Source organism: Apium graveolens, chromosome 5 (genome assembly GCF_009905375.1).
Source record: "Apium graveolens cultivar Ventura chromosome 5, ASM990537v1, whole genome shotgun sequence".
NCBI classification, from domain to species: domain Eukaryota; kingdom Viridiplantae; phylum Streptophyta; class Magnoliopsida; order Apiales; family Apiaceae; genus Apium; species Apium graveolens.
The window spans coordinates 161,199,693-161,271,781 of record NC_133651.1 but is presented as its reverse complement, the minus strand read 5'-3'; the positions used below and the strand labels follow the sequence as shown (position 1 = coordinate 161,271,781).

The window sequence follows — 72,089 nt, the reverse complement described above, 5'->3', positions numbered from 1 at the left end:
CTTCAAGTTCTGATTCATCAAGTTCTGATGAACCAAATTATGATAATTCTGGAAACTCTGATTCTTCAATTCCTGAAGGATCCAACTCAAATTCTAAAATTTCAGAGAGCATAACTTCAGGGGGAGCATCAGAAAATGCTGATGGGGACAACATGGATCATGGGGGAGGATCCAACTCTAGAGAACAACTTCCATCTGCAAGGAAGTGGACTAAAGCACAGACACCTGACTTAATAATTGAAGATCCTGAAGCAGGTGTTAAAACTAGAACAACAACATCAAATGAATGTCTCTATCACTCCTTTCTATCTCAGGCTGAACCAAAGAAAGTGGAAGAAGCTCTTCAAGATGCTGATTGGGTGCAAGCAATGCAGGAAGAGTTAAATGAATTTGAAAGAAATAAAGTCTGGACCCTAGTGCCAAGACCAAAGAACAGATCAATTGTTGGCACAAAATGGGTGTTCAGAAACAAAACTGACAGTGATGGCATAATTACAAGGAACAAAGCAAGGATGGTTGCTAAAGGTTACTCTCAACAGGAGGTATTGACTATGATGAAATAATTGCTCCAGTTGCTAGATTGGAAGCCATAAGAATCTTTTTGGCTTATGCTGCTCACAAGAAGTTTAAAGTCTTTCAAATGGATGTAAAAAGTTCTTTTCTCAATGAAGAATTGGAAGAAGAGGTATATGTTGAACAACCTCCAGGATTTGTAGATCCAAAATTTCCTAATCATGTCTACAGACTTGACAAAGCAATTTATGGCCTTAAGCAAGCTCCAAGAGCATGGTATGCGACTTTAGCTCAATTCCTTCTGGAAAGTAGATTTACCAGAGACACAATTGATAAAACACTGTTCTACCTCAACCATGGAAAGGACATACTTTTGGTACAGATATATGTTGATGATATCATCTTTGGTTCTACAAATGCCAAACTCTGTGAAAGGTTTGCAAAGCTAATGCAGTCAAGATATCAAATGAGTATGATGGGAGAACTTAGCTATTTTCTGGGAATTCAAGTCAAGCAAAATGAAGAAGGTACTTTCATAAATCAATCCAAGTACACCAGAAATTTACTCAAGAAATTTGGAATGCAACACAGTTCAACTGCATCCACTCCCATGGCCACTACAACCAAGTTAGATAAAGATACTGGAGCACAAGTAGATATTACTAACTACAGAGGTATGATTGACTCTTTACTCTATTTAACTGCAAGTAGACCTGATATCATGTATGCTACCTGTCTTTATGTAAGATTTCAGGCAAATCCAAGAGAACCTCATCCTGAACAGCTGTCAAAAGAATTTGATCTAAAAGCTGATGAAGGAATTTTTGTTGGATATCCACTTTCCACAAAAGCCTTCAGAGTCTACAATTTAAGAATAAGGGTTGTCATGGAATCTATCAATGTAACTTTTGATGATAAAAAGATTACTGGACATGAAGATTTCAATGATCATGATCAGCTAAGATTTGAAAATAAAGATGTAAATTCTGATTCTGTAAATTCTGATGACCTAAATCCTGATCCTGTAAGTTCTGACGGGTTAAATTCTGATGTCATTGAAACTGTGGTAATTGCTCCAAAGGAAAATGCACATGTTCAGGGGGAGCAAGATGATGATCATACCACATCTCAAGACTCTCAAGAAGCATCAGAACCAATCACCGGCTCTTCAAGTTATGATTCAGCAAGTTTTGATTCAGTAAGTTTTGATGAGCCAAATTCTGATAATTTTGGAAACTCTGATTCTTCAATTCCTGAAGGATCCAACTCAAATTCTAGAATCTCAGAGAGCATAACTTCAGGGGGAGCATCAGAAAATGCTGATGGAGACATCATGGATCATGGGGGAGGATCCAGTTCTAGAGATCAACTTCCATCTGCAAGGAAGTGGATTAAATCACACACACCTGACTTAATAATTAGAGATCCTGAAGCAGGTATTAGAACTAGAACAGCAACATCAAATGAATATCTCTATCATTCCTTTCTATCTCAGACTGAACCAAAGAAAGTGGAAGAAGCTCTTCAAGATGCTGAATGGGTGCAAGCAATGCAGGACGAGTTAAATGAATTTGAAAGAAATAAAGTCTGGTCCCTAGTGCCAATACCAAAGAACAGATCAATTGTTGGCACAAAATGGGTGTTCATAAACAAAACTGACAGTGATGACATAATTATAAGAAACAAAGCAAGGCTGGTTGCTAAAGGTCACTCTCAACATGAGGGTATTGACTATGATGAAACATTTGCTCCAGTTGCTAGATTGGAAGCCATAAAAATCTTTTTGGCTTATTCTGCTCGCAAGAAGTTTAAAGTCTTTCAAATGGATGTGAAAAGTGCTTTTCTCAATGGAGAATTGGAAGAAGAGGTATATGTTGAACAACCTCCAGGCTTTGTAGATCCAAAATTTCCAAATCATGTCTACATGCTTGACAAAACACTTTATGGCCTTAAGCAAGCTCCAAGAGCATGGTATGAGACTTTGGCTCAATTTCTTCTGGAAAGTGGATTTTACAGAGGCACAATTGACAAGACTTTATTCTACCTCAACCATGAAAAGGACTTACTTTTGGTACAGATATATGTTGATGATATTATCTTTGGCTCTATAAATACAAAACTTTGTGAAAGATTTTCCAAGTTAATGCAGTCAAGATATCAAATGAGTATGATGGCAGAACTTAGCTATTTTCTAGGACTTCAAGTCAGGTAAACTGAAGAAGGTACTTTCATAAATCAATCCAAGTACACCAAAAATTTACTCAAGAAATTTGGAATGCAAGACAGTTCAACTGCATCCACTCCCATGGCTACTGCCACCAAGTTAGATAAAGATACTGGAGCATCAGTAGATATTACTAACTATAAAGGTATGATTGGCTCTTTACTCAATTTAACTGTAAGTAGACCTGATATCATGTATGCTACTTGTCTTTGTGCAAGATTTCAGGTTAATCCAAGAGAACCACATCTAATAGCTGTGAAAAGAATTTTCAAGTACCTCAAAGGTACAACTGATCTAGGATTTTGGTATCCTAGGGAATTAGATTTTAAGCTAATAGGTTACTCAGATGCAGATTTTGCAGGATGCAAAATAGACAGGAAAAGCACTAGTGGAAGCTGCCAATTTCTTGGAGGCAGATTGGTTTCTTGGTTTAGCAAGAAACAGAAATCAATTTCCACATCAACTGCAGAAGTAGAATATATTGCTGCAGGAAGCTTTTGTGCACAGATTCTTTGGATGAAGAATCAGTTACTGGACTATGGGTTAGAATTTTCTAAAATACCCATTTACTGTGATAATCAAAGTGCTATTGCTATGACATGTAATCCAATTCAACACTCAATGACAAAGCACATCAGCATCAGGTACCATTTCATAAGGGAACATGTGATGAAAGGTACAGTGGAATATTATTTTGTCCCAACAGATCAACAACTAGCAGATATCTTCACAAAACCACTATGTGAAGCTACTTTTACAAGACTGGTAAATGAAGTTGGAATGGTTTCAGGTTCCTTCTCAAAATCTGTTTAGTTTTTGTTCTCATGCATCAGACTTTTGATCAGTGGTTACAGATTGTCTTATCTCCATGTAATCTGTGCTTAAATTGTAACGTATTAAATACTGATTGTTATATGATGTGATTTTATAAACTCTAAAAGTGTTTTGAATGTTCTGTGACTATTCACTCCAATGAAGATTATTTGTTAGATGCTGACTTAGTAGTCTTTAACAAACCGTGTATCCCATGTTTGAATTATTTATTTATGTGGAAATCCATAACACAAGCAAACTCTGATTTTGATCTTAGTCAAATTTACTCCTTGTATCTTATTACTAAGTCACAAACTAGATTATTGCTTCTTATCTATCAAATTCTGATGTCAGTAAATCTTAAGGATGAACTACATGCTTTAAAAGCCTCACAAAAATTGAAATCAGGTACTCCTTTGAGATCTAGAGTAAATATGTGATAGGGAGGACCCAAGTGCATTGCTTATATTATGTAATATGCATTAGAAAAACAAATTTTTCTTAGTGACTTTTCACATTCTCTGATTACTGGAGAAATATTCTGATAACAACATAAATTTTGATAGTAGTTGTAACTCATTTACACTGAGAATCCACTGTCAAAAGAATTTCAAAAGATGCATAAAATGAACACAAACAGTTGAGGTGGATACTTTCATAAATTTATTCTATAGTAGACTTCAAAATTAAAGACATATTTTAAGCACTTTTCTTAGTTATGCCTTATTTTTAAGATATACTGAAGTTTATCAGACTTTAATCTTTATCTGATCATTTGCACATACACACACTATCACTCCATATGAATGATGAAAATTACTGTGGTGATTAAGTTATTTCAGATAAACAGTTAATCATTATTTGCATAAATTCTGAGGACAAGTTCTTATTATGTTCTGATGATTAAACTCTGAAGAAACCAGTCAGTATTTGTGTGAAGAATCACATAAACAGTCATTCACTTTTTGAGTACAGAAGCCATGTTCAGATGACCGTTAAATTTTGATAATAGTCAAGTTCTGATGCAAATCCCGATGCTTACGTGGCATTATTTATTGACTTGACTTATTTTTTTTAATATTTACTGTAACGGTCATATTCTCAGAAAATATTTAAGTGAGATAAAAAATTGCTAATCATTTGGTTAATGGGTTGCGTGTTTGTTTTGGTAACCGTATGTGAGCAATAATTACTGCACGTTTACCGTGCCCACTAATAATGTTTTGACTGTTTACATGCTGCCAGGTGTAAAATGTTTGTTCTACTTCCAAAAAGAGCCGTTGTCACGTGGAGAGTATAAATACTAGAGTTAAAAGATTTCAACAATCTTTTACCTACTTTTACTCTTTTCTAATCTCTTTTATTTTACTCTCTCTCTCCTTTTCTCTCTATCTTCTGACAGACTTTCTTACAGGCATTTTATCAAACACCTTGCAAACACACAACTTTTCACTTAATTTTTCACAGAAATGGCACCAAAGGATCTTATTTATGATGGAGCCAAGTTTGTTCTCAACAACTACATGGTTATTCTCAAAAAGGACGAGGCTCCTTCTGAACTTCACTTCATTCAATATTTTCTTTCTCGAAGTGAAATTGGTTATGCTCTGACCCAACCACAACTTCTCTCAGGCAAACAAATTCCGGAGTTCTGGAGGTCTGGGGTATATGATGATGGTGGTGAAAATGGGTCCCCAAGTATTATTTTTTTCAATAGGGGAAGATGAGTATCTGGCTGCCTTCTCTACTGTTCGACAAGCTTTGCATCTACCAGAAAACTATACTTACAGTTCACAAGTTGGGGAGTCAGCTCTTAAAAACATGATGACAAATCTTGGGTATGAACAATCTTTGCCAAGCGGGGACAACTGAAGAGGCCCTACATCAGGAGGGAGTGGAGCTTCTTTTTTGACTGTATTACCAAAGCTTTTGCCAACAAATGCTCCAACTTTGACACTATCCCAATAATGAGTCAGCAAATTGGGTATGCCCTTCTTAATCAAACTCATTTTGATTATGCTATTGCAATTTTGGGTTTTCTAGGTGATAGAATGAAAGAAGATAGCAACACAGTTTATTTTTCTAGATTCTGTCAGCTTATATATAATTTATGTTGTTCTGATGCACCTCAAAACTTTAGTGACACAATTGAACCCTTTAAACTTCACAAAAGGGCTTTCACAGACTTATTATCTGCCGGTAATAAGAAGAATGTACTAAGACCCCTCCAAATTCCTCAATCTGTCAAACAATTCTTAGTAAATTCTGATCCTCACACATACAAATCTATATATCCTGATGTTGCACCTACACAGCCTACCATCAGAACCTACTTTCAACCAGCACAATCCTCTCAACCACAATCATCATCACCTACCATTAGAACCTCACCTCTAAAATCCAAACCAACCTATAGTACTTCTCAAAAGGTGCCAGTTGTAAAATCTGACACATCCTCAAGGCCCAAAACCAAAAGGACCAAATCTGTTCCTCAATCTCCACCAAGGAGAAAGAGAAGGTTGATTCTGAGAGATGAATCAGATGAAGATGAACAGGTGCAGGTTCTAGCAACACCTTCATAACTAATAGTCATTGAAGCCCTTCCAGCACCTGAAGACACCGTTCCAGACACAGTGATCACACCTCCTATCTCTCCATTCAAAGAAACAGCTAAAGTTGAAGATTCAGGATTAAATCCTGAAATTGATATTCACAGGTTACATATACCAACTGTCTTGTATCTGGAAGCACCACAAGCAAATGAGTCAACTCCACCTGTTTCTCCATTAAATGCTGATATTCCTACTACTCCAATTCTGGATTCGGATCCTGAAATAGATGAAGTTATTCCAGAATCTCCTTCAGCTACACACACTCTTGTGTTATCAGAAGATGAGGAGATGTTATCAAGTTCTAGGGACAGTGCTCCAGTCAATGCTTCAATTCTTGGAAAGGAGGCACTGCTTAAATTTAATGAAGAAGAGGCTCCAGTTCTTTGGGAAGAAACTTTTAGAGGAGTGGAATGGACCAAGAAATGGAATGATAATGATTTCATTCCCAGCTCAAATATTCTGTCGGAACATATTTCAAAAGCTGATGAGTTGTTGACAAATTCTGATTTCAAGCACCAACTTAAAGTCACTGCTCTCAGTACTAAGAATCTTCAAGGTCTACACTCCAAGACACATGAAAAGGTTGATAAACTTTAGGAAAATGCTGATAAGCTGGACCTGATGCTCAAGCTAGACAAGAATAGGTTTATCAGACCAATTCATATGAAAGTGGAAGCTATTGAAAAAGTTCAAGAAAAGCAGCAGGCCCAACTGGATGAGGTCTTGCAAAATCAAGCTGCTCAACAAATTCAATTAACTGAGATCAAATCTTCAGTGGAACTCCTTCTTTCCCTACTCCTATCAGATGATTCCAAAAAGGGGGGGAAGGTAGTTAAGTCCAAATGCTCAACTAGCCAAACTCTGAAGAAAAAGGATGATTCTGAAGATGACCAGGGAAACCCTCGCAAGGGAAAAGGTCAAGATCAAGGCAAGCAAATCAGCAAAGTTTCTTCATAGAAACTAATTTCTGATTCTAGCAAATCTTCTACACAGAAGAATACAAGTTCTGAAGCTGTGAATGCTAATGTTCTGAAAGCAAGTTCTGATAATCAAAGTCTGATATCAAGTTCTGATATTATGATTCAAGCTGAAAGTCAAGACTCTCAGAAGTTTTTACAAATTCTGAAGCTTTAGGGAAGGGAGACTACTGTCTACTATAAGGATCCCAAGATTCAGACTCTTGATGAAGAAATTGCTAAAAGATTATTTCTCAAGCATAATCCTGGAATGGATTTAGAGACTCTAAAGGAGGAAGAAGCTAGATTTGCAGCTGAGAAGACAAATCCTAAGTCTAAAGCTTCTAATGCAAAGAAACCTCCAAGGCCTAAGGAAAAAGGCATTGTGATCAAGGAAAGGTCAACTTCTGAGGCTTCAAATCCCAAGACAAGATCATAAGTTGAAATTAATCCCAAAGCAAAAGGGAAAGCAAAGATTGATGAACCAATAAAGAAGCAGAAAATGAAGATTCCTCAAATTCTGATGAATCCTGTGTGCAAAATGGTTCAAGTCTTTGATGATACTGCTGCAGAAGATGAAACTGTTGAAACTTTAAAAAGAAGAAAGATGACAGAAGAATCTAAGACAACCTCTGACATAGCTCAAGTTGTTCAGAGTGAAGAACATCAAGCTACATAAGGATCTGCAAATCCTGATCAAGTCATCAAGACATCAACCTCTGACAGAGCTCAAGTTGATTTGGGCAAGATGACAATTTCTGATAAGAAGAAGCTGTTATGGAACAAAGCTACTCCAGTAGAACCTAAGACCAGTCTAATGATTAATCAACTTGCAACATTTGGGTTGAGAGCCAAGCAACCTAGAGATAGAGCTGGATTAGGTTCTGATAAAGAAAAGATACAAACAGGAGTAGAAGTCACTCTCAGAGATCCTTTCATTTTGACAGATAAACCATATGAACAAATCAAACAAAAACACCTTGACAAAGTGTTGTCTGCTCAAATTGTCATGGATACTCATGATAAAGTAGATGTGAAAGAGAAGTTAATTTTATTTCTCAATGATGGCAGAACTTACAGACTAGCTGATACTGATGTGCTAAAGAAGTCTGTCAAAGAGCTTCAACATATTCACTACCTTCTGGAAGTAAAATTTGATGTTACAAGAAGATGGTTAGAATATATTTTGAAGGCTATAAGAGATCTTCTCAGAATCTCTGGTACAAAGGCTTCTCAGTACATTCCAAAAATAACTGAAGATGATGGAAGAGAAATTCCTATGAGGAAGAACTCTGCTAAGGTGGAAGTTATTCAGAAAGGAAAGTGTCTATGCTATAATTAAGACTCTTCACATCCTAGAGTTATCAGACTTGGAGATGGTCTTGAAAGAACATCAATTTATGTACTCAGAACAACCATTTATCAGATGAGAACTGATGCAAGTCAAAGCACAGTTAGTTGAAGTTCTGAGAAAAGCTGAAGAAAAACTGGTAAAAGACTTTACAAGGAATCATTTTGGATTCAGATTGATCCAGTGATATTGGTAAAGCTACTTGTACAGTAAGTTGTAGTTAGTTGTCTAAATAAACTATCATTGCATTTGTACTTAAATGTTTTTGACGTCATCAAATCTATTAACTTGTATATTTTTCATAATTTACAAGTTGGGGGAGATTGTTAGATATATTTTTGATATCATGTCTAATCTGTTGTGTTTAGTTTCAGAACTTAATATCAGGACTTATCAGGACTTACTGGAAATCAGAACTTACTGAAGTCAGAACTTATATCAGAACTTAGGGCGTTAGAAGATATATCTGGACTTAAGTACGAGAAGACTTCAGATAAGGAATGCAGCTGATTTACAGGAAAGGATCATGACTAAAACACCGGAAGATATGCTTTAGAGTTAGAAGACTATAAGACTTGTAAAAAAGATAATATCTAATTGATATATTTTAGGAGACAAAATTATTCTATATCAATTAGAAGATATCTTGTAACTGTGTACTATATAAACACAGCTTAGGGTTTACACTATATGTGTTATCATTCACGAGAACATTATACATTGTAACCTAGCAGCTCTTAGTGATATTATTCATCACTGAGAGAGTAGTTTAACCTACTTTGTAACAAAGCTTATTATATTGAATAAACTTGATTACTGTTACATACTTGTGTTATAAATCGATTTGATTGTATAAACACTATATTCAACCCCCTTCTATAGTGTTGTGTGACCTAACAATGTTGGTCAATAATCATAGAATAGATGATCTTTAGGTTTTAATTCTTTTCAGACAGTCGATATAGATGGTAGGGGAATTGGATTAACATTTAAGTGGAAGATTGGTGTTTGTTGGATTATTGAAGACTCTTCGTTGAATCATATTAATGTTTGTATTCTTAAAAACAATGTCCCTTCTTAACGTATGACTTGTTTTTATGGGTATCCAGAAAAGTCTCGGAGAAGGGAACCTGGGATTTTATTAGATTCTGGGGGATTCCGGGTGACTTCAATGACATGTTATATTCGTCCGATAATGGAGGCATTCACACTCACCCCCAATACCTGATAGATGGCTTTCATAGAGCTATTAAGGACTGCTTATTAGTAGAGTTGGATCTACCAGGAGGAAAGTATACATATGAGAAAAGTAGAGATTCGAAAGAGTGGGTTCATGAGAGACTTGAATGTGCATTTGCTACGAAGACTTCGTGACTGTTAGATGAAATTGATGATATTAGTATTTAACTATCTGAGTTTGCCATCAGCACTTGATATCAGAGTTTGACAAGAATGACATCATCAGCATTTGTCGTCAGTATTTGCTGATCAGTTTTTATCATCATTATTTGTTTATGTCAGTATTTGTCAAGCTGGAAATCAGGAGATATTACATGAAGATATATTTGGAGAGATATGTTGGTGTAGGACTTTACTTATTGTAGAAATCAATAGTTGGATATGTATTAGGATTCCTTATTCACTTGTAACATATCTTCTAAATTGATTGTGTAATTGTGTTGTATATAAGCACAGATTAGGTTAACACTCTGTGTGTCGAGTATTTATATATCATACATATAACCTAATAATTGGTATCATAGCTTGTTGTTGGTACACAAGTAGTTTAAATTCCAAGAAACAATCATTAATGGCAGACAAAGAAACTCAACCAAATTACCTAGCACCAGCCACAAACTAAATCAACCATAACATGAGCGGATATGAGGCTATCAAGGTACTAATCTCGAAGATTCATGAATATTCTATCTAGAATGTCAAGATGGCCATGTGTATGGAAGCAACAGATCCTGAATAATTAAACAAGATTTATGATAGTCCTCACATGCCTATAAAATTGGTTGTTGTTGTCCCTGGTCAAGAAGAAAAAATGGTTTACAAGGACAAAAAGGACTGTTATTCCCTAACAATAAAAAACAGAATTACATAAGGGGGGTTGAATGGAATTCTGGTTTCTTTTTTACTTTAATGAAAAATTATTCCTTAAATATACAACTGTGTTTGATTATGCAAGAGTGCGGATTATGATTATAAAGTATCAAATCACACAAAGTAAATAAACAAGTGTTTAAAATCTTTCTGGTGGATTTGTGTTTCCACCAGAGATGTATATCTTGAGAAAATCTCTGTGATGCAAGAATGCACATAGCTGCTTACAAGTATTACAACTTAGAACTAGAGAGTGCTAGAAGATACAGCCTACAAAGACTCTCTAATTTATTTCTTGTAATTCTTAATTCTAAAATACTTGCTACACTTGGTTTATATATCACTGAGTTACATATTCAATAAGATAAAAATATTCCTATCAGCTAAGTCCAATTCACATGTTTTTTCATTTCTCTATCCAATACAATCCAAGTTAGATACAACATCTTTGAACGAGCTTGTTTTGCAAGGAAATGGAAATTATTCATTTTCTTCTAACACCTGCAAACAGGCTGCCACATTCCTTTTGTACACTATCTGTGATGCCCTCCAAACCCGGGTCAGAAGTTTGGGGTTCACAACACCGACACACACACTCAATATATATATACCTTCTTATAAAAGTAATATATATAAAGACCCTACTTACCATAACCATGGATCGCAACAGGTTAAAGTATAAAAATAAGCCACAACCTTAACTTTTATTACATCGTACCAAATCCCAACTAGTTTCGCTTATAACTTATAATGATATCATTCTTACAATCTTACATAACTCATCTACATTATAAAGCTCCTGCTAACTCGGTCCATCTTATCCTGGAATCCTAGCTCGCACACTGGACTGGGAATCCTCATTACCAACCATTTCCTTTTCAACTGTAAAATAACATTACAGATTTGCAAGAGTGAACTAACTAGCTCAGCAAGTCATAATAGCATTAACTGAGGTTCAACAATGATGAATTGAAATGATTCATAAGAATCAAGTTTCTGGATAAGAAATGAATAGAATTGGATATTCTTTTCATTTTTAAAAACCAAGGTTAGGCTGCTGATCAGTCACGCACTAACCCCGAGCAAGGCTCCCAGTTTTGCTCCATAAAATGGATCCAAGGCACTCATTGGCCTAATATGACCATGAATCTGGTCTAACCATGAATCTGGTCCATATTTATAAAACCATCCAATTCTAAAACAATTTAATATGATAATCATTGCAAATCAATAAAAATAGAATCATAATTAACATTGATAAAACATTTATCTCAGAGCATAAAACATTTCACAGGTATCATCAGGGTGTATGAAGGTGTAAATATGAAGAATGGTTTCAAGCCTGATGAAGAATCAAGTATCTAAAAAACAACGGTTCAATGATAATACAGGGTATTGATCTTTGATGTTATAGGGTATTCAAGGGTGTATCAGTTTTGTATGCTCAAAAAATTCTGTTAAATACTTGGTTTATGGTGTGTATGTATTTATAGAGTAGTATTATATTTGTATGGTTTAATATCTGGGAAATCAACCGTTGGTGTTTACTCAAAAAATAAAGCTTACGGCTCAAGTTCAATGATACGATCAGGGTTCAAGGTTGAATATTTTAAAACGCTTGCAATATAAAACAAGATTTATTTTGAATACTAGCAACATGTTATGAGTAAGTTCAGAAACATTTGTAATATATCTCGAAGAAAGGTTAAGAAGGATTTTCCTTATCACAGATGATTTCCAACTTTACTTGTACTCATCTAACAATTTTACTTTTCACTCACTTTCCTTCTCTTTTCTATGCTTTGCTTCTATTCATCAAGCACCTGCCTTCTCTTTCTACGTTTTAGTTCTATTTACGGATCACTGGATTTCTTTTTCTATGCCTCACTTACTCTGCTAGGCATCACCAGTATCCATCAATACTCAATCTCATATCATTCTAATCGTCACATAAACGCCATAAGTTTTTATCTAATCTTTGTTCTACCAAAATCCGATTTACGGATTGAAAGTTATAACTAAAATAGTCAAACAATGACAACATAGGCATATAACACATTAATTAGATAGCGCGTAGCACATAGCACACAAGATATTCGATTAAAAATAATTTTTCAAAGAAGATTCGGGGTCAAAATGATTTTTCAGGTATTTACTACGAATTTTTAAACATTATACAGAATTAAAATGGACCTCCGAATCATTTTATAATTAAATAATAGGGTTCGAACACCCGAATCTGGCTTTAAAATAATTTTATAATAATTATCGAGCCTTGAAAATAATTTAAAATAACATTTTAAAGCTCGAAACTATTTTTCAGAATTTTTAAATCCAAATAAATATTTAAATCTAATTAAATAATCAATTAAAATTAATTAATAACTAATTAAATAATTATTAAATTAATATTTAAATTAATTGACTAATCAAATAATTAATTATCAACTAAAATTAATTAAATAATTAAAATTTATTTTTAAATAAGAAATGATTTTCAGAAATATAAATAATGATTTTTTTTTTTGAAATTAAAAACAATTTTCTGAATTTTCTGAAATTAATATAAAAGGAAATCCAATTTTTATAAATTACAAAATAAAAATCCAGTTTTTGTAAAATTTTGAAACGACATTACAAGAGTTGCAAACCTTGGCAAACTAGGGGGATCAAATGGTAATTTGACCATCGTCTCCCCCAGTTCACCGCCCGCCGGCCGGCCAGTCGCCATTAACGGCGACTAGAGCTTTTCCGGCCACCTGCAACACCACCCATGTAACACCCCCAGATCCGGGGTCGGGGATCCGGGTCGTCACGGTCTTTCTTTCCACAATATCACTTAACTGAATTAATAATAAATAACCTCATGCTGTGATCCCACACTAACACACACCACAACCCATTATAGTCTCGGAGATGAAATTGAAATAAGTACAAGTCTTTGAATCCACAATTTAAAAGTTATTACAATCCAAAATGGTTACTTGATAAGTTTACAATTAATTGCCATTATCTGCCACAAGTTATAATTATACATAATTGTTTCCTAAAAGTAGAAGGTCTGATCTACAGATAGATCTACCTCTGCAGCTATAGCAGCTATGATCTCAACGGAAAGGCGCGGGGCGCTTCCCACGCTCCTGCGCTGGGTCTGCTTGAGTCTGGCCATCTTTCCTAACTGTTGTTGTGTGATGAAGAAATAAAGCAAGAGTGGGCATTACAACTCGCAAGATAATATATAGTGTAAACGATAATGCAAGTATCTAAATGGATAACTTACTAAAATCCTTTATCAGGTGTAAGATAATTACTTAGTGGATATAAGCAAAAACAAGGGATGTAATTACCAAATACTTCACTATACTTATATCATTTATAAAGTTACTTGAACTACCACTGTTCAAATTATAATGAGCTTTCAACAGTTCATCACATAGATGAGACTACAAGACAAGATTTGAATAGATTAAATCTTTGAAATATTATTGAATGAAATGAAGTTATGAGATACTTCATTAAGTCCCGATATATATATCCACATATATATCTCTTTAAACATTTCCTGAAAACCTCTGTCATGTAAAGTATGAACAGAGTTCGTAACATCCAATGAATTTTTGGAAAGGAAAAGAATTGTGGCATAAACCTGATATCTTGCTGATCAGGCAAAGATACCAATAAGTAACTTTTTCTACTAGTAGATGGATGAATTCCCCACTGGTCATCACCCTGGTCACAATAGGACCTTATGCTGGGCTGCCACTCAGCCACTTACGCATTTGATGGACTCCCACTGAGCCACTTACACTTTCATGGACGCCCACTGAGCCCATGTTGCTTATTCCGACTTGATAGATGGACTTACTTCCCGAACGTTGGGTAAGTAATCAATTCATTTACCAAAATAGCAACCTTGTTGCGAATATAAAATACACCACAGAGCCGGATCCCTCCGGTTTTGAGCGAGTATTTAAATCCCCTTTAAAAGGAAGATCTTAAATATAAAAAATGAGTTTTGGGATCCGCTCTAACTTTTTAAAAATCATTTTGAAGACTCGAAAACACTTTAAAGAGTGTTTAGAGTAATGCTGATTTAATGAAATAAATCAGTCCCGATATATTAGAAAATATCTGAATATTATTATTTAAATAATATTCCCATAAAGAATAATCTTTATTTTAATAAATGAAGTAGAAGTTGTAAAACTTATACTTGAAATGAATATTAAATAACCAAAGATATACTTATACGAAAGTACTATCTTTATTTGAGTAATCAAAAGTGAGTTTGATTATCGACACATTATTCTTTAATTAAATAAAGAATATCAATTAGTAAATAATCGGAGTCATAAGTCTTCGAATGAATATTCAAAATAATATTCATTAATAAAATAAACGGAGTCATAAGCCTTCGAATGAATATTCAAAATAATATTCATTAAATAGAATAAACAGAGTCATAAGTCCTCGAATGAATATTCAAATATTATTCATTAAATAAAATAAAGTTATCGGATAAACCTTATTCGATTAATAGTTTTGAAAACTATATCAATATATATATATATGTAAATATATATATATATATAATATACTCGGGAACATCGACTCCCGGTTTTAGAAAATGTTCACCTTGGGGTCCCCTATACTAAGGGTATACGCAATTACTGCTTATCTCTAGCATAGGTATTATGCAACTGAATATACAGATATATATCAAGATTATGAAACAGGCATGCATATATACCATATCACATGCTCCAATATATCGCAAGAATTTTCTAATTAACCATCATGCATCTATCACAAGATAATGCATATACATATGTATACATCACAACAACAGTATAACGGGTAGAAAACTTGCCTGAGCAACTGGGGGTGACAAATGGCTTGGGACGAGTCTGGTAACCTATAAACAACATATAAGTTGGAATTAAACCAAAGTCGCTTATGAATCTATACTTTAACCAATTAGACTCCAACACTCGCTTTGCGCTCAACGATTCCCTTAAGTCGCTCGAGTACCCTCGGCTCCACCATTTTTAATAAATTAACCATTAAGGGTTTTAAGACGATTATTTCGCGAGTGCCTTACCAACTGCCTAATACACTTTACATAAATGATTCATACTCCAATTAGTCCTTTAAGGTCTTTAAACTATTTTTCAAAGTAAGGCAAGGGGTAATGGTTCGTTCGCGTAACGCCGTTACTTAAAACGGTCGTTTCTCTTAAACCGTACATCGGATTCAAACGAACCACATATCAAAACGAAGCTCATAACATGAACTATCTAATAAGTGCAATGGTCAAAATCTAACAGTGAGTTCACGGGTCCTAATGTTAAGAACAAAAACAGTCTAAAGTAAATCGGACATTACGACGACTATGTTTACGCGATTACCAATTTTATTCTACTCCAAACCAACCCACAATCAACATCCCAACCAAACTCCATCCATAATTCACCATAACAGCCCCAACAACTCAAAATTATCAATTTATACTATTCTCAAACATGAATTTAAACTATACTTAAGTTCATTAATCAATACTCCAAAAATTACAACTCCAAAACATCACAAAGCCAACTAACCTCTACATACACAACAATCAAGCCTCTCATGAACTATAACAACAAAACTAAACCTAATACTCAAGTAAAGTTAGGGTTTGGAGGGGTTATACCTTCCTTGGAGAGTGGAGAATCAAGTAATTAGCTTGGAATCACCCTTAAAAGTCCTTATCCAAGCTTAATCTAAACAAAAACTCAAGAACAAAAATTTTAGTTCTTGAAAAACACTATTCACCCTCTTCTTCCATGATTTTTAGGAAGAGATTGTGAATGAATTAGAAGTTCAAACTTATAGGATATCCATAACGAATCATAAGGGACCTTGGATAATTACCTTGTGATTTAACAATGGTTGGATCTTGATTTTTGAAAATTTCTTCTCTTGAAATAAGAAAAAGCCGAGAGCTTTTCTTTGAAGAAAAGGGAAGACCTTTTGTGTTTTTGTGATTTGTTTTGATTTGCCTTCGTTGGTTGATTTTTGTTTTGTTTTAATCATTTTTAACCATGAAAAAATTGTGTGGTTATAAATCAACCACACTTCCTTCCCTTATGTCACGCTTTGGTCATCATGTGATGTCACCCTCCACACTTGTCCTCTTCTTGTTGGTTTGATGACATCATCATCCCTAACCTCCTTGATTAACTCCTAATTGCTTGCCTAATGACCGCTGATCTGTTATACGGTTCGCTTAACTTTCGTTCTCGTTAATCGTTTGAGGGATCATACCCGGGATCTTATTACTTGGATTTCCTTAAATTTTCTCAATACATTGTATTCCTTTTATGATCCCCTCTTATAATCCTTGAATTTAAATCCCTTTTATCCTGTTACCTTATACTCAATTCTTTCGGTATCTGGTGGATTTTCGGTAAAAATCAAAGTGTTCGAATTTGGATTCTGACGATCTTTACATACACTTATATCCCATAAAGTACTAATAAGATCTCAGAATAACAATAGAAGAACCCCTACATAGTGTGACATGAAAAGTTTTCTTATTCAGCAATATCAGCAAAAATACTATTCATAAGGGTTACAAAAAAAAAGTTCAAAATTTTGGAATGTCCACCAGTCTATCGACTGTGTATCTCTCATTGATAGGAATGAAATGAGCTGACTTTGTCAGTCGGTCTATAATCACCCATATGGCATCATGGTTGGCTTTCGTCCTTGGTAAACCGACAACAAAATCCATGGCTATTTGTTCCCATTTCCATTCGGGAATCTCCAGGGGTGGTAAAAGTCCACTGGGTCTCTGGTGCTCTGCCTTTTCTCTTTGGCAAGTCAAACATTTGCTTACCCATTCTGCTACGTCCCTCTTCATGTTGGGCCACCAGTAATACTCCTTCAAATCCCTATACATCTTGGTGCTTCCTGGGTGAATGAAATATCTTGAACTATGGCTTTCATCCAAAATCTCATCTTCAAGCTATTGAACGTTCGGAACCCAAATCCGGTAGGAGTACCTCATTATCCTTTTATTATCTCTCTCAGTATGGATCTCTTCTCCAGTCATTAATTCTCTGCCTTCATTCATTACTTTCTCTTGGCACAATCTAATCTTTTCCAATAACTCTGGCTGCATCGAGATCTCAAACAGCTTTTCAATTCCAATTCCGGTTACCTTTACTTCTATTTCCATTTTCTCGAAATCCTTTATCAATTCTTCCGAAGTCGTTATCATTCTGAGTCTTTCCTTTCTACTAAGGGCATCAGCCACCACATTGGCTTTCCCCGGATGATAGAGAATCTCACAATCATAGTCCTTGATTAGCTCTAACCATCTCCTCTGGCGCATGTTGAGCTCTTTCTGCGTAAATATGTACTTGAGGCTCTTATAGTCTGTGAAAATCTCGCACTTCTCTCCATACAAGTAGTGCCTCCAAATTTTTAAGGCAAAAACTATTGCCGCGAGCTCAAGGTCATGAGTAGGATATCTAATCTCGTATTCCTTCAGTTGTCTAGACGCATATGCATACTTTACCGTGCTGCATAAGCACACACCTTAATCCTTTGTGCGACGCGTCACTATATATCACAAAATCTCCTTTTCCATCTGGCAATGCGAACACCGGGGCCGTTACCAACCTTTTCTTTAATTCCTGAAAACTGTTCTCGCATTTCTCCGTCCATTCAAACTTCTCTGTCTTACGAGTAAGTCGTGTCAAAGGGGCTGCGATCTTCGCAAAGTCCTGTACAAATCTACGATAGTAGCCGGCCAATCCTATAAAACTCCTTACCTCTGTGGGTGTGGTTGGCCTTTCCCAATTTGAGACCGCCTCTCTCTTGGAGGGGTCGACCAATACTCCTTCTTTATTGATCACATGTCCTAAAAACTGTACTTCATTCCGCCAGAATTCACACTTCGAGAATTTGGCATATAACTGTTCCTCTCTGAGTATTCCTAGATCTATCCTCAAATGCTCTGCATGTTCTGCCTCAGTCCTTGCGTAGATTAAAATATCATCGATAAAAACTATCACACACTTGTCCAAGTACTTCTGAAATACTCTATTCATTAAATCCATAAAAGCCGCTGGGGCGTTGGTTAATCCAAAGGACATTACCAAGAACTCATAGTGCCCATACCTGGTACGGAATGCTGTCTTGGGAATATCTTCGGGTTTAATCTTTAGTTGGTGATATCCTGTTCTCAGGTCAATCTTGGAAAAATAAACAGCATCCTTTAGTTGTTCGAACAGATCATCTATTCTAGGTAACGGGTACCTGTTCTTTATGGTAAGCTTGTTCAACTCTCGATAGTCGATGCACAGCCTCATGCTCCCATCTTTCTTCTTAACAAATAACACTGGTGCTCCCCACGGAGACACACTGGGTCTTATCATACCCTTATCCAAAAGTTCTTGCAATTGGGTAGCTAATTCCTTCATTTCTAATGGGGCTAACCGGTAAGGTGCTTTTGAAACTGGCACCGTCCCTGGGGCCAACTCAATAGCAAATTCAATCACTCTATCGGGTGGTAATCCCGGAAGGTCTTGTGGGAATACATCTTCAAATTCGTTGACTACCAGAATATCTTGTAAGTTAGGCACCTCTTTCTGCGTGTCCACCACATAGGCTAGGTAGGCCTCATTTCCTTTTCGTAGCATCCTTTGGCCTGGGCCATAGTCAAAAATTTCTGCGTCTGCCTCTTTCCTCTAAATATGACTTCTTTCTTTCCAGGGATATTCAACTTAACTTTCTTCCCCTTACAGTCTATCTGAGCATCATTGCTAGATAGCCAGTCCATTCCCAAAATTACATCAAACTCCCCTAATTTAAAAGGAATCAGATAAACACTAAAAGATTGTTCCCCTATGCCTAACTCACAGGCGGGGTGAATCTGATTAACAGGAATAACTTCATGATTGGCTATTTCTACTTGTAAGGGTTCTATTAAGGGTTCAGCCTTAAATCTTAATTTACGCGCAAAGTCCTATGATATAAAAGATTTAGTTGCTCATGAATCAAATAAAATGTTTGCACTGACTGAATTTAGAGAAAGGGTACCTGCTATCACATCTGAGTCTTTCATAGCATCCTGGACTGTCATGTTCAAAGTCCTCGCAGTAGGTGGCTTATTGGAGGCAGCCCTGCTGGCTCCTGAAGCTGCTGGTTTATTCATTGGGCATTCCCTCTTCCAATGACCCGGGCGTCCACACTGATGACAAGTGGTGGTTGGAATGACAGCAGGGGTTGATGAAGGGCACTTAGTTGAATAGTGACCCTCTCGACCGCACTTAAAGCAGGTTACTGGCTTTCCTTTACACTCCCCAGTATGCATCCTTCCACAAGTGTTATAGGCTGGCAATGGGGGTCGAGACTGGTTGGAATAGGACATTCTTGACTTCTGGCCGCTCTGGCTCATATTCACGCTTATTGGCCGCTTAAACCCAGTGTTAATTCCCGGTAGGGACACTGCTCCTTGATTAAATCTAGTTGGGAAGCTCCTTCCTGCGGAACCTCCACCCATGCTTATGTTTTTCCTCTTTATTCCCTTCTTCTCTCTTTCCTTCTGCATTTGTTCACTTCCGGCTTCTACAATTGTTGCCTTTTGCACCAGAGTGGCATAATCAGTAAGCTCAAGGATTGCCACCCTATTCTGAATCCACGGTTTCAGTCCCTGCTGAAACCTCCTAGCTTTCTTTTCCTCGGTGCTCACAAACTCCGGCACGAACCTTGATAACTCAGTAAATTTTGATTCATACTCTGCTATGGATAAGTTATTCTGCTTTAGCTCCAAGAACTTGAGCTCCATCTGGTTGTCCATAAACCTCGGGAAATACTTTCCCAAAAACAACTGACTGAACCTCTCCCAGGTTATGATAGCATCTGTCTCCATGTTTTTCTTGGCCTCCCACCGGTAGTTGGCCTCTCCTTTCAGAAGGTAGGTAGCAAATACTGTCTTCTGTGCCTCATCAGAACCTACTTTCAACCAGCACAATCCTCTCAACCACAATCATCAGCACCTACCATCAGAACCTCACCTCTAAAATCCAAACCAAACTCTAGTACTTCTCAAAAGGTGCCAGTTGTAAAATCTGACACATCCTCAAGGCCCAAAACCAAAAGGACCAAATCTGTTCCTCAATCTCCACCAAGGAGAAATAGAAGGTTGATTATGAGAGATGAATCAGATGAAGATGAACAGGTGCAGGTTCTAGCAACACCTTCACAACTAATAGTCATTGAAGCCCTTCCAGCACCTGAAGACACTGTTCCAGACACAGTGATCATACCTCCTATCTCTCCATTCAAAAAAACAGCTAAAGTTGAAGATTCAGGATTAAATCCTGAAATTGATATTCACAGGTTACATATACCAACTGTCTTGTATCTGGAAGCACCACAAGCAAATGAGTCAACTCCACCTATTTCTCCATTAAATGCTGATATTCCTACTACTCCAATTCTGGATTTGGATCCTGAAATAGATGAAGTTGTTCCAGAATCTCCTTCAGCTACACACACTCTTGTGTTATCAGAAGATGAGGAGATGTTATCAAGTTCTAGGGACAGTGCTCCAGTCAATGCTTCAATTCTTGGAAAGGAGGCACTGCTTAAATTTAATGAAGAAGATGCTCCTGTTCTTTGGGAAGAAACTTTTAGAGGAGTGGAATGGACCAAGAAATGGAATGATAATGATTTCATTCCGAGCTCAAATATTCTGTCGAAACATATTTCAAAAGCTGATGAGTTGTTGACAAATTTTGATTTCAAGCACCAACTTAAAGTCACTGCTCTCAGTACTAAGAATCTTCAAGGTCTACACTCCAAGACACATGAAAAGGTTGATAAACTTTAGGAAAGTACTGATAAGCTGGACCTGATGCTCAAGCTAGACAACAATAGGTTTATCAGACCAATTCATGTGAAAGTGGAAGCTATTGAAAAAGTTCAAGAAAAGCAGCAGGCCCAACTGGATGAGGTCTTGCAAAATCAAGCTGCTCAACAAATTCAATTAACTGAGATCCAATCTTCAGTGGAACTCCTTCTTTCCCTACTCCTATCAGATGATGCCAAAAAGGGGGGGAAGGTAGTTAAGTCCAAATGCTCAACTAGCCAAACTCTGAAGAAAAAGGATGATTCTGAAGATGACCAGGGAAACCCTAGCAAGGGAAAAGGTAAAGATCAAGGCAAGCAAAGCAGCAAAGTTTCTTCATAGAAACTAATTTCTGATTCTAGCAAATCTTCTACACAGAAGAATACAAGTTCTGAAGCTGTGAATGCTAATGTTCTGAAAGCAAGTTCTGATAATCAAAGTCTGATATCAAGTTCTGATATTATGATTCAAGCTGAAAGTCAAGACTCTCAGAAGTTTTTACAAATTCTGAAGCTTTAGGGAAAGGAGACTACTGTCTACTATAAGGATCCCAAGATTCAGACTCTTGATGAAGAAATTGCTAAAAGATTGTTTCTCAAGCATAATCCTGGAATGGATTTAGAGACTCTAAAGGAGGAAGAAGCTAGATTTGCAGCTGAGAAGACAAATCCTAAGTCCAAAGCTTCTAATGCACAGAAACCTCCAAGGCCTAAGGAAAAAGGCATTGTGATCAAGGAAAGGTCAACTTCTGAGGCTTCAAATCCCAAGACAAGATCACAAGTTGAAATTAATCCCAAAGCAAAAGGGAAAGCAAAGATTGATGAACCAATAAAGAAGCAGAAAATGAAGATTCCTCAAATTCTGATGAATCCTGTGTGCAAAATGGTTCAAGTCTTTGATGATACTGCTGCAGAAGATGAAACTGTTGAAACTTTAAAAAGAAGAAAGATGACAGAAGAATCTAAGACAACCTCTGACATAGCTCAAGTTGTTCAGAGTGAAGAACAGCAAGCTACATAAGGATCTGCAAATCCTGATCAAGTCATCAAGACATCAACCTCTGACAGAGCTCAAGTTGATTTGGGCAAGATGACAATTTCTGATAAGAATAAGCTGTTATGGAACAAAGCTACTCTAGTAGAACCTAAGACCAGTCTAATGATTAATCAACTTGCAACATTTGGGTTGAGAGCCAAGCAACCTAGAGATAGAGCTGGATTAGGTTCTGATAAAGAAAAGATACAAACAGGAGTAGAAGTCACTCTCAGAGATCCTTTCATTTTGACAGATAAACCATATGAACAAATCAAACAAAAGCACCTTGACAAAGTGTTGTCTGCTCAAATTGTCATGGATACTCATGATAAAGTAGATGTGAAAGAGAAGTTAATTTTATTTCTCAATGATGGCAGAACTTACAGACTAGCTGATACTGATGTGCTAAAGAAGTCTGTCAAAGAGCTTCAACATATTCACTACCTTCTGGAAGTAAAATTTGATGTTACAAGAAGATGGTTAGAATATATTTTGAAGGCTATAAGAGATCTTCTCAGAATCTCTGGTACAAAGGCTTCTCAGTACATTCCAAAAATAACTGAAGATGATGGAAGAGAAATTCCTATGAGGAAGAACTCTGCTAAGGTGGAAGTTATTCAGAAAGGAAAGCGTCTATGCTATAATTAAGACTCTTCACATCCTAGAGTTGTCAGACTTGGAGATGGTCTTGAAAGAACATCAATTTATGTACTCAGAACAACCATTTATCAGATGAGAACTGATGCAAGTCAAAGCACAGTTAGTTGAAGTTCTGAGAAAAGCTGAAGAAAAACTGCTAAAAGACTTTACAAGGAATCATTTTGGATTCAGATTGATCTAGTGATATTGGTAAAGCTACATGTACAGTAAGTTGTAGTTAGTTGTCTAAATAAACTATCATTGCATTTGTACTTAAATGTTTTTGACGTCATCAAATCTATTAACTTGTATATTTTTCAAAATTTACAAGTTGGGGGAGATTGTTAGATATATTTTTGATATCATGTCTAATCTGTTGTGTTTAGTTTCAGAACTTAATATCAGGACTTATCAGGACTTACTGGAAATCAAAACTTACTGAAGTCAGAACTTATATCAGAACTTAGGGCGTTAGAAGATATATCTGGACTTAAGTACGGGAAGACTTCAGATAAGGAATGCAGCTGATTTACAGGAAAGGATCATGACTAAAACACTGGAAGATATGCTTTAGAGTTAGAAGACTATAAGACTTGTAAAAAAGATAATATCTGATTGATATATTTTAGGAGACAAAATTATTCTATATCAATTAGAAGATATCTTGTAACTGTGTACTATATAAACACAACTTAGGGTTTACACTATATGTGTTATCATTCACGAGAACATTATACATTGTAACCTAGCGGCTCTTAGTGATATTATTCATCACTGAGAGAGTAGTTTAACCTACTTTGTAACAAAGCTTATTATATTGAATAAACTTGATTACTGTTACATACTTGTGTTCTAAATCGATTTGATTGTATAAACACTATATTCAACCCCCTTCTATAGTGTTGTGTGACCTAACAATGTTGGTCAATAATCATAGAATAGATGATCTTTAGGTTTTAATTCTTTTCAGACAGTCGATATAGATGGTAGGGGAATTGGATTAACATTTAAGTGGAAGATTGGTGTTTATTGGATTATTGAAGACTCTTCGTTGAATCATAGTGATGTTTGTATTCTTAAAAACAATGTCCCTTCTTGACGTATGACTTGTTTTTATGGGTATCCAGAAAAGTCTCGGAGAAGGGAACCTGGGATTTTATTAGATTCTAGGGGATTCCGGGTGACTTCAATGACATGTTATATTCGTCCGATAATGGAGGCATTCACACTCACCCCCAATACCTGATAGATGGCTTTCATAGAGCTATTAAGGACTGCTTATTAGTAGAGTTGGATCTACCAGGAGGAAAGTATACATATGAGAAAAGTAGAGATTCGAAAGAGTGAGTTCATGAGAGACTTGACTATGCATTTGCTACAAAGACTTCTTGACTGTTAGATGAAATTGATGATATCAGTATTTAACTATCTGAGTTTGCCATCAGCACTTGATATCAGAGTTTGACAAGAATGACATCATCAGCATTTGTCGTCAGTATTCGCTGATCAGTTTTTATCATAACTATTTGTTTATGTCAGTATTTGTCAAGCTGGAAATCAGGAGATATTACAGGAAGATATATTTGGAGAGATATGTTGGTGTAGGACTTTACTTATTGTAGAAATCAATAGTTGGATATGTATTAGGATTCCTTATTCACTTGTAACATATCTTCTAAATTGATTGTGTAATTGTGTTGTATATAAGCACAGATTAGGTTAACACTCTGTGTGTCGAGTATTTATATATCATACATATAACCTAGCAGCTCTCAAGGATATATACTCATCCTTTGAGAGAGTATTGTAATCAGTTTTTATTCATTAATATAAAAATTGTTCTTATCTGTTGACTTCTTAATTTTGATTTGATTATTTAATTATATTCGCCAGGCTTAATAATTGGTATCATAGCTTGTTGTTGGTACACAAATAGTTTAAATTCCAAGAAAAAATCATTAATGGCAAACAAAGAAACTCAACCAAATTACCTACCACCAGCCACAAACTAAATCAACCATACCATGAGCGGATATGAGGCTATCAAGGTACTAATCTCGAAGATTCATGAATAATCAATCTAGAATGTCAAGATGGCCATGTGTACGGAAGCAACAGATCCTGAATAATTAAACAAGATTTATGATAGTCCTCACATGCCTATAAAATTGGTTGTTGTTGTCCCTGGTCAAGAAGAAAAAATGGTTTACAAGGACAAAAAGGACTGTTATTCCCTAACAATAAAAAACAAAATTACATAAGGGGGGGTTGAATGGAATTCTGGTTTCTTTTTTACTTTAATGAAAAATTATTCCTTAAATATACAACTGTGTTTGATTATACAAGAGTGCGGATTATGATTATAAAGTATCAAATCACACAAAGTAAATAAACAAGTGTTTAAAATCTTTCTGGTGGATTTGTGTTTCCACCAGAGATGTATATCTTGAGAAAATCTCTGTGATGCAAGAATGCACATAGCTGCTTACAAGTATTACAACTTAGAACTAGAGAGTGCTAGAAGATATAGCCTACAAAGACTATCTAATTTATTTCTTGTAATTCTTAATTCTAAAATACTTGCTACACTTGGTTTATATATCACTGAGTTACATATTCAATAAGATAAAAATATTCCTATCAGCTAAGTCCAATTCACATGTTTTTTCATTTCTCTATCCAATACAATCCAAGTTAGATACAACATCTTTGAACGAGCTTATTTTGCAAGGAAATGGAAATTATTCATTTTCTTCTAACACCTGCAAACAGGCTGCCACATTCCTTTTGTACACTATCTGTGACGCCCTCCAAACCCGGGTAAGAAGTTTGGGGTTCACAACACCGACACATACACTCAATATATATATACCTTCTTATAAAAGTAATATATATAAAGACCCTACTTACCATAACCATGGATCGCAACAGGTTAAAGTATGAAAATAAGCCACAACCTTAACTTTTATTACATCGTACCAAATCCCAACTAGTTTCGCTTATAACTTATAATGATATCATTCTTACAATCTTACATAACTCATCTACATTATAAAGCTCCTGCTAACTCGGTCCATCTTATCCTGGAATCCTAGCTCGCACACTGGACTGGGAATCCTCGTTACCAACCATTTCCTTTTCAACTGTAAAATAACATTACAGATTTGGAAGAGTGAACTAACTAGCTCAGCAAGTCATAATAGCATTAACTGAGGTTCAACAATGATGAATTGAAATGATTCATAAGAATCAAGTTTATGGATAAGCAATGAATAGAATTGGATATTCTTTTCATTTTTAAAAACCAAGGTTAGGCTGCTGATCAGTCATGCACTAACCCCGAGCAAGGCTCCCAGCTTTGCTCTATAAAATGGATCCAAGGCACTCATTGCCCTAATATGACCATGCATCTGGTCTAACCACGAATCTGGTCCATATTTATAAAACCATCCAATTCTAAAACAATTTAATATGATAATCATCGCAAATCAATAAAAATAGAATCATAATTAACATTGATAAAGCATTTATCTCAGAGCATAAAACATTTCACAGGTATCATCAGGGTGTATCAAGGTGTAAATATGAAGAATGGTTTCAAGCCTGATGAAGAATCAAGTATCTAAAGAACAACGGTTCAATGATAATACAGGGTATTGATCTTTGATGTTATAGGGTATTCAAGGGTGTATCAGTTTTGTATGCTCAAAAAATTCTGTTAAAATACTTGGTTTATGGTGTGTATGTATTTATAGAGTAGTATTATATTTGTATGGTTTAATATCTGGGAAATCAACCGTTGGTGTTTACTCAAAAAATAAAGCTTACGGCTCAAGTTCAATGATACGATCAGGGTTCAAGGTTGAATATTTTAAAATGCTTGCAATATAAAACAAGATTTATTTTGAATACTAGCAACATGTTATGAGTAAGTTCAGAAACATTTGTAATATATCTCGAAGAAAGGTTCAGAACGATTTGCCTTATCACAGATGATTTCCAACTTTACTTGTACTCATCTAACAATTTTACTTTTCACTCACTTCCCTTCTCTTTTCTATGTTTTGCTTCTATTCATCAAGTACTTGCCTTCTCTTTCTACGTTTCAGTTCTATTTACGGATCACTGGATTTCTTTTTCTATGCCTCACTTACTCTGCTAGACATCACCAGTATCTATCAATACTCAATCTCATATCATTCTAATCGTCACATAAACGTCATAAGTTTTTATCTAATATTCGTTCTACCCAAATCCGATTTACGGATTGAAAGTTATAACTAAAATAGTCAAACAATGACAACATAGGCATATAACACATTAATTAGATAGCGCGTAGCACATAGCACACAAGATATTCGATTAAAAATAATTTTTTAAAGAAGATTCGGGGTCAAAATGATTTTTCAGGTATTTACTACGAATTTTTGAACATTTTACAGAATTAAAATGGACCTCCGAATCATTTTATAATTAAATAATAGGGTTCGAACACACGAATCTGGCTTTAAATTAATTTTATAATAATTATCGAGCCTTGAAAATAATTTAAAATAATATTTTAAAGCTCGAAACTATTTTTCAGAATTTTTAAATCCAAATAAATATTTAAATCTAATTAAATAATCAATTAAAATTAATTAATAACTAATTAAATAATTAATAAATTAATATTTAAATTAATTGACTAATCAAATAATTAATTATCAACTAAAATTAATTAAATAATTAAAATTTATTTTTAAATAAGAAATGATTTTCAGAAATATAAATAATGATTTTTTTTTGAAATTAAAAACAATTTTCTGAATTTTCTGAAATTAATATAAAAGGAAATCCAATTTTTATAAATTACAAAATAAAAATCCAGTTTTTGTAAAATTTTGAAACGACAGTACAAGAGTTGCAAACCTTGGCAAACTAGGGGGATCAAATGGTAATTTGACCATCGTCTCCCCCAGTTCACCGCCGGCCGGCCAGTCGCCATTAACGGCGACTGGAGCTTTTCCGGCCACCTGCAACACCACCCATGTAACACCCCCAGATCCGGGGTCGGGGATCCGGGTCGTCACGGTCTTTCTTTCCACAATATCACTTAACTGAATTAATAATAAATAACCTCATGCTGTGACCCCACACTAACACACACCACAACCCATTATAGTATCAGAGATGAAATTGAAATAAGTACAAGTCTTTGAATCCACAATTTAAAAGTTATTACAATCCAAATGATTACTTGATAAGTTTACAATTAATTGCCATTATCTGCCACAAGTTATAATTATACATAATTGTTTCCCAAAAGTAGAAGGTCTGATCTACAGATAGATCTACCTCTGCAGCTATAGCAGCTATGACCTCAACGGGAAGGCGTGGGGCGCTTCCCACGCTCCTGCGCTGGGTCTGCTTGAGTCTGGCCATCTTTCCTAACTGTTGTTGTGTGATGAAGAAATAAAGCAAGAGTGAGCATTACAACTCGCAAGATAATATATAGTGTAAACGATAATGCAAGTATCTAAATGGATAACTTACTAAAATCCTTTATCAGGTGTAAGATAATTACTTACTGGATATAAGCAAAAACAAGGGATGTAGTTACCAAATACTTCACTATACTTATATCATTTATAAAGTTACTTGAACTACCACTGTTCAAATTATAATGAGCTTTCAACAGTTCATCACATAGATGAGACTACAAGACAAGATTTGAATAGATTAAATCTTTGAAATATTATTGAATGAAATGAAGTTATGAGATACTTCATTAAGTCCCGATATATATATCCACATATATATCTCTTTAAACATTTCCTGAAAACCTCTGTCATGTAAAGTATGAACAAAGTTCGTAACATCCAATGAATTTTTTGAAAGGAAAAGAATTGTGGCATAAACCTGATATCTTGCTAATCAGGCAAAGATACCAATAAGTAACCTTTTCTACTAGTAGATGGATGAATTCCCCACTGGTCATCACCCTGGTCACAATAGGACCTTATGCTGGGCTGCCACTCAGCCACTTATGCATTTGATGGACTCCCACTGAGCCACTTACACTTTCATGGACGCCCACTGAGCCCATGTTGCTTATTCTGACTCGATAGATGGACTTACTTCCCGAATGTTGGGTAAGTAATCAATTCATTTACCAAAACAGCAACCTTATTTTGAGCGAGTATTTAAATCCCCTTTAAAAGGAAGATCTTAAATATAAAAAATGAGTTTTGGGATCCGCTCTAACTTTTTAAAAATCATTTTGAAGACTCGAAAACACTTTAAAGAGTGTTTGGATTAATGCTGATTTTATGAAATAAATCAGTCCCGATATATTAGATAATATCTGAATATTATTATTTAAATAATATTCCCATAAAGAATAATCTTTATAAAAATAATTGAAGTAGAAGTTGTAAAACTTATACTTGAAATGAATATTAAATAACCAAAGATATACTTATACAAAAGTACTATCTTTATTTGAGTAATCAAAAGTGAGTTTGATTATCGACACATTATTCTTTAATAAAATAAAGAATATCAATTAGTAAATAATCGGAGTCATAAGTCTTCGAATGAATATTCAAAATAATATTCATTAATAAAATAAACGGAGTCATAAGCCTTCGAATGAATATTCAAAATAATATTCATTAAATAGAATAAACAGAGTCATAAGTCCTCGAATGAATATTCAAATATTATTCATTAAATAAAATAAAGTTTTCGGATAAATCTTATTCGATTAATAGTTTTGAAAACTATATCAATAAATATATATGTAAATATATATATATATATAATATACTCGGGAACATCGACTCCCGGTTTTAGAAAATGTTCACCTTGGCGTCCCCTATACTAAGGGTATACGCAATTACTGCTTATCTCTAGCATAGGTATTATGCAACTGAATATACAGATATATATCAAGATTATGAAATAAGCATGCATATATACCATATCACATGCTCCAATATATCGCAAGAATTTGCTAATTAACCATCATGCATCTATCACAAGATAATGCATATACATATGTATACATCACAACAACAGTATAACGGGGGAAAACTTGCCTGAGCAACTGGGGGTGGCAAATGGCTTGGGATGAGTCTGGTAGCCTATAAACAACATATAAGTTGGAATTAAACCAAAGTCGGTTATGAATCTATACTTTAACCAATTAGACTCTAACACTCGCTTTGCGCTCAACGATTCCCTTAAGTCGCTCGAGTACCCTCGGCTCCACCATTTTTAATAAATTAACCATTAAGGGTTTTAAGACGATTCTTTCGCGAGTGCCTTACCAACTGCCTAATACACTTTAAATAAATGATTCATACTCCAATTAGTCCTTTAAGGTCTTTAAACTATATTTCAAAGTAAGGCGAGGGGTAATGGTTCGTTCGCGAAACGCCGTTACTTAAAACGGTCATTTCTCTTAAACCGTACATCGGATTCAAACGAACCACAGATCAAAACGAAGCTCGTAACATGAACTATCTAATCATTGCAATGGTCAAAATCTAACAGTGAGTTCACGGGTCCTAATGTTAAGAACAAAAACAGTCTAAAGTAAATCGGACATTACGACGGCTATGTTTACGCGATTACCAATTTTATTCTACTCCAAACCAACCCACAATCAACATCCCAACCAAACTCCATCCATAATTCACCATAACAGCCCCAAAAACTCAAAATTATCAATTTATACTATTCTCAAACATGAATTTAAACTATACTTAAGTTCATTAATCAATACTCCAAAAATTACAACTCCAAAACATCACAAAGCCAACTAACCTCTACATACACAACAATCAAGCCTCTCATGAACTATAACAACAAAACTAAACCTAATACTCAAGTAAAGTTAGGGTTTGGAGGGGTTATACCTTCCTTGGAGAGTGGAGAATCAAGTAATTAGCTTGGAATCACCCTTAAAAGTCCTTATCCAAGCTTAATCTAAACAAAAACTCAAGAACAAAAATTTTAGTTCTTGAAAAACACTATTCACCCTCTTCTTCCATGATTTTTAGGAAGAGATTGTGAATGAATTAGAAGTTCAAACTTATAGGATATCCATAACTAATCATAAGGGACCTTGGATAATTACCTTGTGATTTAACAATGGTTGGATCTTGATTTTTGAAAATTTCTTCTCTTGAAATAAGAAAAAGCCGAGAGCTTTTCTTTGAAGAAAAGGGAAGACCTTTTGTGTTTTTGTGATTTGTTTTGATTTGCCTTCGTTGGTTGATTTTTGTTTTGTTTTAATCATTTTTAACCATGAAAAAATTATGTGGTTATAAATCAACCACACTTCCTTCCCTTATGTCACGCTTTGGTCATCATGTGATGTCACCCTCCACACTTGTCCTCTTCTTGTTGGTTTGATGACATCATCATCCCTAACCTCCTTGATTAACTCCTAATTGCTTGCCTAATGACCGCTGATCTGTTATACGGTTCGCTTAACTTTCGTTCTCGTTTATCGTTTGAGGGATCATACCCGGGATCTTATTACTTGGGTTCCCTTAACTTTTCTCAATACATTGTATTCCTTTTATGATCCCCTCTTATAATCCTTGAATTTAAATCCCTTTTATCCTGTTACCTTATACTCAATTCTTTCGGTATCTGGTGGATTTACGGTAAAAATCAAAGTATTCGAATTTGGATTCTGACGATCTTTACATACACTTATATCCCATATAAAGTACTAATAAGATATCAAAATAACAATAGAAGAACCCCTACATAGTGTGACATGAAAAGTTTTCTTATTCAGCAATATCAGCAAAAACACTATTCATAAGGGTTACAAAAAAAAAGTTTAAAATTTTGGAATGTCCACCAGTCTATCGACTGTGTATCTCTCATTGATAGGAATGAAATGAGCTGACTTTGTCAGTCGGTCTATAATCACCCATATGGCATCATGGTTGGCTTTCGTCCTTGGTAAACCGACAACAAAATCCATGGCTATTTGTTCCCATTTCCATTCGGGAATCTCCATGGGTGGTAAAAGTCCACTGGGTCTCTGGTGCTCTGCCTTTACTCTTTGGCAAGTCAAACATTTGCTTACCCATTTTGCTACGTCCCTCTTCATATTGGGCCACCAGTAATACTCCTTCAAATCCCTATACATCTTGGTGCTTCCCGGGTGAATGGAATATCTTGAACTATGGCTTTCATCCAAAATCTCGTCTTTAAGCTATTGAACGTTCGGAACCCAAATCTGGTAGGAGTACCTCATTATCCCTTTATTATCTCTCTCAGTATGGATCTCTTCTCCAGTCATTGATTCTCTGCCTTCATTCATTACTTTCTCTTGGCACAATCTAATTTTTTCCAATAACTCTGGCTGCATCGAGATCTCAAACAGCTTTTCAGTTCCGATTCCGATTACCTTTACTTCTATTTCCATTTTCTCGAAATCCTTTATCAATTCTTCTGAAGTCGTTATCATTCTGAGTCTTTCCTTTCTACTAAGGGCATCAGCCACCACATTGGCTTTTCCCGGATGATAGAGAATCTCACAATCATAGTCCTTGATTAGCTCTAACCATCTCCTCTGGCGCATGTTGAGCTCTTTCTGCGTAAATATGTACTTGAGGCTCTTATAGTCTGTGAAAATCTCGCACTTCTCTCCATACAAGTAGTGCCTCCAAATTTTTAAGGCAAAAACTATTGCCGCGAGCTCAAGGTCATGAGTAGGATATCTAATCTCGTATTCCTTCAGTTGTCTCGACGCATACGCAATCACTTTACCGTGCTGCATAAGCACACACCTTAATCCTTTGTGCGACGCGTCACTATATATCACAAAATCTCCTTTTCCGTCTGGCAATGCGAACACCGGGGCCGTTACCAACCTTTTCTTTAATTCCTGAAAACTGTTCTCACATTTCTCCGTCCATTCAAACTTCTCTGTCTTACGAGTAAGTCGTGTCAAAGGGGCTGCGATCTTCGCAAAGTCCTGTACAAATCTACGATAGTAGCCGGCCAATCCTATGAAACTCCTTACCTCTGTGGGTGTGGTTGGCCTTTCCCAATTTGAGACCGCCTCTATCTTGGAGGGGTCGACCAATACTCCTTCTTTATTGATCACATGTCCTAAAAACTGTACTTCATTCCGCTAGAATTCACACTTCGAGAATTTGGCATATAACTGTTCCTCTCTGAGTATTCCTAGATCTATCCTCAAATGCTCTGCATGTTCTGCCTCAGTCCTTGAGTAGATTAAAATATCATCGATAAAAACTATCACACACTTGTCCAAGTACTTCTGAAATACTCTATTCATTAAATCCATAAAAGCCGCTGGGGCGTTGGTTAATCCAAAGGACATTACCAAGAACTCATAGTGCCCATACCTGGTACGGAATGCTGTCTTGGGAATATCTTCGGGTTTAATCTTTAGTTGGTGATATCCTGTTCTCAGGTCAATCTTGGAAAAATAAATAGCATCCTTTAGTTGTTCGAACAGATCATCTATTCTAGGTAATGGGTACCTGTTCTTTATGGTAAGCTTGTTCAACTCTCGATAGTCGATGCACAACCTCATGCTCCCATCTTTCTTCTTAACAAATAACACTGGTGCTCCCCACGGAGACACACTGGGTCTTATCATACCCTTATCCAAGAGTTCCTGCAATTGGGTAGCTAATTCCTTCATTTCTAATGGGGCTAACTGGTAAGGTGCTTTTGAAACTGGCACCGTCCCTGGGGCCAACTCAATAGCAAATTCAATCACTCTATCAGGTGGTAATCCCGGAAGGTCTTGTGGGAATACATCTTCAAATTCGTTGACTACCAGAATATCTTGTAAGTTGGGCACCTCTTTCTGCGTGTCCACCACATAGGCTAGGTAAGCCTCATTTCCTTTTCGTAGCATCCTTTGGCCTGGGCCATAGTCAAAAATTTCTGCGTCTGCCTTTTTCCTCTAAATATGACTTCTTTCTTTCCAGGGATATTCAACTTAACTTTCTTCCCCTTACAGTCTATCTGAGCATCATTGCTAGATACCAGTCCATTCCCAAAATTACATCAAACTCCCCTATTAAAAGGAATCAGATAAACACTAAAAGATTGTTCCCCTATGCCTAACTCACAGGCGGGGTGAATCTGATTAACAGGAATAACTTCATGATTGGCTATTTCTACTTATAAGGGTTCTATTAAGGGTTCAGCCTTAAATCTTAATTTACGCGCAAAGTCCTTTGATATAAAAGATTTAGTTGCTCATGAATCAAATAAAATGTTTGCACTGACTGAATTTAGAGAAAGGGTACCTGCTATCACATCTGAGTCTTTCATAGCATCCTGGACTGTCATGTTCAAAGTCCTCGCAGTAGGTGGCTTATTGGAGGCAGCCCTGCTGGCTCCTGAAGCTGCTGGTTTATTCATTGGGCATTCCCTCTTCCAATGACCCGAGCGTCCACACTGATGACAAATGGTGGTTGGAATGACAGCAGGGGTTGATGAAGGGCACTTAGTTGAATAGTGACCCTCTTGACCGCACTTAAAGAAGGTTACTGGCTTTCCTTTACACTCCCCAGTATGCATCCTTCCACAAGTGTTATAGGCTGGCAATGGGGGTCGAGACTGGTTGGAATAGGACATTCTTGACTTTTGGCCGCTCTGGCTCATATTCACGCTCATTGGCCACTTAAACCCAGTGTTAATTCCCGGTAGGGACGCTACTTCTCGATTAAATCTAGTTGGGAAGCTCCTTCCTGCGGAACCTCCACCCATGCTCATGCTTTTCCTCTTTATTCCCTTCTTCTCTCTTTCCTTCGGCATCTGTTCACTTCCGGCTTCTATAATTGTTGCCTTTTGCACCAGAGTGGCATAATCAGTAAGCTCAAGGATTGCCACCCTATTCTGAATCCACGGTTTCAGTCCCTGCTGAAACCTCCTAGCTTTCTTTTCCTCGGTGCTCACAAACTCCGGCACGAACCTTGATAACTCAGTAAATTTTGATTCGTACTCTGCTACGGATAAGTTATTCTGCTTTAGCTCCAAGAACTTGAGCTCCATCTGGTTGTCCATAAACCTCGGGAAATACTTTCCCAAAAACAACTGACTGAACCTCTCCCAGGTTATGATAGCATCTGTCTCCATGTTTTTCTTGGCCTCCCAGCGGTAGTTGGCCTCTCCTTTCAGAAGGTAGGTAGCAAATACTGTCTTCTGTGCCTCATCAGAACCTACTTTCAACCAGCACAATCCTCTCAACCACAATCATCAGCACCTACCATCAGAACTCACCTCTAAAATCCAAACCAACCTCTACTACTTCTCAAAAGGTGCCAGTTGTAAAATCTGACACATCCTCAAGGCCCAAAACCAAAAGGACCAAATATGTTCCTCAATCTCCACCAAGGAGAAAGAGAAAGTTGATTCTAAGAGATGAATCAGATGAAGATGAACAGGTGCAGGTTCTAGCAACACCTTCACAACTAATAGTCATTGAAGCCCTTCCAGCACCTGAAGACACTGTTCCAGACACAGTGATCACACCTCCTATCTCTCCATTCAAAGAAACAGCTAAAGTTGAAGATTCAGGATTAAATCCTGAAATTGATATTCACAGGTTACATATACCAACTGTCTTGTATCTGGAAGCACCACAAGCAAATGAGTCAACTCCACCTATTTCTCCATTAAATGCTGATATTCCTACTACTCCAATTCTGGATTTGGATCCTGAAATAGATGAAGTTGTTCCAGAATCTCCTTCAGCTACACACACTCTTGTGTTATCAGAAGATGAGGAGATGTTATCAAGTTCTAGGGACAGTGCTCCAGTCAATGCTTCAATTCTTGGAAATGAGGCACTGCTTAAATTTAATGAAGAAGATGCTCCTGTTCTTTGGGAAGAAACTTTTAGAGGAGTGGAATGGACCAAGAAATGGAATGATAATGATTTCATTCCGAGCTCAAATATTCTGTCGGAACATATTTCAAAAGCTGATGAGTTGTTGACAAATTCTGATTTCAAGCACCAACTTAAAGTCACTCCTCTCAGTACTAAGAATCTTCAAGGTCTACACTCCAAGACACATGAAAAGTTTGATAAACTTTAGGAAAATGCTGATAAGCTGGACCTGATGCTCAAGCTAGACAAGAATAGGTTTATCAGACCAATTCATGTGAAAGTGGAAGCTATTGAAAAAGTTCAAGAAAAGCAGCAGGCCCAACTGGATGAGGTCTTGCAAAATCAAGCTGCTCAACAAATTCAATTAACTGAGATCCAATCTTCAGTGGAACTCCTTCTTTCCCTACTCCTATCAGATGATGCCAAAAAGGGGGGGAAGGTAGTTAAGTCCAAATGCTCAACTAGCCAAACTCTGAAGAAAAAGGATGATTCTGAAGATGACCAGGGAAACCCTAGCAAGGGAAAAGGTCAAGATCAAGGCAAGCAAAGCAGCAAAGTTTCTTCATAGAAACTAATTTCTGATTCTAGCAAATCTTCTACACAGAAGAATACAAGTTCTGAAGCTGTGAATGCTAATGTTCTGAAAGCAAGTTCTGATAATCAAAGTCTGATATCAAGTTCTGATATTATGATTCAAGCTGAAAGTCAAGACTCTCAGAAGTTTTTACAAATTCTGAAGCTTTAGGGAAGGGAGACTACTGTCTACTATAAGGATCCCAAGATTCAGACTCTTGATGAAGAAATTGCTAAAAGATTGTTTCTCAAGCATAATCCTGGAATGGATTTAGAGACTCTAAAGGAGGAAGAAGCTAGATTTACAGCTAAGAAGACAAATCCTAAGTCTAAAGCTTCTAATGCAAAGAAACCTCCAAGGCCTAAGGAAAAAGGCATTGTGATCAAGGAAAGGTCAACTTCTGAGGCTTCAAATCCCAAGACAAGATCACAAGTTGAAATTAATCCCAAAGGAAAAGGGAAAGCAAAGATTGATGAACCAATAAAGAAGCAGAAAATGAAGATTCCTCAAATTCTGATGAATCCTGTGTGCAAAATGGTTCAAGTCTTTGATGATACTGCTACAGAAGATGAAACTATTGAAACTTTAAAAAGAAGAAAGATGACAGAAAATCTAAGACAACCTCTGACATAGCTCAAGTTGTTCAGAGTGAAGAACATCAAGCTACATAAGGATCTGCAAATCCTGATCAAGTCATCAAGACATTAACCTCTGACAGAGCTCAAGTTGATTTGGGCAAGATGACAATTTCTGATAAGAAGAAGCTGTTATGGAACAAAGCTACTCCAGTAGAACCTAAGACCAGTCTAATGATTAATCAACTTGCAACATTTGGGTTGAGAGCCAAGCAACCTAGAGATAGAGCTGGATTAGGTTCTGATAAAGAAAAGATACAAACAGGAGTAGAAGTCACTCTCAGAGATCCTTTCATTTTGACAGACAAACCATATGAACAAATCAAATAAAAGCACCTTGACAAAGTGTTGTCTGCTCAAATTGTCATGGATACTCATGATAAAGTAGATGTGAAAGAGAAGTTAATTTTATTTCTCAATGATGGCAGAACTTACAGACTAGCTGATACTGATGTGCTAAAGAAGTCTGTCAAAGAGCTTCAACATATTCACTACCTTTTGGAAGTAAAATTTGATGTTACAAGAAGATGGTCAGAATATATTTTGAAGGCTATAAGAGATCTTCTCAGAATCTCTGGTACAAAGGTTTCTCAGTACATTCCAAAAATAACTGAAGATGATGGAAGAGAAATTCCTATGAGGAAGAACTCTGCTAAGGTGGAAGTTATTCTGAAAGGAAAGTGTCTATGCTATAATTAAGACTCTTCACATCCTAGAGTTATCAGACTTGGAGATGGTCTTGAAAGAACATCAAGTTAGTGAAGAACAACCATTTATCAGATTGGTGACAATGAAGATGAAGAACTGATGCAAGTCAAAGCACAGTTAGTTGAAGTTCTGAGAAAAGCTGAAGAAAAACTGGTAAAAGACTTTACAAGGAATCATTTTGGATTCAGATTGATCTAGTGATATTGGTAAAGCTACATGTACAGTAAGTTGTAGTTAGTTGTCTAAATAAACTATCATTGCATTTGTACTTAAATGTTTTTGACGTCATCAAATCTATTAACTTGTATATTTTTCATAATTTACAAGTTGGGGGAGATTGTTAGATATATTTTTGATATCATGTCTAATCTGTTGTGTTTAGTTTCAGAACTTAATATCAGGACTTATCAGGACTTACTGGAAATCAGAACTTACTGAAGTCAGAACTTATATCAGAACTTAGGGCGTTAGAAGATATATCTGGACTTAAGTACGGGAAGACTTCAGATAAGGAATGCAGCTGATTTACAGGAAAGGATCATGACTAAAACACTGGAAGATATGCTTTAGAGTTAGAAGACTATAAGACTTGTAAAAAAGATAATATCTGATTGATATATTTTAGGAGACAAAATTATTCTATATCAATTAGAAGATATCTTGTAACTGTGTACTATATAAACACAGCTTAGGGTTTACACTATATGTGTTATCATTCACGAGAACATTATACATTGTAACCTAGCAGCTCTTAGTGATATTATTCATCACTGAGAGAGTAGTTTAACCTACTTTGTAACAAAGCTTATTATATTGAATAAACTTGATTACTGTTACATACTTGTGTTCTAAATCGATTTGATTGTATAAACACTATATTCAACCCCTTCTATAGTGTTGTGTGACCTAACAATGTTGGTCAATAATCATAGAATAGATGATCTTTAGGTTTTAATTCTTTTCGGACAGTCGATATAGATGGTAGGTGTTAGGGCGAAATCACGCACTAATATTCACGCAAGTATACGCGTTCGCAAATAATATAGAATACTTTCTAGTTCGTTCCCTCAGAGACTCAGACTAAGTTTTTGTCTAATTAAACTCACTCACCAATGTATGATTACTTCTCAATGTTAAGATAATAACACTTAAAATTGTTGATTAAATATTAACTATAATTAACTGCTTATTTAACCACTTAACTAACACTTCAATTTATCAATAATAAAACACTCATGAGATCACAACTTCATTATTACTTCCTTCTATAGCCATTGTTATTACCTTTAGCATGTGACAGTGATGACATTAATCAAATAACACGAAACTGATAAAAGCCAACTTTCATTGTACTAATACCATTCTACCAAGCATCCACAATTAAGATAGAAGTTGAATAGTCATCAATTATGTTGAGTTCCTATATGTCTACAGAAATTGACAACACAACAATTTAAGCACAAGTTATTCCTTTTGATTACATAGGGCAAATAAAACTGTTAGAGTTACCCACTAATCATGCACAACGTACATGAACCTATGCTAGCATGGCAAGTTCTAAATCTCAAGATCCACCATCGCTTCACAAGAGATTAACACCCTATCTTATATGTTCGCGACGCACATAAGACGAATACGCACAACCAATACTAGATATCATGCAATCATCACACACTAAAGTATTAAACAATTAACTAAAGAATTCCATAATAAATCCGTCGCAACCCCATGATCACGATTAGCCCATAATAGAACTTATCGCCATCATGGGTTCATATGAAATCATGATAATCAACACAAGAAAATAATAACTAAACTAATTATATTAAAACAGAGTACGTCACAAGAGTAAATAAGTCAAAGCAAGAAAACTAGCATCCAACGTTACAACGAAACAAGAATCACAAGAATATATGCTTCCTCCCTCGTTGCGGTGTGCTAAATCGGTCTTCTTCCTTATCTCCTTCGCTTCTTGCGCCAACACAATTTAAAACAGAATCTCCTTCTTATTCTCTATGAAAACGTCTCAAATCTACTTATATACTAGTCCCATAAAACTCAGATTACATAGAAGTTGGAAACCAAACAGAAGTAGAAGTCTAAAATAATTCAGCTTTTTCCCCGACCCTGCGCGGCCGCTCAGCATTTCTGCGCGGGCGCGCAAGGCTGCTGCGCGGCCGCTCAGCATTGCTGCGCGGGCGCGCAGGACCCTACTGGAAAAATTCCAGGTTCGCTCCGTTTCTTCGCCGTAATCTGCCCGTTCTTTTCCTCTCTCAATGGTGAACACATGCCAAGGCTTATTCTTGATGATTCCTCCTCTGAAATGCAACTAATACCCTAAAATGCATAAACACTAGAAAAACGCATCAAATACACAAAATACTTGATTTCAAGACACCAATTTAAGCCATTTTAAGACGTTCTAAGTGGTATAAAATGCCACTTATCACACCCCCAAACTTAAATCGATGCTTGTCCTCAAGCGTCACAGACTCAAAACAAAGAAAAATATGCATGAATGCAATCTATATGAAAATGCAACGATCCCCCTTACTACAATTAACCAACCAAATTGTCACGTCTCAACGAATGCGGTTAGACATCAAAGATCAATTAACTCATGCAAACGGACATACAGCCAGAAACGTGGTGTGTGCAAATGCTTAACAGATTTGCTTCGGAACTAGACCAATTACTATGACTAGACTATCCTCAAGGCAATCCTACGATTATACAAAGAATAAAAATTCTAGGCACAAAGTGATATACAACACTACAAGAACTCTGGAGCTTACTACGGAATCGTGCTTTTTATTTACAACTCAAATGCTTATTTGACCGTGCAATGAGTGATGTCCACAAAAGACTTATACAATGGTATCCATGTAACGAGCGTTAGGTTAGCGGATCCCAGACTCTAAAAGCCTTAGGTCACTAGGCACAAAGTCCCCTAAGAACTTAATAACTCGAATACCAAAGAGCCCACTCTTGATCAATTATGCAAAATATTTTTTTTTTATTTTTTTATTTTTTTATTTTTTTATTTTTTTCTTTTCTGAGCAAGTGCGTTTCGCTCCATCTTGCTCAACCCTAGACTACTCGCATAACATGCGAGCCGACTACTAGCCATTTGACGCCTAGCCACAACTAGCAACAAATTCCATTTTTACTCCATTTTTTTCTTTTTCATGCCTTTACCACTAAGAACCTATTATCAAATTCTAAGCATAATAAATAGATTATCCTCGAAAATAATCAGATCATAACAACAATCTAGCCCTTAAGCATTCTCTAAGACTTAGTGAAAATACAAGTGCTTCTAGCATGCATATCAACCTACACAACTTAATAACACTTTAATGCTATCACTACACTCGCATCAATATCACAATTCAGTCGATAAATCATTGCAAAAGGGATCATGGTATATGCATGAGCTATATGATATGACAAACAACTAAAGCTATATAAAAAAACTATATGGCAAAAATTATGCAACTATATGAACTAACTATCATGAATATGCAGCTATATGACACACACAAAATATTCCTTAACTACCACCCCCAAACTTAAAATCTTCACTATCCCCAGTGAAGGTAGTAGAAAGGAACACAGGATATACCTACTCGGAGTCATCATCATCATCACCCTCAGTGGGTGGAGTATCAGGCGGAGGGTATGTAGAGTCCTCACAAAAAACTGGCCACTGGATATCAGCTCCAAGGCCTCGAAAAGCAGTCCCTAACGCAAGGGTGAGCTCCTGAGCAAACCTGCTCTGCGTCTCATACATGGCATCCATCCGCCGTGAAAGCCTCCTATACTGGGCATCACCCATCCCAGCACCCTCCTGAGCTCTGGAAGAACCAGCCTCACCACGCCCTGGCCTAGCCATAGTAGCACCTCGTGCTGGACGCCCTCCTGGAAGACGATAACCCAGCCCATGCTCCTCAGGCTCACCACCGGTCCACTCCTGCATCCCATTCAGAGTGCCAGAATCTATCAGAGCTGCTGGCAACTGCAACTGCTCATGAGCCGGCCAGTTCACTCCTACTGCTCGACATAGCTTCGTAACCGTGGATGCATAAGGGATGTTCATATGCTTTGCTCCCCTCAAAAACTTCAGAATTCCTTGGTAGATAAACTCACCAAGGTCCACATAGTATTCCTCATTCAGAATTCCCCACAACAACTATGCTCTCTCAACTGTGACCTCGTGTGTATGTGAAGAAGGCAAAATATTAGCACATATAAATGCATTCCATGCACGGGTATACCTGTTCATGGAGATCGCCGAAAAGTGACGATACTCATTATTGGCTGGACTGCGGTTCCAAACTGTGCCCGGTCGACAGAGAGTCGCACAAATCAAATCCAAGTCAAAATCCTCAGCAGTCTTTTCATTCCAGTTCTCCTCCTCGGGCTTCCTTTCTCGCTGTCCAATCACACGGCGAATCACCGCAGGATGATAATCAACCGTCAGCCCACGAACTACAGAAAACCCATTCTTTTCAGCCTTCGCGTTCGCGTAGAACTCGCGAACAACACTCATCGGTACTGCTTCGGGTGACTCACAAAAAGCTATCCACCCCTTCTCTGCAATCATGGGTAACAACTCACCATCCCTCCCTGATGGTAAAAACCCCCTCTCCTTCAGAATCGGCTTCCCCAACAGCCTAGTGTACTCCTCCTCCGCAGCTCTGTCAGTTAACCGAGGCCTTGCAGCAGTACCCTTTGATGAATCAGCAGTAGGAACTGTGCTGCTGCTGTCAATAGTGCGTGCTCTCTTGGGTGCCATTGATTTGTGAATAAAAGTGTGTAAAAACTGATTTTTGATGTTTATGAGAGGGTTTAAGTGTAGGAAGTTTGTGGGAGATATGTGGGATAGGTGTATGTATATATAGGGTGTGGAGTAGGTTAAATTAGATTAGGAGTGGGGTTGAGGGATAAAATCATGGGGTAATGGGAAAAGAATTCGTGGGTTTATGGGCTGTGATGGGTTTTTGTGTTTTTGTTTTTTTTTTTTTTTTTTTTCTGAACTGCAAAAAATTTTCTGGAACTCGACCCCTGCGCGGCCGCTCAGCATTTCTGCGCGGGCGCGCAGCAAGCTGCGCGACCGCTCAGCATAGCTGCACGGGCGCGCAGAGGGTCTCTGGAATTTTTTTTTTTCTGCCCCTTTTTTCTAATTTTTTTGTGTTTTTGGATAGGTTATGAACTTCTAAGGGTTCCTGTAACAACAATTCATGGGTTGCCTCCCACGCAGCGCTTCTTTTTCGTCATTAGCTTGACGTTCCGTACCTTTCTCAAGTAGTCAACAAAATGGCACTAACCACCTCTCGGTTTGCCATGTCCCCATAGTAGTGCTTCAACCGCTAACCGTTAACCTTGAATGCTTGGTCCGAATCATTCTCAAAAATTTCCACCGCTCCATGTGGAAACACAGTTTTGACAATAAAAGGTCCAGACCACCTTGATTTCAACTTCCCAGGAAAAAGTCGGAGCCGAGAGTTGAATAACAGAACTTGTTGCCCTGGCACAAATAACTTAGGATGTAGCTTTCTATCGTGCCACCTCTTCACCTTTTCCTTATACATTTTGTTATTCTCGTACGCTTGAAGTCGAAATTCATCAAGTTCATTAAGCTGAAGCATTCTTTTCTTACCAGCTGCATCTAAATCCAGGTTCAATTTCTTCAATGCCCAGTAGGCCTTATGCTCAAGCTCCGCCGGTAGATGACATCCCTTACCGTACACCAACTGAAACGGTGACATCCCAAGTGGAGTTTTGTATGTTGTTCTGTAAGCCCAAACAGCTTCATCGAGCTTTAAAGACCAATCCTTCCTTGACGGACAAACAACCTTCTCTAGAATGCGCTTTATCTCTCTGTTAGACACTTCCGCTTGACCATTTGTTTGCGGATGATAGGCAGTAGCTACTCGATGATTCATATTATAACGCTGCATCATAGAAGTGAACTTACGGTTGCAAAAATGCGATCCTTCATCACTTATGATTACCCGAGGCGTTCCAAACCTTGTGAAAATTTGCTTATGAAGAAAATTTAGCACTGCCTTTGCATCATTTGTCGGTAAAGCTTTAACTTCGACCCATTTTGAGACATAATCGACTGCCAGCAAGATGTACTGATTATTGCAAGACGAGATAAAAGGCCCCATGAAATCGATTCCCCATACATCAAAGACCTCGACTTCAAGCATCACATTTAATGGCATCTCATCCTTCCTTGACAAATTTCCCACTATTTGGCAACGATCACACCTTAAAACAAACTGATGAGCATCCTTGAACAAAGTAGGCCAGAAAAAACCTGCTTGCAGAATATGAGCTGCCATTTTCTCACCTCCATAGTGTCCACCATAAACCGTGGAATGGCAGTCTCGTAATATCCCCTCCGTCTCACAGAACGGGATACATCTCCTGATGATCTGATCAGCTCCCTGTCTAAACAAATATGGTTCATCCCACATATACCACTTCACCTCATGCAGAAACTTCTTCTTTTGAGCGGATGTTAAATTAAGCGGCATTATATTGCTGACAAGATAGTTTACAATATCTGCAAACCATGGTTCTTCCTCCTGAATTGCAAACTACTGCTCATCCGGAAAAGATTCATTGATTAACGTCCTATCTTGTGAAGTAGAATCGGGATTCTCCAACCTAGAGAGATGGTCAGCTACTTGATTCTCAGTACCTTTTCTATCTTTGATCTCTAACTCAAATTCTTGAAGTAAAAGCACCCAACGAATGAGTCTCGGCTTCGAATCCTTCTTAGAAACCAGATAGCGAATAGCTGCATGATCAGTGAATACTGTTACTTTCGTACCAAGCAGATAAGATCGAAATTTCTCAAAGCCAAAGACTATAGCCAAAAGCTCCTTCTCAGTAGTGGTGTAGTTCAATTGGGCCCCATTTAAAGTCTTACTCGCATAGTAGACCACATGGAAGAGATTTTTCTTGCGCTGTCCCAGAACTGCACCTACCGCATAGTCACTCGCATCACACATCATCTCAAACGGTTCTGTCCAATCTGGTGTTGTAATAACTGGTGCCGTGATCAAACTCCCTTTGAGAGTCTCGAATGCTGCCAAACATTCATCATCAAATTTGAAAGGCACATCTTTCTCAAGTAAATTGCATAATGGCTTAGATATCTTTGAAAAGTCCTTGATGAATCGCCGATAAAAACCCGCATGACCGAGAAAACTACGGATTCCTTTCACCGAATTAGGTGGGGGAAGATTTTCAATGACTCCCACCTTGGCCTTGTCCACCTCCAGACCTTTGCTAGAGACCTTATGCCCAAGGATAATGCCTTCACGCACCATAAAATGACATTTCTCCCAATTAAGCACCAAATTAGTTTCCACGCATCTTTTGAGTACGGCGCGCAGATTATTCAAACATTCATCATATGAGTGTCCAAAGACGGAGAAGTGATCCATGAACACTTCGACGTTATTTCCAATCATGTCAGAGAATATAGCCATCATACATCTCTGAAAGGTGGCCGGGGCGCCACATAACCCAAACGAAACTCTATGAAAAGCAAATGTGCCAAATGGACAAGTGAAAGTAGTCTTTTCCTGATCCTCTGGTGCAATACAAATCTGATTATACCCGGAATAACCATCCAGAAGACAAAAATACTCATATCCCGCCAATCTGTCAAGCATTTGATCAATGAATGGGAGAGGGAAGTGATCCTTCCTTGTGGCTTTGTTCAATTTTCTATAATCCATACATACTCTCCATCCTGTAACTGTTCGAGTAGGGATGAGCTCATTCTTTTCATTTGCGACCACAGTGATACCTCCTTTCTTAGGTACACATTGCACGGGGCTCACCCACGAGCTGTCAGAAATAGGATAAATGATGCCTGCATCTAGCCATTTCAGAATTTCTTTCTTCACCACCTCCTTCATGATCGGGTTCAGTCTTCGCTGCTGTTCCACAGTTGGCTTACTACCTTCCTCTAACAGAATTTTATGCATACAATATGAAGGACTTATCCCCTTGATATCTGCTATGGTCCATCCTATAGCTGATTTGAATTCTCTCAAAATCCTTAGGAGCTTGTCTTCCTCACTACCTGAAAGGTCAGCTGAAATAATAACAGGTAACGTAGATGAATCATCTAAAAAAGCATACCTCAAGTGTTCAGGTAATGGTTTTAGCTCCAAGGTAGGTGCTTCCTCTATTGATGGTTTGAGCTTCCCTTCAGCATTCTTAAGGTCAGAAGTACCAAGAGATTCAAATGGTATGTCGAGCTTTCGCTTCCATGGAGAAGCGTTCAGATATTGTAATTGCTCATTGTTATCTTCATCATCACTGTCAAATTCCCCCACTAAGGCCTTTTCCAATGCATCAGACATTAGCATGTGATCGAGTTCCGAAGTAACTGCAGAATCAATCACATCCACTTTTAAGCACTCCTCATCTTCTGTAGGGAATTTCATTGCCTTGAATACGTTGAAGGTCACATTCTGATCTTGGACCCGCATAGTAAGTTCCCCTTTTTGCACATCTATCAAGGTACGGCCAGTAGCCAAGAAAGGCCTCCCCAAGATTATGAGAATCTTCTTATCTTCCTCAAAATCCAGAATAACAAAATCAGCAGGAAAGAAGAGCTTATCCACCTTGACGAGCACATCCTCAACTATGCCCCTTGGGTAAGTAATGGAACGGTCCGCCAATTATAGCGACATGTATGTGGGTTTTGGATCAGGCAGATCCAGCTTTTTAAAGATCGACAACGGCATCAGATTAATGCTTGCTCCCAAATCACAAAGGCACTTGTTAAAAGTTAGATTGCCAATGGTGCAAGGAATGGTGAAGCTTCCTGGATCTTTTAGTTTTGGTGGTAACTTTTGTTGCAGAACCGCGCTGCATTCTTCCGTGAGAGCAACGGTTTCAAGGTCATCCAGTTTCACCTTCCTTGAAAGAATAGTCTTCATAAACTTTGCATAACTAGGCATTTGTTCCAGAGCCTCAGCGAAAGGTATATTGATGTGAAGTTTCTTGAACACCTCCAGAAACTTCCCGAACTGTCTATCCAGCTTTTGTTGCTGCAATCTCTTAGGAAAAGGTGGTGGAGGATAGAGCTGTTTCGCCCCTGTATTAGCCTCAGGCAGAGTGTGTTCAACAGTAGTCTTCTTTGGTTCTGCCGCTTTCTCCTTTTGCTTAGATTCTTCATCTCTAACTTCAGCTTCGACTTCTTTTGCCTTTTCAGCATCAGCTACTTTTCCAGACCTTAAGGTAATAGCCTTGACTTGCTCTTTGGCTTCCTTCCTGCCTGGTACTTCCGTGTCACTGGGAAGAGTGCCAGGTTGACGATTGAGCACTGCATTGGCTAATTGACCGATTTGATTTTCCAAGGTCTTGATAGAAACTGCCTGACTCTTGCACAACAGCTTAAGTTCCTCAAAATCAGCACTAGTAGGTGTAGCTGCACTTCCCTGTTGAGGATATGATTGCCTTGTAGCATACTGCTGTGGTTGCTGGAATCCCGGTGAGTTAAACTGTTTACTTACTCCTTGCTGATGTGGTGGCTGAATAGCATTCTGATTATTCCCCCAGCTGAAATTTGGATGATTTCTGTTGTTAGGATGATAGGTCGCTGGCACAGGCTGCTGTTGTCGCTGATAATTATTCACATACTGAACAGATTCATTGACAAGAGAACACTGATCCGTAGCATGATAACCTGCACAAAGCTCACAAACCATAGCTATTTGATTAACTCCATACGTAGCCAAATAATCAACCTTCATTGATAGCGCTTGGAGCTGGGCTGCAATAGCGGTGGCTGCATCAACTTCCAGAATACCTGCTACCTTGCCTGACGTCATCCTCTGAGTTGGGTTTTGATGCTCATTTGCAGCCATCGTCTCGATAAGATTGTACGCCTCAGTATAGCTTTTAGCCCATAAGGCGCCTCCAGCTGCTGCATCGAGCATGGGCCAAGATTGGGCCCCCAAACCATTATAAAAACCAGTGATTACCATCCAATCCGGCATTCCATGATGTGGACATTTTCTCAACATTTCCTTGTAGCGTTCCCAAGCCTCGCACATAGATTCTGTAGGTTGCTGCGCAAACTGAGTAAGAGCACTCCTCATAGCAGCAGTCTTTGCCATTGGATAAAACTTCACCAGAAACTTTTGTGCAAGATCTTGCCATGTAGTGATGGACCCAGCTGGTTCAGAATGTAACCAGTCTTTTGCCTTATCCCTCAGTGAGAATGGGAAAAGCCTCAACTTGATAGCCTCATCAGTCACGCCATTATACTTAAAAGTGCTGCAGATCTCGACAAAATTCCTTATGTGCATGTTGTGGTCTTCAGTTGCCGCTCCTCCAAAAGAAACAGAATTATGCACCATCTGAATAGTGCCCGACTTGATTTCAAAGGTGTTAGCTTGAATAGTCGGATGAAGGATGCTTGACTGAATGTCATCAATTTTAGGCCGAGAAAAATCCATAAGAGCTGGATCAGCTTGAACAATACGATCTCCCATGTTTACTGGTTCTTTCTGCTCAGTTCCTGAATCCGAATCCTCAAAATCTAACTTCTCCAGAGTATCAAGAACTTCGTCTTTCTCTTCAGCTGTATCTAAGGTCCTCTTGCGAGCACGAGAACGAGTTTGCATAAACGCTTGCTAAAGTACCTGAAACACAACCGAAAAGAGTAAGTAACTACTATGTCCTAATCACTGAGTCATAATGACCAATAATGGTAAGTACATAAACTAAACAAATATGCCGAGTCCCCGGCAGCGGCGCCAAAAACTTGTTAGGGCGAAATCACGCACTAATATTCACGCAAGTATACGCGTTCGCAAATAATATAGAATACTTTCTAGTTTGTTCCCTCAGAGACTCAGACTAAGTTTTTGTCTAATTAAACTCACTCACCAATGTATGATTACTTCTCAATGTTAAGATAATAACACTTAAAATTGTTGATTAAATATTAACTATAATTAACTACTTAATTAACCACTTAACTAACACTTCAATTTATCAATAATAAAACACTCATGAGATCACAACTTCATTATTACTTCCTTCTATAGCCATTGTTATTACCTTTAGCATGTGACAGTGATGACATTAATCGAATAACACGAAACTGATAAAAGCCAACTTTCATTGTACTAATACCATTCTACCAAGCATCCACAATTAAGATAGAAGTTGAATAGTCATCAATTATGTTGAGTTCCTATATGTCTACAGAAATTGACAACACAACAATTTAAGCACAAGTTATTCCTTTTGATTACATAGGGCAAATAAAACTGTTAGAGTTACCCACTAATCATGCACAACGTACATGAACCTATGCTAGCATGGCAAGTTCTAAATCTCAAGATCCACCGTCGCTTCACAAGAGATTAACACCCTATCTTATATGTTCGCGACGCACATAAGACGAATACGCACAACCAATACTAGATATCATGCAATCATCACACACTAAAGTATTAAACAATTAACTAAAGAATTCCATAATAAATCCGTCGCAACCCCATGATCACGATTAGCCCATAATAGAACTTATCGCCATCATGGGTTCATATGAAATCATGATAATCAACACAAGAAAATAATAACTAAACTAATTATATTAAAACAGAGTACGTCACAAGAGTAAATAAGTCAAAGCAAGAAAACTAGCATCCAACGTTACAACGAAACAAGAATCACAAGAATATATGCTTCCTCCCTCGTTGCGGTGTGCTAAATCGGTCTTCTTCCTTATCTCCATCGCTTCTTGCGCCAACACAATTTAAAACAGAATCTCCTTCTTATTCTCTATGAAAACGTCTCAAATCTACTTATATAATAGTCCCATAAAACTCAGATTACATAGAAGTTGGTGACCAAACAGAAGTAGAAGTCTAAAATAATTCAGCTTTTTCCCCGACCCTGCGCGGCCGCTCAGCATTTCTGCGCGGCCGCTCAGCATTGCTGCACGGGCGCGCAGGACCCTACTGGAAAAATTCCAGGTTTGCTCCGTTTCTTCGCCGTAATCTGCCCGTTCTTTTCCTCTCTCAATGGTGAACACATGCCAAGGCTTATTCTTGATGATTCCTCCTCCGAAATGCAACTAATACCCTGAAATGCATAAACACTAGAAAAACGCATCAAATACAGAAAATACTTGATTTCAAGACACCAATTTAAGCCATTTTAAGACGTTCTAAGTGGTATAAAATGCCACTTATCAGTAGGGGAATTGGATTAACATTTAAGTGGAAGATTGGTGTTTGTTGGATTATTGAAGACTCTTCGTTGAATCATATTGATGTTTGTATTCTTAAAAACAATATCCCTTCTTGACATATGACTTGTTTTTATGGGTATCCAGAAAAGTCTCGGAGAAGGGAACCTGGGATTTTATTAGATTCTGGGGGATTCCGGGTGACTTCAATGACATGTTATATTCGTCCGATAATGGAGGCATTCACACTCACCCCCAATACCTGATAGATGGCTTTCATAGAGCTATTAAGGACTGCTTATTAGTAGAGTTGGATCTACCAGGAGGAAAGTATACATATGAGAAAAGTAGAGATTCGAAAGAGTGGGTTCATGAGAGACTTGACTGTGCATTTGCTATGAAGACTTCTTGACTGTTAGATGAAATTGATGATATCAGTATTTAATTATCTGAGTTTGCCATCAGCACTTGATATCAGAGTTTGACAAGAATGACATCATCAGCATTTGTCGTCAGTATTTGCTGATCAGTTTTTATCATCACTATTTGTTTATGTCAGTATTTGTCAGGCTGGAAATCAGGAGATATTACAGGAAGATATATTTGGAGAGATATGTTGGTGTAGGACTTTACTTATTGTAGAAATCAATAGTTGGATATGTATTAGGATTCCTTATTCACTTGTAACATATCTTCTAAATTGATTGTGTAATTGTGTTGTATATAAGCACAGATTAGGTTAACACTCTGTGTGTCGAGTATTTATATATCATACATATAACCTAGCAGCTCTCAAGGATATATACTCATCCTTTGAGAGAGTATTGTAATCAGTTTTTATTCATTAATATAAAAATTGTTCTTATCTGTTGACTTCTTAATTTTGATTTGATTATTTAATTATATTCGCCAGGCTTAATAATTGGTATCATAGCTTGTTGTTGGTACACAAATAGTTTAAATTCCAAGAAACAATCATTAATGGCAGACAAAGAAACTCAACCAAATTACCTACCACCAGCCACAAACTAAATCAACCATAACATGAGCGGATATGAGGCTATCAAGGTACTAATCTCGAAGATTCATGAATATTCAATCTAGAATGTCAAGATGGCCATGTGTATGGAAGCAAAAGATCCTGAATAATTAAACAAGATTTATGATAGTCCTCACATGCCTATAAAATTGGTTGTTGTTGTCCCTGGTCAAGAAGAAAAAATGGTTTATAAGGACAAAAAGGACTGTTATTCCCTAACAATAAAAAACAGAATTACATAAGGGGGGGTTGAATGGAATTCTGGTTTCTTTTTTACTTTAATGAAAAATTATTCCTTAAATATACAACTGTGTTTGATTATGCAAGAGTGCGGATTATGATTATAAAGTATCAAATCACACAAAGTAAATAAACAAGTGTTTAAAATCTTTCTGGTGGATTTGTGTTTCCACCAGAGATGTATATCTTGAGAAAATCTCTGTGATGCAAGAATGCACATAGCTGCTTACAAGTATTACAACTTAGAACTAGAGAGTGCTAGAAGATACAGCCTACAAAGACTCTCTAATTTATTTCTTGTAATTCTTAATTCTAAAATACTTGCTACACTTGGTTTATATATCACTGAGTTACATATTCAATAAGATAAAAATATTCCTATCAGCTAAGTCCAATTCACATGTTTTTTCATTTCTCTATCCAATACAATCCAAGTTAGATACAACATCTTTGAACGAGCTTGTTTTGCAAGGAAATGGAAATTATTCATTTTCTTCTAACACCTGCAAACAGGCTGCCACATTCCTTTTGTACACTATCTGTGACACCCTCCAAACCCGGGTCAGAAGTTTGGGGTTCACAACACCGACACACACACTCAATATATATATACCTTCTTATAAAAGTAATATATATAAAGACCCTACTTACCATAACCATGGATCGCAACAGGTTAAAGTATGAAAATAAGCCACAACCTTAACTTATATTACATCGTACCAAATCCCAACTAGTTTCACTTATAACTTATAATGATATCATTCTTACAATCTTATATAACTCATCTACATTATAAAGCTCCTGCTAACTCGGTCCATCTTATCCTGGAATCCTAGCTCGCACACTGGACTGGGAATCCTCGTTACCAACCATTTCCTTTTCAACTGTAAAATAACATTACAGATTTGCAAGAGTGAACTAACTAGCTCAGCAAGTCATAATAGCATTAACTGAGGTTCAACAATGATGAATTGAAATGATTCATAAGAATCAAGTTTCTGGATAAGCAATGAATAGAATTGAATATTCTTTTCATTTTTAAAAACCAAGGTTAGGCTGCTGATCAGTCACGCACTAACCCCGAGCAAGGCTCCCAGCTTTGCTCTATAAAATGGATCCAAGGCACTCATTGCCCTAATATGACCATGAATCTGGTCTAACCACGAATCTGGTCCTTATTTATAAAACCATCCAATTCTAAAACAATTTAATATGATAATCATTGCAAATTAATAAAAATAGAATCATAATTAACATTGATAAAGCATTTATCTCAGAGCATAAAACATTTCACAGGTATCATCAGGGTGTATCAAGGTGTAAATATGAAGAATGGTTTCAAGCCTGATGAAGAATCAAGTATCTAAAGAACAACGGTTCAATGATAATACAGGGTATTGATCTTTGATGTTATAGGGTATTCAAGGGTGTATCAGTTTTGTATGCTCAAAAAATTCTGTTAAAATACTTGGTTTATGGTGTGTATGTATTTATAGAGTAGTATTATATTTGTATGGTTTAATATCTGGGAAATCAACCGAAACACTCAAAAAATAAAGCTTACGACTCAAGTTCAATGATACGATCAGGGTTCAAGGTTGAATATTTTAAAACGCTTGCAATATAAAACAAGATTTATTTTGAATACTAGCAACATGTTATGAGTAAGTTTAGAAACATTTGTAATATATCTCGAAGAAAGGTTTAGAAGGATTTGCCTTATCACAGATGATTTCCAACTTTACTTGTACTCATCTAACAATTTTACTTTTCACTCACTTCCCTTCTCTTTTCTATGCTTTGCTTCTATTCATCAAGCACTTGCCTTCTCTTTCTACGTTTCAGTTCTATTTACGGATCACTGGATTTCTTTTTCTATGCCTCACTTACTCTGCTAGGCATCACCAGTATCTATCAATACTCAATCTCATATCATTCTAATCGTCACATAAACGTCATAAGTTTTTATCTAATCTTCGTTCTACCCAAATCCGATTTACGGATTGAAAGTTATAACTAAAATAGTCAAACAATGACAACATAGGCATATAACACATTAATTAGATAGCGCGTAGCACATAGCACACAAGATATTCGATTAAAAATAATTTTTCAAAGAAGATTCGGGGTCAAAATGATTTTTCAGGTATTTACTACGAATTTTTGAACATTTTACAGAATTAAAATGGACCTCCGAATCATTTTATAATTAAATAATAGGGTTCGAACACCCGAATCTGGCTTTAAAATAATTTTATAATAATTATCGAGCCTTGAAAATAATTTAAAATAATATTTGAAGCTCGAAACTATTTTTCATAATTTTTAAATCCAATTAAATATTTAAATCTAATTAAATAATCAATTAAAATTAATTAATAACTAATTAAATAATTAATAAATTAATATTTAAATTAATTGACTAATCAAATAATTAATTATCAACTAAAATTAATAAAATAATTAAAATTTATTTTTAAATAAGAAATGATTTTCAGAAATATAAATAATGATTTTTTTTTGAAATTAAAAACAATTTTCTGAATTTTCTGAAATTAATATAAAAGGAAATCCAATTTTTATAAATTACAAAATAAAAATCCAGTTTTTGTAAAATTTTGAAACGACAGTACAAGAGTTGCAAACCTTGGCAAACTAGGGGGATCAAATGGTAATTTGACCATCGTCTCCCCAGTTCACCGCCCGCCGGCCGGCCAGTCGCCATTAACGGCGACTAGAGCTTTTCCGGCCACCTGTAACACCACCCATGTAACACCCCCAGATCCGGGGTCGGGGATCCGGGTCGTCACGGTCTTTCTTTCCACAATATCACTTAACTGAATTAATAATAAATAACCTCATGCTGTGACCCCACACTAACACACACCACAACCCATTATAGTCTCAGAGATGAAATTGAAATAAGTACAAGTCTTTGAATCCACAATTTAAAAGTTATTACAATCCAAAATGATTACTTGATAAGTTTACAATTAATTGCCATTATCTGCCATAAGTTATAATTATACATAATTGTTTCCCAAAAGTAGAAGGTCTGATCTACAGATAGATCTACTTCTGCAGCTATAGCAGCTATGATCTCAACGGGAAGGCGCGGGGCGCTTCCCACGCTCCTGCTCTGGGTCTGCTTGAGTCTGGCCATCTTTCCTAACTGTTGTTGTGTGATGAAGAAATAAAGCAAGAGTGAGCATTACAACTCGCAAGATAATATATAGTGTAAACGATAATGCAAGTATCTAAATGGATAACTTACTAAAATCCTTTATCAGGTGTAAGATAATTACTTACTGGATATAAGCAAAAACAAGGGATGTAGTTACCAAATACTTCACTATACTTATATCATTTATAAAGTTACTTGAACTACCATTGTTCAAAGTATAATGAGCTTTCAACAGTTCATCACATAGATGAGACTACAAGACAAGATTTGAATAGATTAAATCTTTGAAATATTATTGAATGAAATGAAGTTATGAGATACTTCATTAAGTCCCGATATATATATCCACATATATATCTCTTTAAACATTTCCTGAAAACCTCTGTCATGTAAAGTATGAACAGAGTTCGTAACATCCAATGAATTTTTGGAAAGGAAAAGAATTGTGGCATAAACCTGATATCTTGCTGATCAGGCAAAGATACCAATAAGTAACTTTTTCTACTAGTAGATGGATGAATTCCCCACTGGTCATCACCCTGGTCACAATAGGACCTTATGCTGGGCTGCCACTCAGCCACTTACGCATTTGATGGACTCCCACTGAGCCACTTACACTTTCATGGACGCCCACTGAGCCCATGTTGCTTATTCCGACTCGATAGATGGACTTACTTCCCGAACGTTGGGTAAGTAATCAATTCATTTACCAAAACAGCAACCTTGTTGCGAAAATAAAATACACCACAGAGCCGGATCCCTCCGGTTTTGAGCGAGTATTTAAATCCCCTTTAAACGGAAGATCTTAAATATAAAAAATGAGTTTTGGGAATCGCTCTAACTTTTTAAAAATCATTTTGAAGACTCGAAAACACTTTAAAGAGTGTTTGGAGTAATGCTGATTTAATGAAATAAATCAGTCCCGATATATTAGAAAATATCTGAATATTATTGTTTAAATAATATTCCCATAAAGAATAATCTTTATAAAAATAATTGAAGTAGAAGTTGTAAAACTTATACTTGAAATGAATATTAAATAACCAAAGATATACTTATACGAAAGTACTATCTTTATTTGAGTAATCAAAAGTGAGTTTGATTATCGACACATTACTCTTTAATAAAATAAAGAATATCAATTAGTAAATACTCGGAGTCATAAGTCTTCGAATGAATATTCAAAATAATATTCATTAATAAAATAAACGGAGTCATAAGCCTTCGAATTAATATTCGAATTAATATTCATTAAATAGAATAAACAGAGTCATAAGTCCTCGAATGAATATTCAAATATTATTCATTAAATAAAATAAAGTTATCGGATAAACCTTATTCGATTAATAGTTTTGAAAACTATATCAATATATATATATATATGTAAATATATATATATATATATATATATATATAATATACTCGGGAACATCGACTCCCGGTTTTAGAAAATATTCACCTTGGGGTCCCCTATACTAAGGGTATACGCAATTACTGCTTATCTCTAGCATAGGTATTATGCAACTGAATATACAGATATATATCAAGATTATGAAACAGGCATGCATATATACCATATCACATGCTCCAATATATCGCAAGAATTTGCAAATTAACCATCATGCATCTATCATAAGATAATGCATATACATATGTATACATCACAACAACAGTATAACGGGTAGAAAACTTGCCTGAGCAACGGGGGTGACAAATGGCTTGGGACGAGTCTGGTAACCTATAAACAACATATAAGTTGGAATTAAACCAAAGTCGCTTATGAATCTATACTTTAACCAATTAGACTCTAACACTCGCTTTGCGCTCAACGATTCCCTTAAGTCGCTCGAGTACCCTCGGCTCCACCATTTTTAATAAATTAACCATTAAGGGTTTTAAGACGATTCTTTCGCGAGTACCTTACCAACTGCCTAATAAACTTTACATAAATGATTCATACTCCAATTAGTCTTTTAAGATCTTTAAACTATATTTCAAAGTAAGGCGAGGGGTAATGGTTCGTTCGCGAAACGCCGTTACTTAAAACGGTCGTTTCTCTTAAACCGTACATCGGATTCAAACGAACTACATATCAAAACGAAGCTCGTAACATGAACTATCTAATCATTGCAATGGTCAAAATCTAACAGTGAGTTCACGGGTCCTAATGTTAAGAACAAAAACAGTCTAAAGTAAATCGGACATTACGACAGCTATGTTTACGCGATTACCAATTTTATTCTACTCGAAACCAACCCACAATCAATATCCCAACCCAACTCCATCCATAATTCACCATAAAAGCCCCAACAACTTAAAATTATCAATTTATACTATTCTCAAACATGAATTTAAACTATACTTAAGTTCATTAATCAATACTCCAAAAATTACAACTCCAAAACATCACAAAGCCAACTAACCTCTACATACACAACAATCAAGCCTCTCATGAACTATAACAACAAAACTAAACCTAATACTCAAGTAAAGTTAGGGTTTGGAGGGGTTATACCTTCCTTGGAGAGTGGAGAATCAAGTAATTAGGTTGGAATCACCCTTAAAAGTCCTTATCCAAGATTAATCTAAACAAAAACTCAAGAACAAAAATTTTAGTTCTTGAAAAACACTATTCACCCTCTTCTTCCATGATTTTTAGGAAGAGATTGTGAATGAATTAGAAGTTCAAACTTATAGGATATCCATAACTAATCATAAGGGACCTTGGATAATTACCTTGTGATTTAACAATGGTTGGATCTTGATTTTTGAAAATTTCTTCTCTTGAAATAAGAAAAAGCCGAGAGCTTTTCTTTGAAGAAAAGGGAAGACCTTTTGTGTTTTTATGATTTGTTTTGATTTGCCTTCGTTGGTTGATTTTTGTTTTGTTTTAATCATTTTTAACCATGAAAAAATTGTGTGGTTATAAATCAACCACACTTCCTTCCCTTATGTCACGCTTTGGTCATCATGTGATATCACCCTCCACACTTGTCCTCTTCTTGTTGGTTTGATGACATCATCATCCCTAACCTCCTTGATTAACTCCTAATTGCTTGCCTAATGACCGCTGATCTGTTATACGGTTCGCTTAACTTTCGTTCTCGTTTATCTTTTGAGGGATCATACCCGGGATCTTATTACTTGTGTTACCTTAACTTTTCTCAATACATTGTATTCCTTTTATGATCCCCTCTTATAATCCTTGAATTTAAATCCCTTTTATCCTGTTACCTTATACTCAATTCTTTCGGTATCTGGTGGATTTTCGGTAAAAATCAAAGTGTTCGAATTTGGATTCTGACGATCTTTACATACACTTATATCCCATATAAAGTACTAATAAGATCTCATAATAACAATAGAAGAACCCCTACATAGTGTGACATGAAAAGTTTTCTTATTCAGCAATATCAACAAAAACACTATTCATAAGGGTTACAAAAAAAAAGTTCAAAATTTTGGAATGTCCACCAGTCTATCGACTGTGTATCTCTCATTGATAGGAATGAAATGAGCTGACTTTGTCAGTCGGTCTATAATCACCCATATGGCATCATGGTTGGCTTTCGTCCTTGGTAAACCGACAACAAAATCCATGGCTATTTGTTCCCATTTCCATTCGGGAATCTCCAGGGGTGGTAAAAGTCCACTGGGTCTCTGGTGCTCTGCCTTTACTCTTTGGCAAGTCAAACATTTGCTTACCCATTCTGCTATGTCCCTCTTCATGTTGGGCCACCAGTAATACTCCTTCAAATCCCTATACATCTTGGTGCTTCCCGGGTGAATGGAATATCTTGAACTATGGCTTTCATCCAAAATCTCATCTTTAAGCTATTGAATGTTCGGAACCCAAATCCGGTAGGAGTACCTCATTATCCCTTTATTATCTCTCTCAGTATGGATCTCTTCTCCAGTCATTGATTCTCTGCCTTCATTCATTACTTTCTCTTGGCACAATCTAATCTTTTCCAATAACTCTGGCTGCATCGAGATCTCAAACAGCTTTTCAGTTCCGATTCCGGTTACCTTTACTTCTATTTCCATTTTCTCGAAATCCTTTATCAATTCTTCCGAAGTCGTTATCATTCTGAGTCTTTCCTTTCTACTAAGGGCATCAGCCACCACATTGGCTTTCCCCGGATGATAGAGAATCTCACAATCATAGTCCTTGATTAGCTCTAACCATCTCCTCTGGCGCATGTTGAGCTCTTTCTGCGTAAATATGTACTTGAGGCTCTTATGGTCTGTGAAAATCTCGCACTTCTCTCCATACAAGTAGTGCCTCCAAATTTTTAAGGCAAAAACTATTGCCGCGAGCTCAAGGTCATGAGTAGGATATCTAATCTCGTATTCCTTCAGTTGTCTCGACGCATACGCAATCACTTTACCGTGCTGCATAAGCACACACCTTAATCCTTTGTGCGATGCGTCACTATATATCACAAAATCTCCTTTTCCGTCTGGCAATACGAACACCGGGGCCGTTACCAACCTTTTCTTTAATTCCTAAAAACTGTTCTCGCATTTCTCCGTCCATTCAAACTTCTCTGTCTTACGAGTAAGTCGTGTCAAAGGGGCTGCGATCTTCGCAAAGTCCTGTACAAATCTACGATAGTAGCCGGACAATCCTATGAAACTCCTTACCTCTGTGGGTGTGGTTGGCCTTTCCCAATTTGAGACCGCCTCTTTCTTGGATGGGTCGACCAATACTCCTTCTTTATTGATCACATGTCCTAAAAACTGTACTTCATTCCGCCAGAATTCACACTTCGAGAATTTGGCATATAACTGTTCCTCTCTGAGTATTCCTAGATCTATCCTCAAATGCTCTGCATGTTCTGCCTCAGTCCTTGAGTAGATTAAAATATCATCGATAAAAACTATCACACACTTGTCCAAGTACTTCTTAAATACTCTATTCATTAAATCCATAAAAGCCGCTGGGGCGTTGGTTAATCCAAAGGACATTACCAAGAACTCATAGTGCCCATACCTGGTACGGAATGCTGTCTTGGGAATATCTTCGGGTTTAATCTTTAGTTGGTGATATCCTGTTCTCAGGTCAATCTTGGAAAAATAAACAGCATCCTTTAGTTGTTCGAACAGATCATCTATTCTAGGTAACGGGTACCTGTTCTTTATGGTTAGCTTGTTCAACTCTCGATAGTCGATGCACAGCCTCATGCTCCCATCTTTCTTCTTAACAAATAACACTGGTGCTCCCCACGGAGACACACTGGGTCTTATCATACCCTTATCCAAGAGTTCCTGCAATTGGGTAGCTAATTCCTTCATTTCTAATGGGGCTAACCGATAAGGTGCTTTTGAAACTGGCGCTGTCCCTGGGGCCAACTCAATAGCAAATTCAATCACTCTATCGGGTGGTAATCCCGGAAGGTCTTGTGGGAATACATCTTCAAATTCGTTGACTACCAGAATATCTTGTAAGTTGGGCACCTCTTTCTGCGTGTCCACCACATAGGCTAGGTAAGCCTCATTTCCTTTTCGTAGCATCCTTTTGGCCTGGGCCATAGTCAAAAATTTCTGCGTCTGCCTCTTTCCTCTAAATATGACTTCTTTCTTTCCTGGGATATTCAACTTAACTTTCTTCCCCTTACAGTCTATCTGAGCATCATTGCTAGATAGCCAGTCCATTCCCAAAATTACATCAAACTCCCCTAATTTAAAAGGAATCAGATAAACACTAAAAGATTGTTCCCCTATGCCTAACTCACAGGCGGGGTGAATCTGATTAACAGGAATAACTTCATGATTGGCTATTTCTACTTGTAAGGGTTCTATTAAGGGTTCAGCCTTAAATATTAATTTACGCACAAAGTCCTTTGATATAAAATATTTAGTTGCTCATGAATCAAATAAAACGTTTGCACTGACTGAATTTAGAGAAAGGGTACCTGCTATCACATCTGAGTCTTTCATAGCATCCTGGACTGTCATGTTCAAAGTCCTCGCAGTAGGTGGCTTATTGGAGGCAGCCCTGCTGGCTCCTGAAGCTGCTGGTTTATTCATTGGGCATTCCCTCTTCCAATGACCCGGGCGTCCACACTGATGACAAGTGGTGGTTGGAATGACAGCAGGGGTTGATGAAGGGCACTTAGTTGAATAGTGACCCTCTCGACCGCACTTAAAGCAGGTTACTGGCTTTCCTTTACACTCCCCAGTATGCATCCTTCCACAAGTGTTACAGGCTGGCAATGGGGGTCGAGACTGGTTGGAATAGGACATTCTTGACTTCTGGCCGCTCTGGCTCACATTCACGCTCATTGGCCGCTTAAACCCAGTGTTAATTCCCGGTAGGGACACTGCTCCTCGATTAAATCTAGTTGGGAAGCTCCTTCCTGCGGAACCTCCACCCATGCTCATGCTTTTCCTCTTTATTCCCTTCTTCTCTCTTTCCTTCTGCATCTGTTCACTTCCGGCTTCTACAATTGTTGCCTTTTGCACCAGAGTGGCATAATCAGTAAGCTCAAGGATTGCCACCCTATTCTGAATCCACGGTTTCAGTCCCTGCTGAAACCTCCTAGCTTTCTTTTCCTCGGTGCTCACAAACTCCGGCACGAACCTTGATAACTCAGTAAATTTTGATTCGTACTCTACTACGGATAAGTTATTCTGCTTTAGCTCCAAGAACTTGAGCTCCATCTGGTTCTCCATAAACCTCGGGAAATACTTTCCCAAAAACAACTGACTGAACCTCTCCCAGGTTATGAGAGCATCTGTCTCCATATTTTTCTTGGCCTCCCACCGGTAGTTGGCCTCTCCTTTCAGAAGGTAGGTAGCAAATACTGTCTTCTGTGCCTCATCGGTACTCAGAATCTCAAAGGATTTCTCCATTTCCTTTAACCATGCCCTTGCCTCAACTGGGTCGGCTGATCCGTGGAACTCAGGGGGCTTAAGGGACTTGAAAGCCCTGAAAGAGTTTGCCACAGCATTGTTATTTCCTTGAGGGGGTGGGTTGGGTTGACGTTCCATGTTCTGCCTTAGTAGTTGCATGAACTGGCCCATGGGATCCATGCCTGGGTTTGGTACTGGTTGCTCAACCTCAGTTTCTCCTTCTTCAGCCTCTATCTCAAATCCCTCAACATCATATATTTCCTCCTCCTCTTCATACAGGGAGTCATCCTGTTCAACATAATCCTCATCTTCCTTTTCACTGTGTTCCTGGTTCCTATCGTCCTGGTTATGGCTTCCCTGGTCCTCAGATCCAGGGTTCGCCCTAGTTCCAATCTTTCTTGGCGGCATGATACTGATAAATATTTGGGAAATTCAATTTTAGGTCACAATCATACACAACATTGTGCCTTGTACAGTTCCATAATAGGGAGAATGTATCTCGCAATTCTATTATATTATGACAGTTCTAATAAGAAGTGCAGTAATAATAATGATAAAAACAGTTATCTCGTCACTAAGGAACTGAACTGAAAGGAAACAAATATATACATAATGCGAGAAATACATAGTTTGATCTAGTCAAAAGTACAACAGTGCTACAGCCATCTGCCCCAAAAGTGATACACAAGAGTCTATCTGTCTAGTCAGAAAAAAGGATGCTATATACAAGTCAACTATCCCGGAAAATAGGCTCTTACTAAGGCCTCGGCTAACTAGACAACTAGACTATCCCATCGTCAGTCCCGAATCACACACTGGAGCGGGTCAGCTCCCATACCCTTTCCATCGCACGACGGAAGATACAGTCGGCCTGCCGCCTGGAGATCCTACCATTCCTGTCCCCCTGGAGCGATCTGAGTCTCGCTCGAGACGTGAGCTCTATTCCCGTCAGCTCCCTCCTCAAGGATCGGGGTATAGTAGCCCTAGTCTCATAAGCTCGGGCACGCCTACCCGCCCTCTCTGCATCCAACTCCCTCTTGACCTCATCCAGCCGGGCCTCAGCAATAGCCACTCGGGTCCTCAGTACATCCTGAACATAGCCGTGGGCTAACAAAGACTGCCTATGGGCAGGGTCGAGAGGTGGTGAATCCGTAGCCGCTGGGGGTGCCTCCTCGGTCTGCCTAAGCTCGGGAGTATGGGTCTCTGAGCTGTCATCATAGAGGATCCAAGATAGTGGTGGAGGGGTAGGAGCTCTGACCACCGAGAGTGAGGGTAAAGGGGTACCAGTATACTCCACTATAGCTCCGATATGCTCCTCATCTACTGGGACCTCATCCGGGTCCTCCTCATCTAAAATAGCAACAACCTTTGTCTCTGACTCCTCTGAGGGGTCCTCCTCATCTTCCTCCATCTCAGGCTCCTCCTGATCCTCGGCATCTAGCAGTGCCTCATCATGCTAACGCTCGAACATCTCAGGGTCCTCTATCTCATGTGCCTACACATTAAACGAGCTAAGTTACTATCATGATACTTATAAGGGTTCCCGTAAGGGTTTTAACTGTTAGCGCTACTCTACGTAGTCCAACCATGAACTTGGCAAGAGTTCTTATTATCTTTGTGAGTTTATTATTATATCGTCGCATCATCTCTGAGGTTTATAACGCTTAGCTCTGATACCATTTCTGTAACACCCCCAGATCCGGGGTCGGGGATCCGGGTCATCACGGTCTTTCTTTCCACAATATCACTTAACTGAATTAATAATAAATAACCTCATGCTGTGACCCCACACTAACACACACCACAACCCGTTATAGTCTCAGAGATGAAATTGAAATAAGTACAAGTCTTTGAATCCACAATTTAAAAGTTATTACAATCCAAAATGATTACTTGATAAGTTTACAATTAATTTCCATTATCTGCCACAAGTTATAAATATATATAATTGATTCCCAAAAGTAGAAGGTCTGATCTACAGATAGATCTACCTCTGCAGCTATAGCAGCTATGATCTCAACGGGAAGGCGCGGGGCGCTTCCCACGCTCTTGCACTGGGTCTGCTTGAGTCTGGCCATCTTTCCTAACTGTTGTTGTATGATGAAGAAATAAAGCAAGAGTGAGCATTACAGCTCGCAAGATAATATATAGTGTAAACGATAATGCAAGTATCTAAATGGATAACTTACTAAAATCCTTTATCAAGTGTAAGATAATTACTTACTGGATATAAGCAAAAACAAGGGATGTAGTTACCAAATACTTCACTATACTTATATCATTTATGAAGCTACTTTAACTACCACTGTTCAAAGTATAGTGAGCTTTCAACAGTTAATCACATAGATGAGACTACAAGACAAGATTTGAATAGATTAAATCTTTGAAATATTATTGAATGAAATGAAGTTATGAGATACTTCATTAAGTCCCGATATATATATCCACATATATATCTCTTTAAACATTTCCTGAAGACCTCTGTCATGTAAAGTATGAACAGAGTTCGTAACATCCAATGAATTTTTGGAAAGGAAAAGAATTGTGGCATAAACCTGATATCTTGCTGATCAGGCAAAGATACCAATAAGTAACCTTTTCTACTAGTAGATGGACGAATTCCCCACTGGTCATCACCCTGGTCGCAATAGGACCTTATGCTGGGCTGCCACTCAGCCACTTACGCATTTGATGGACTCCCACTGAGCCACTTACACTTTCATGTGTTGGGTTCCGAAGGCATAAAACGCAGCGGATAAACATAAATAAAACAAAAATTTCGAAACCCAAAAACAGGATCCATGTATAATTATGGGCAGATTATGGAGATAACGAATCATACCTTTCAAGAGATTAACTTTCACGAACTCAACGGAGATCCTAGCTATCACGCTTTGTGTCTACCTCTCGGAGAAACACCTCTATGGTATCCACACAAGCACCTTCAAGAACGTCTCACGAACTTGACTACAGAATGGATGTACTAGCCTCCTTCTTGACGATCTGAATTGCCTCTGCCTTTCTTTGCTGCTAGGGTTTTCTTAAAAACGTACAAGCCTCTTTAACCTCTCATTATCTATTTATAATGACTGATTAAAAAGGCCCATAATAGCAAAGCCCAACCCTAGTAGGTATTGGATTAAATAATAAAAACGAATTTCTATTATTTAATTAATAACTAAGTCATACTTAATCATTATGGGCAAAAACATTCCTTTTAATTCGAATTTATATTATCTCAATTAAGTCTTACTTAATTATAATAAAATTCAAATAATCATCAATTAATTTAAATCCATAATTTAAATTAACTATTCCATTAAGTGCTCTATTTGTGCGACCCTATAGGCTATTATTTAATTGGCAATAATTTTATTCTCTAATAAAATTATAAACAATGAGCGGTATCTAGTAATACATCATTGTTACCCAATTAAACAATAATTAAATCGTGATTAGATAAAACCTTTCGTGATTAATGTTTTTCGTGTAATATAATCCCTTTAACCAAACATATTATAGATTAAACTCGAGGCATGTATTTAGTCATCCTCTTCAACATTTAATCCGGGTTTACTTGATCCATGAGTAGATTATCGAGACAAATTATTATTTGAGCATGACCATGCTTTTATAATCTCACTCAATCAAGAGGCCAATAATATCTCTCCTAATTATAGGAGGGTTAAATCCTTTATCTATCATTCATATTTCTCATACGACTCATGATATACCCGATGTCCACTTTTATCATCACCCGATCAAAAGTAACTTTTAATGTAGTCAAAGTATATTAATCCTCGTATAGAAATATAATGATTTCAAGTCAAAGTATCGTTACACCATTATCACTGTGAGTCTTTCTTATGACTTTATTAAACATGAAGAATCTCACTGTGGGTCTGTCCAGTACCATGTACTCTCACATGTACCTATGTATTGACTTTAGTATCCCCATACTTATAACCAATGAGATGTGGTTATCTTGTCAAATAACATACTAGTCTATCTATGTATTATTATTGTCCTATATAATAATACTCGACTAGGGACCTTTAAGAATATGATATATTATATAATCTCAAGTTCAAGTCATGTACTTAAACTATACAATTTATATCATGATTCTAAGGACATTTATTATGCTAACAAAATATCGCAGTAATTAAGGTCATAATAAATATATTTATTGAATGATCAACTGACATAAAGATAAAAGAATAATGTATTGCCTCTAGGGCACCAACACTAACATCATGGACGTCCACTGAGCCCATGTTGCTTATGCCGACTCGATAGATGGACTTACTTCCCGAACGTTGGTTAAGTAATCAATTCATTTACCAAAACAGCAACCTTGTTGCGAATATAAAATACACCATAGAGCCGGATCCCTCCGGTTTTGAGCGAGTATTTAAATCCCCTTTAAAAGGAAGATCTTAAATATAAAAAATGAGTTTTGGGATCCGCTCTAACTTTTTAAAAATCATTTTGAAGACTCGAAAATACTTTAAAGAGTGTTTGGAGTAATGCTGATTTAATGAAATAAATCAGTCCCGATATATTAGAAAATATCTGAATATTATTATTTAAATAATATTCCCATAAAGAATAATCTTTATAAAAATAATTGAAGTAGAAGTTGTAAAACTTATACTTGAAATGAATATTAAATAACCAAAGATATACTTATACGAAAGTACTATCTTTATTTGAGTAATCAAAAGTGAGTTTGATTATCGACACATTATTCTTTAATAAAATAAAGAATATTAATTAGTAAATAATCGGAGTCATAAGTCCTGGAATGAATATTCAAAATAATATTCATTAATAAAATAAACGGAGTCATAAGCCTTCGAATGAATATTCAAAATAATATTCATTAAATAGAATAAACAGAGTCATAAGTCCTCGAATGAATATTCAAATATTATTCATTAAATAAAATAAAGTTATCGAATAAACCTTATTCGATTAATAGTTTTGAAAACTATATCAATATATATATATATGTAAATATATATATATATATATATATATAATATACTCGGGAACATCGACTCCCGGTTTTAGAAAATGTTCACCTTGGGGTCCCCTATACTAAGGGTATACGCAATTACTGCTTATCTCTAGCATAGGTATTATACAACTGAATATACAGATATATATCAAGATTACGAAATAGGCATGCATATATACCATATCACATGCTCCAATATATCGCAAGAATTTGCTAACTAACCATCATGCATCTATCACAAGATAATGCATATACATATGTATACATCACAACAACAGTATAACGGGTAGAAAACTTGCCTAAGCAACTGGGGGTGACAAATGGCTTGGGACGAGTCTGGTAACCTATAAACAACATATAAGTTTTTATTAAACCAAAGTCGCTTATGAATCTATACTTTAACCAATTAGACTCTAACACTCGCTTTGCGCTCAACGATTCCCTTAGGTCGCTCGAGTACCCTCGGCTCCACCATTTTTAATAAATTAACCATTAAGGGTTTTAAGGCGATTCTTTCGCAAGTGCCTTACCAACTGCCTAATACACTTTACATAAATGATTCATACTCCAATTAGTCCTTTAAGGTCTTTAACCTATATTTCAAAGTAAGGCGAGGGGTAATGGTTCGTTCGCGAAATGCCGTTACTTAAAACGGTCATTTCTCTTAAACCGTACATCGGATTCAAACGAACCACATATCAAAACGAAGCTCGTAATATGAACTATCTAATCATGGCGATGGTCAAAATCTAGCAGTGAGTTCCCGGGTCCTAATGTTAAGAACAAAAACAGTCTAAAGTAAATCAGACATTACGACGGTTATGTTTACGCAATTACCAATTTTATTCTACTCCAAACCAACCCACAATCAACTCACAATCAACATCCCAACCAAACTCCATCCATACTTCACCATACTAGCTCCAACAACTCAAAATTATCAATTTATACTATTCTCAAACATGAATTTAAACTATACTTAAGTTCATTAATCAATACTCCAAGAATTACAACTCCAAAACATCACAAAGCCAACTCACCTCTACATACACAACAATCAAGCCTTTCATGAACTATAACAACAAAACTAAACCTAATACTCAAGTAAAGTTAGGGTTTGGAGGGGTTATACCTTCCTTGGAGAGTGGAGAATCAAGTAATTAGCTTGAAATCACCCTTAAAAGTCCTTATCCAAGCTTAATCTAAACAAAAACTCAAGAACAAAAATTTTAGTTCTTGAAAAACACTATTCACCCTCTTCTTCCATGATTTTTACGAAGAGATTGTGAATGAATTAGAAGCTCAAACTTATAGGATATCCATAAGTAATCATAAGGGACATTGGATAATTACCTTGTGATTTAACAATGGTTGGATCTTGATTTTTGAAAATTTCTTCTCTTGAAATAAGAAAAAGCCGAGAGCTTTTCTTTGAAGAAAAGGGAAGAGCTTTTGTGTTTTTGTGATTTGTTTTGATTTGCCTTGGTTGGTTGATTTTTGTTTTGTTTTAATCATTTTTAACCATGAAAAAATTATGTGGTTATAAATCAACCACACTTCCTTCCCTTATGTCACGCTTTGGTCATCATGTGATGTCACCCTCCACACTTGTCCTCTTCTTGTTGGTTTGATGACATCATCATCCCTAACCTCCTTGATTAACTCCTAATTGCTTGCCTAATGACCGCTGATCTGTTATACGGTTCGCTTAACTTTCGTTCTCGTTTATCGTTTGAGGGATCATACCCGGGATCTTATTATTTGGGTTCCCTTAACTTTTCTCGATACATTATATTCCTTTTAGGATCCCCTCTTATAATCCTTGAATTTAAATCCCTTTTATCATGTTACCTTGTATTCAATTCTTTCGGTATCTGGTGCATTTTCGGTAAAAATCAAAGTGTTCGAATTTGGATTCTGACGATCTTTACATACACTTATATCCCATATAAAGTACTAATAAGATCTCAGAATAACAATAGAAGAACCCCTACATAGTGTGGCATGAAAAGTTTTTTATTCAGCAATATCAGCAAAAACACTATTCATAAGGGTTACAAAAAAAAGCTCAAAATTTTGGGGTTATTACAACACAGAACTATACCAAATTAACAGCGAATGATCCTGATATTCCCAGGATCACTATCGTGCAAACATAACACCCAAATATTTCCTGAACAAGCCGGAAAAGTCGGTTGAAGTTTTCGCCGCCGTTCTTCGGCGTTTTCCGGCGAACTCGATTCCGACTTCCTCCAACCGATTTAAACCCATCAATCGATTCCTCTCAACAAGATAAACATACTAATAACCTTCAAATCTTTCCAGAATTAAGAGAATAAAAATCCCCAAAATTGATTAAGAACATTCAAAGTAATTAAAAACCCTAATTTCATAATTTCAAAAATCAAACCTCAATTTCTATATATTATTGAACACTATTTTTGACATATAATATACCAAATTGACCAGAAAAATATTATCTACATGATGGAATCATCAAATCATATCAACAACATCATGAACAAATTTTCAAAATTTAATCTTTAAATAATTTGAAATAAAACAATTAAGTAAGATAATAACCTTGATTTATGCACCAAAAGTGATGGTTGAATCAGAAAGGTCTTTTCGTGAGTTTCAATTTGATATATTGCACGCCCGGATCGGAGTTCGATAACGCCTTCGTTTGTGCGATTGATTTTCAAGAACAGGGTATTTTATTAGGGTTTTCTCTGTATTTTTACTCGTTTGTACTGTCTGAATATGATTTTACGAGTAAAATGAAATAAGAAAAGGGCTATTTATATGTACGGAATATTAGTACGTTCTGGATCGTGTTGGATCGATAAATACGTTTCTTAGCCGCTAAGTAACTATAAAACGATCATTTTGGATAAACATTATCCTCTTTCGGATAAGCACTATCCTGTTTTGGATAAGCATTATCCTGTTTTGCATAATTATCAAAACCGGGCTTTTATAAAACGATTTGTACGAATATACTGTTATTGAAAAGGGTTAGCGTATCGAAAATATTATGCTGGGTCGCGCACGGGTCAAACCGTAATCCGGATCGAAAAAGTTAAAACACGGAAAATGTCTGGAATTACCAGATTAGGTTAGGAAGGAGTTTCCGGAAGAGTTTCGGGTTGTAAAAACGTAAAAACGGTTGAAGTTGGACGATTCCCGGCTTTAGAAAATGATTTTGTAATTTTTCAGAAAATAATTAATAAATTCATAAATCAATATAAAATCATATAACACTCCAAAAATTACCAGAAAAATACCTTAATTATCTATATTTTATTCTGGACATAATAAAATTAACATACTTATACTTTACCACATATAAATATCCACATAAAAACACCAATTATCAGATAATTTACCAAAAATCACAATATAATCACATAATAGTCACATAATAATTATTTATCAGTAAAAATAATTACAGGCTATGTCCCGTATATTACACTATCAACCCATGTGACTCTGTCAGCTTCTGTCAAGTCTCTTTCAACTGCTATCTTTGTTGATTATATGTTGATGCTTCATAGGTGTTATCGGTTGACAATATATTGGTGTCATCTATTGAAGCAATTTTGATAACATATGTTGACAGCTTTATCTGTTTATCCATTGATGGCTTGACTAGCTTATCCGTTAAGGGTATATGATTTATTCGTTAAAACTTGTAGAATCATCCATTGAAGCTTTGTAGATTAGCAGTTGAAGTTGTTTCTATAGCAGTTGATACTCTTTCATTTATGCAAAATTACAAGGCAAATTGTATTTACAATTAACCAACCTATTTTACATATCTTGCTAGTAATCAACGTGATTTAGAAACTACTAAAAAAACTACCAATTCCCCTAGCTATTCTAGTGCACAGAATGTGTTGCATACTTATTCATATAAGTTACTCCTTTAATGGATAGATAACTGTGGTTATCCGTTGAAGGCTACAAATGACAATAAATGAATCTACAAAGGTGTTTTGATGAATTATCATCAAGACTACAACATATTCCTAACAATCTCCCCTAATTTATGTCTAATAGAATTATAGGCATAAATTCAGGTTGACTTGATGATAACAAAACACCCTATAAAACTGCTACATTAAAGAATAGATAAATTTTAAAGTGTTATATTAAAATTGAACTATACAAAGAAAGTTTATAGAAGTTTACATGCCATTTTTTAAGGTGCTCCTTTAGACTGAGAAAATCATTTCTTTTTCCTTGATTTCCTTATCTTCTTCCCCAATCTCTCATTATTTTCCTCTATCTGAAGTTGGAGTTTTCTGTAAAAATCATCTTCCTCTTCTTCATTGATATCCACCATCTCCTGCATCTCTTTGAGAGTTTCATTACTAGAGATTTTGAGCTGGACTTCAAGTCTGAAAAATCTTATGACATACTTTTCATCCCTGAACTCCATAATCCAGTAGGGCTTCATGTGCACTCTATTCCCAGTGTTTGGAATAGTTAAAACTCTTGGTAGTGCACTAGGATATCTCCAACTTTTTTCGATTGAACTGATCTTTTTGAGTATTTCTGACTTAGCAATTTTTGTGAATCCAAAGTTCTTTTTCATTGCAGAAAATACTTTGACCAAAATATTGTAGCTTTTATTGAAAATCCTATAGATAGGCCATGTGATCTCATTATCCCTTTGTATTTGAACACTAATCATTCGGGATGCCTGTAGTTAGCATCAATCCCTCTCACTTCATCCTGTTCATCCAGAAAGAGTTCAATGTCTGAGAATTCCTTGATGTCACAGATGTAGAGTTGGTCATCCTTGTTGACAATAGGCTTGGGTTTTGAGATGGATTTGGTTTGAGGTAGGGTTGGCTTAACTCCTTTGCTCTTCCTTTTTAAAGTTCTCTTTTTGGTTGGTAGAGGTATGTGTAGATCATGAATTGGTAAACTATCCCAATCCATAGGCTCATCCTTTGGTACAATTGGCTCAACATGAAAGTTGATCTCGAGATTGACCTTAATTTCAGATGCTTTTACAGTGGTTACAGTTGGTTGACTTGTAGGCATAGATTGAGATGGCTCACTTTCCTTTTCTTCTAAAATCCTACTTACCCATCTACCAAGTTTCATCTTGATTTTTTTACCTGTTTTCCATACAGGTTTTTCTTCTTTCTTTTCTTCAGCATCCAAGTTCTTTTTTATTGTAGAGGCAGGCTTTTCAATTTTTCTTTTTTCTTCCTTAGCTTCTTGCTTTTTCCTTGGCCTTACCCTCTAGGCTTCTTCTTTCTTAACTTCTTCAAACCTTGGATGTCCACTCATCACACAGACCATTTCTCCATATATGTAGAATCTTGCCATTCTGTCTCTTAAAGTGGCATCGTTGGTAGTTTTGTAGCTAGCAATTATTGTGCCCTGAGTTTCTGCTCATCAGGTCTGGGAGGTGGATAATCAAGCAGCATTGGATGCTTGGTTGTAAACCTAAATGTTGAAGGTTTTGGCTTGAGCACCATAATATTCTTGAACTCATTTGAACTTAAAGTTTCTCCGCT

At 36.8% G+C, this 72,089-nt stretch overlaps 1 non-coding gene across 1 annotated transcript; it reads left to right on the top strand.

The window, feature by feature from the left end:
* The first annotated feature begins 47,999 nt into the window (after window positions 1-47,999).
* On the top strand, window positions 48,000-48,106 carry LOC141662582 (small nucleolar RNA R71). The gene has a single exon (XR_012550690.1). It is a non-coding gene; the product is annotated as a small nucleolar RNA R71 (small nucleolar RNA).
* The last annotated feature ends 23,983 nt before the right edge of the window (window positions 48,107-72,089 follow it).